This window comes from Arachis hypogaea, chromosome 7 (genome assembly GCF_003086295.3).
Source record: "Arachis hypogaea cultivar Tifrunner chromosome 7, arahy.Tifrunner.gnm2.J5K5, whole genome shotgun sequence".
Taxonomy (NCBI): Eukaryota; Viridiplantae; Streptophyta; class Magnoliopsida; order Fabales; family Fabaceae; genus Arachis; species Arachis hypogaea.
The window spans coordinates 62,762,782-62,834,870 of record NC_092042.1 but is presented as its reverse complement, the minus strand read 5'-3'; the positions used below and the strand labels follow the sequence as shown (position 1 = coordinate 62,834,870).

General features: G+C 33.5%; 2 protein-coding genes and 1 non-coding gene across 5 annotated transcripts; 2 read left to right on the top strand and 1 right to left on the bottom strand.

The window, feature by feature from the left end:
- The first annotated feature begins 4,536 nt into the window (after positions 1 to 4,536).
- On the top strand, positions 4,537 to 4,644 carry LOC112704692 (small nucleolar RNA R71). Its single transcript, XR_003155303.1, has one exon. It is a non-coding gene; the product is annotated as a small nucleolar RNA R71 (small nucleolar RNA).
- Positions 4,645 to 18,818: 14,174 nt separating this feature from the next.
- Positions 18,819 to 19,840, top strand: LOC112703239 (lectin). Its single transcript, XM_025754600.3, has one exon. It carries the CDS (start codon positions 18,886 to 18,888, stop codon positions 19,603 to 19,605), a length of 720 nt encoding a protein of 239 aa, XP_025610385.1. The 5' UTR covers positions 18,819 to 18,885; the 3' UTR covers positions 19,606 to 19,840.
- An 11,484-nt stretch (positions 19,841 to 31,324) lies between these two features.
- Positions 31,325 to 45,731, bottom strand: LOC112703238 (uncharacterized). 3 transcript variants are annotated; one of them, XM_025754599.3, is made up of 6 exons: positions 45,040 to 45,731; positions 44,773 to 44,871; positions 44,054 to 44,095; positions 43,808 to 43,937; positions 34,139 to 34,240; positions 31,325 to 31,813 (listed from the first exon to the last, which is right to left on the bottom strand). In XM_025754599.3, the coding sequence occupies exons 1-6, from the start codon at positions 45,268 to 45,270 to the stop codon at positions 31,797 to 31,799; spliced, it is 621 nt and encodes a 206-aa protein (XP_025610384.1). In that variant the 5' UTR covers positions 45,271 to 45,731; the 3' UTR covers positions 31,325 to 31,796. The 3 variants fall into 3 exon arrangements, 2 of the variants coding, with proteins under 2 accessions (XP_025610384.1, XP_025610383.1); XM_025754598.3 differs by lacking the exon at positions 31,325 to 31,813 and adding an exon at positions 33,760 to 33,971; XR_011864055.1 differs by lacking the exons at positions 31,325 to 31,813; positions 43,808 to 43,937; positions 44,054 to 44,095; positions 44,773 to 44,871; positions 45,040 to 45,731 and adding exons at positions 33,760 to 33,971; positions 36,422 to 36,540; positions 36,690 to 42,153.
- Positions 45,732 to 72,089: the final 26,358 nt, after the last annotated feature.

The following is a 72,089-nucleotide window of genomic DNA, read 5'->3' as shown; positions in this document are numbered from 1 at the left end:
ACACCTTAATCTATGGTGTGTAGAAACTCCAATAGATAAAAAGAAGAGAATATGCAATGAATTCCAAAAACATCTATGAAGATCAGTATTAATTAGATGAGCGGGGCTTTAGCTTTTTGCCTCTGAACAGTTTTGGCATCTCACTTTATCCTTTGAAATTCAGAATGATTGGCTTCTATAGGAACTCAGAATCCAGATAGTATTATTGATTCTCCTAGTTAAGTATGATGATTCTTGAACACAGTTACTTTATGAGTCTTGGCCGTGGCCCAAAGCACTCTGTCTTCCAGTATTACCACCGGATACATACATGCCACAGACACATAACTGGGTGAACCTTTTCAGATTGTGACTCAGCTTTGCTAGAGTCCCCAATTAGAGGTGTCCAGGGTTCTTAAGCACACTCTTTTTGTCTTGGATTATGACTTTATTTTTTTTCTTTTTCGTTTTCCTCTCTTTTCTTTTTTTTCTTTTTGTTTTTGTATTCACTGCTTTTTCTTGCTTCAAGAATCATTTTTATGATTTTTCAGATCCTCAGTAACATGTCTCCTTTTTCATCATTCTTTCAAGAGCCAACATTCATGAACAACAAATTCAAAAGACATATGCACTGTTCAAGCATACATTCAGAAACCAAAAGTATTGCCACCACATCAAAATAATTAATCTATTATAAAATTCAAAATTCATGCAATTCTTTTCTTTTTTTCAATTAAGAACATTTTTCATTTAAGAAAGGTGATGGATTCATAGGACATTCATAACTTTAAGGCATAGACACTAATGATCATAAGACACAAACATAGATAAACATAGGCATAAAAATTTGAAAAACAGAAAATTAAAGAACAAGGAGATTAAAGAACGGGTCTACCTTAGTGATGGCAGCTTGTTCTTCCTCTTGAAGATCTTATGGAGTGCTTGAGCTCCTCAATGTCTCTTCCTTGTCTTTGTTGCTCCTCTCTCATGATTCTTTGATCTTCTTTAATTTCATGGAGGAGAATGGAATGTTCTTGGTGCTCCACCCTTAGTTGTCCCATGTTGGAACTCAATTCTCCTAGGGAGGTGTTGATTTGCTCCCAATAGTTTTGTGGAGGAAAGTGCATCCCTTGAGGCATCTCAGGGATTTCATGAGGAGTGGGATCTCTTGTTTGCTCCATCCTTTTCTTAGTGATGGGCTTGTCCTCATCAATAAGGATGTCTCCATCTATGTCAATTCCGACTGAATAACAAAGGTGACAAATGAGATGAGGGAAGGCTAACCTTGCCAAGGTAGAGGACTTGTCCGCCACCTTATAAAGTTCTTGGGATATAACCTCATGAACTTCTACTTCCTCTCCAATCATGATGCTATGAATCATGATAGCCCGGTCTATAGTAACTTCGGACCGGTTGCTAGTGGGAATGATTGAGCGTTGGATAAACTCCAACCATCCTCTAGCCACAGGCTTGAGGTCATGCCTTCTCAGTTGAACCGGCTTCCCTCTTGAATCTCTCTTCCATTGAGCGCCCTATTCACAAATGTCTCTGAGGACTTGGTCCAACATTTGATCTAAGTTGACCCTTCTAGTGTAAGGGTGTTCATCTACTTGCATCATGGGCAAGTTGAATGCCAACCTTACATTTTTCGGACTAAAATCTAAGCATTTCCCCCGAACCATTGTAAGCCAATTCTTTGGGTCCGAGTTCACACTTTGATCATGGTTCTTGGTGATCCATGCATTAGCATAGAATTCTTGAACCATTAAGATTCCAACTTGTTGAATGGGGTTGGTAAGAACTTCCCAACCTCTTCTTCAGATCTCATGTCGGATCTCCGGATATTCACTCTTTTTGAGTTTGAAAGGGACCTCGGGGATCACCTTTTTCATGGCCATAAATTCATAGAAGTGGTCTTGATGCACCCTTGAGATGAATCTCTCCATCTCCCATGACTCAGAGGCGGAAGCTTTAGCCTTCCCTTTCCTCTTTCTAGAGGTTTTTTTGGCCTTAGATGCCATAAATGGTTATGGAAAAATAGAAAGCAATGCTTTTACCACACCAAACTTAGAAGGTTTGCTCGTCCTCGAACAAAAGAAGAAAGAAGAGAGTAGAAGAAGAAGAAATAAAGGAGATGGAGGAGGCTTTGTGGTTCGGCCAATGGGGAGAAGTAGTGTTTAGGTTGTGTGAAAATGAAGGAGTGAAGATGGGTTTATATAGGAGTGGAGAGGGGGTGTATGGTTTTGCCATAATGGGTGGGTTTGGGAGGGAAAGTGGTTTGAATTTGAATGGTGAGGTAGGTGGGATTTTATGAAGGATGGATGTGAGTGGTGAAGAGAATAGTGGGATTTGATAGGTGAGGGGTTTTTGGGGAAGAGGTGTTGAGGTGATTGGTGAATGGGTGAAGAAGAGAGAGAGTGGTGGGGTAGGTGGGGATCCTGTGGGATCCACAAATCCTGAGGTGTCAAGGAAAATTCATCCCTGCACCAAGTGGCGAGCAAAAATGCTCTTTTTTGCCAATTCTGGCGTTAAACGCCGGGCTGGTGCCCATTTCTGGCGTTTAACGCCAGTCTGGTGCCCCTTTCTGGCGTTAAACGCCCAGAATGGTGCCAGACTGGGCGTTAAACGCCCATTTGCTGCCCTTACTGGCGTTTAAACGCCAGCAACCTTTCCTCCAGGGTGTGCTGTTTTTTCTTTTCTATTTTTCATTATGTTTTTGCTTTTTCACTTGATTTTGTGACTTCCCATGATCATCAACTTACAGAAAACATAAAATAACAATGGAAAATAGATAAATATAACATTGGGTTGCCTCCCAACAAGCGCTTCTTTAATGTCATTAGCTTGACAGTGGGCCCTCATGGAGCCTCACAGATACTCAGAGCAATGTTGAAACCTCCCAACACCAAACTTAGAGTTTGAATGTGGGGGTTCAACACCAAACTTAGAAGTTGGTTGTGGCCTCCCAACACCAAACTTAGAGTTTGACTGTGGGGGCTCTGTTTGAATCTATTTTGAGAGAAGCTCTTCATACTTCCTCTCCATGGTTACAGAGGGATATCCTTGAGCCTTAAGCACAAAAGATTCTTCATTCACTTGAATGATCAATTCTCCTCTGTCAACATCAATCACAGCCTTTGATGTGGCTAGGAAGGGTCTGCCAAGGATGATGGATTCATCCATGCACTTCCCAGTCTCTAGGACTATGAAATCAGCAGGGATGTAATGGTTTTCAACTTTTACCAGAACATCCTCTACAAGTCCATAAGCTTGTTTTCTTGAATTATCTGTCATTTCTAGTGAGATTTTTGCATCTTGCACCTCAAAGATCCCTAGCTTCTCCATTACAGAGAGAGGCATGAGGTTTATGCTTGACCCTAGGTCACACAGAGCCTTCTTGAAGGTCATGGTGCCTACTGTATAAGGTATTGAGAACTTCCCAGGGTCCTGTCTCTTTCGAGGTAATCTCTGCCTAGTCAAGTCATCCAGTTCTTTGGTGAGCAAAGAGGGTTCATCCTCCCAAGTCTTATTACCAAATAACTTGTCATTTAGCTTCATGATTGCTCCAAGGTACTTAGCAACTTGCTCTTCAGTGACATCTTCGTCCTCTTCAGAGGAAGAATACTCATCAGAGCTCATGAATAGCAGAAGTAAATCCAATGGAATCTTTGTGGTCTCAGTGTGAGCCTCAGATTCCCATGGTTCCTCATGAGGGAACTCATTGGAGGCCAGTGGACGTTCATTGAGGTCTTCCTCAGTAGCAATCACTGCCTCTTCCTCCTCTCCAATTTTGGCCATGTTGATGGCCTTACACTCTCCTTTTGGATTCTCTTCTGTATTACTTGGGAGAGTGCTAGGAGGGAGTTCAGTAACTTTCTTACTCAGCTGACCCACTTGTGCCTCCAAGTTTCTAATGGAGGACCTTGTTTCAGTCATGAAACTTTGAGTGGTTTTGATTAGATCAGAGACCATGGTTGCTAAGTCAGAGTGGCTCTACTTAGAATTCTCTGTCTGTTGCTGAGAAGATGATAGAAAAGGCTTGCCATTGCTAAACCTGTTTCTTCCACCATTATTGTTATTGAAACCTTGTTGAGGTCTCTGTTGATCCTTCCATGAGAGATTTGGATAATTTCTCCATGAAGGATTATAGGTGTTTCCATAGGGTTCTCCCATGTAATTCACCTCTTCCATTGAAGGGTTCTCAGGATCATAAGCTTCTTCTTCAGATGAAGCATCCTTAGTACTGCCTGGTGCAGCTTGCATTCCAGACAGACTTTGAGAAATCATATTGACTTGCTGAGTCAATATTTTGTTCTGAGCCAATATGGCATTCAGAGTATCAATCTCAAGAACTCCTTTCTTCTGATTCGTCCCATTGTTCACAGGATTCCTTTCAGAAGTGTACATGAATTGGTTATTTGCAACCATTTCAATGAGTTCTTGAGCTTCTGCAGGCATCTTCTTCAGATGAAGAGATCCTCCAGCAGAGCTATCCAATGACATCTTGGACAGTTCAGACAGACCATCATAGAAGATACCTATGATGCTCCATTCAGAAAGCATGTCAGAAGGACACTTTCTGATCAATTGTTTGTATCTTTCCCAAGCTTCATAGAGGGATTCACCTTCCTTCTGTCTGAAGGTTTGGACTTCCACTCTAAGCTTACTCAATTTTTGAGGTGGAAAAAACTTTGCAAAGAAGGCATTGACTAGCTTTTCCCAAGAGTTCAAGCTTTCTTTAGGTTGTGAGTCCAACCATATCCTAGCTCTGTCTCTTACAGCAAAAGGGAATAGCATAAGTCTGTAGACCTCAAGGTCAACCCCATTGGTCTTGACAGTGTCACAGATTTGTAAGAATTCAGCTAAAAACTGATGAGGATCTTCCAATGGAAGTCCATGGAACTTGCAATTCTGTTGTATTAGAGAAACTAATTGAGGCTTAAGCTCAAAGTTGTTTGCTCCAATGGCAGGGATAGAGATGCTTCTCCCATAGAAGTCGGGAGTAGGTGCAGTAAAGTCACCCAGCACCTTTCTTGCATTGTTTGCATTGTTGTTGTTTTCGGCTGCCATGTCTTCTTCTTTGAAGATTTCTGTTAGGTCCTCTACAGAGAGTTGTGCTTTAGCTTCTCTTAGCTTTCGCTTCAAGGTCCTTTCAGGTTCAGGGTCAGCCTCAACAAGAATGCTTTTGTCTTTGCTCCTGCTCATATGAAAGAGAAGAGAACAAGAAAATATGGAATCCTCTATGTTACAGTGTAGAGATTCCTTGAGGTGTCAGAGGAAAAGAAAAATAGAAGGAAGAGGTAGAAGAATTCAAACTTAGAAAGATAGAGTTCGAATTGTGCATTGAGGAGGAGTGTTAGTCCATAAATAGAAGGATGTGAGAAGAGGGAAAGAAATTTTCAAAAATAAATTAAAAGATTTTAAAAGAATTTTGAAAATTGATTGATGATTTTCGAAAACTAAGAGTGGGAAAGAAATTAAGTGATTTTTGAAAAAAGATTTTGAAAGTAGAAATTAAAGAGATATGATTGAAAACTATTTTGAAAAAGATGTGATTAAAAAGATATGATTGAAAAGTTATGGTTTTAAAAAGATATGATTGAAAAGATATGATTGAAAATCAATTTAAAAAGATTTGATTTTTAAAATTAATGACTTGGCTAACAAGAAAAGATATGATTCAAACATTAAACCTCTCTCAACAGAAATGGCAACATACTTGAAATGCTGAATCAAATCATTAATTGTTAGCAAGTATTTTTGAAAAATGGAAAGAAATTGATTTTGAAAATATATGATTGAAAATATATGATTTGAAAAAGATTTGATTTTGAAAAACTATGAAACTTGAAAATTTAGGATTGAAAACAAAATCTTCCCTCTTGTGCCATCCTGGCGTTAAACGCCCAGAATGGTATCCATTCTGGCGTTTAACGCCCAAAATGCTACCCTTTTGGGCATTAAACGCCCAGCCAGGTACCCTGGCTGGCGTTTAAACGCCAGTTTTCCTTCTTCACTGGGCATTTTGAACGCCCAGCTTTTTCTGTGTAATTCCTCTGCTGTATGTTCTGAATCTTCAATTCTCTGTATTATTGACTTGAAAAGACAAAAATTAAAAATTTTTGGATTTTTAATGATGAGGAATAATCAAAATGCAACTAAAATCAAATAAATAATGCATGCAAGACACCAAACTTAGAAGTTTGTATACTACTGACACTAACAAGTTGAGAATGCATATGAGAAACAACAAAACACACAAAATAAGAGAATTTCAAGATCCGAGCAAGTAAATCATCAAGAACAACTTGAAGATCACTGAAGACACATGAATGAATTCGAAAAATGCAAGAAGAATAGAAACATGCAATTGACACCAAACTTAAAATGAGACACTAGACTCAAACAAGAAATATTTTTGGTTTTTTATGATTTTGTAAAAAAATTTTGGATTTTTCAAAAATTATATGGAGAAGAAAATAAAGAGATTCAAAATTTTTAATAAGAATTCCAGGAATCATGCAATGTTAGTCTAAAGCTTTAGTCTAAAGAAATTAGACATGGCTAGCCAAGCTTCAGCAGGACATTGCATTCAAGAGCTAAATTGATGAAGATCAATCAGCTTTAGTGATGATAAGAACATCACCTTGAAACACTAGAATTCATTCGTAAAAATTCTGAAAAATACCTAATCTAAGCAACAAGATGAACCGTCAGTTGTCCAAACTCAAACAATCCCCAGCAACGGCGCCAAAAACTTGGTGTTGTTGCCGAATCAAAACTTGGCACTGTTATTGCAGGGAACAAATGCGAAACTGTAGTTAGGACATTTAATTCCCCGGCAACGGCGCCAAAAACTTGTTGCACGAAATTGTGATCATCAATGGCACCATCAACATGGTACGCTCAATTGCAATCTCAACTCTTTATCACAACTTCGCACAACTAACCAGCAAGTGCACTGGGTCGTCCAAGTAATAAACCTTACGCGAGTAAGGGTCGATCCCACGGAAATTATTGGTATGAAGCAAGCTATGGTCATCTTGTAAATCTCAGTCAGGCGAACTCAAATGGGTATGGAGGATAACATAAAACATAAAATAAGGATAGAGATACTTATGTAATTCATTGGTGAGAATTTCAGATAAGCGTATGGAGATGCTTTGTCCCTTCCGTCTCTCTGCTTTCCTACTGTCTTCATCCAATCCTTCTTACTCCTTTCCATGGCAAGCTGTATATTGGGCATCACCGTTGTCAATGGCTACAGTCCCGTCCTCTCAGTGAAAATGTTCAACGCGCTCTGTCACAGCACGGCTATTCAGCTGTTGGTTCTCGATCATGTCGGAATAGAATCTAGTGATTCTTTTGCGTCTGTCACTAACGCCCCACAATCGCGAGTTTGAAAGCTCGTCACAGTCATTCAATCCTTGAATCCTACTCAGAATACCACAGACAAGGTTTAGACCTTCCGGATTCTCTTGAATGCCGCCATCAATTCTAGCTTATACCACGAAGATTTCGATTAAGGGATCCAAGAGATATCCACTCAATCTAAGGTAGAACGGAGGTGGTTGTCAGGCACACGTTCATAGGTGAGAATGATGATGAGTGTCACGGATCATCACATTCATCAAGTTGAGGAACAAGTGATATCTTAGAATACGAACAGGCTGAATTGAATAGAAGAACAATAGTAATTGCATTAATACTCGAGGTATAGCAGAGCTCCACACCTTAATCTATGGTGTGTAGAAACTCCACCGTTGAAAATACATAAGAACAAGGTCTAGGCATGGCCGAATGGCCAGCCTCCCAAAGAGGGTTCAATCATAGAAACATGATCAAAAGATTCAAGTGATCAAAAGACGAAAATACAATAGCAAAAGGTACTATTTGTAGAGAACTAGTAGCTTAGGGTTTACAAAGATGAGTAAATGACATAAAAATCCACTTCCGGACCCACTTGGTGTGTGCTTGGGCTGAGCATTGAAGCATTTTCATGTAGAGACTCTTCTTGGAGTTAAACGCCAGCTTTTGTGTCAGTTTGGGCGTTTAACTCCCATTCTTGTGCCAGTTCCGGCGTTAAACGCCAGAATTCTTGAGCTGATTTGGAACGCCAGTTTGGGCCATCAAATCTCGAGCAAAGTATGAACTATTATACATTGCTGGAAAGCCCAGGATGTCTACTTTCCAACGCAGTTGAGAGCGTGCCAATTGGGCTTCTATAGCTCCAGAAAATCCACTTCGAGTATAGGGAGGTCCGAATCCAACAGCATCTGCAGTCCTTTTCAGCCTCTGAATCAGATTTTTGCTCAGGTCCCTCAATTTCAGCCAGAAAATACCTGAAATCACAGAAAAACACACAAACTCATAGTAAAGTCCAGAAAATTGAATTTTAACTAAAAACTAATAAAAATATAATAAAAACTAACTAAAACATACTAAAAACATACTAAAAACAATGCCAAAAAGCGTATAAATTATCTGCTCATCAATAACTAAAATACTAAGAAAATAATGCCAAAAAGCATATAAAATATCCGCTCATCACGCGTACACGTTCCCCACGTGTACGCGTGACACTCGGCACGTGACTCATTTAAAGTAATCGTGGCTGGTGATTTCTGAGCTCACTCATGCCCAAATCCAACTCATTTCTAAAGTATTTGAAGCCAAATTCAAGATGGAACAAGGAAAGAGTAATTAGGTTAGGTTAGAAACATGTTTTAGGGTAGTTTTCAAGAGAGAGAAGCTCCATCTTCTCTCTAGAATTAGGGTTCTTAGTTTAGTTTTCTCTTTAATTTCAGATTTTAATCATGTTTTAGTGTAGTTCTCTTTGCATTCTCATGCTTTAATAATTTTCTTAATTTATATTGTTAATTAATTTTCCTTTTATGTCAGTTTTATATTTATGAACTCTTGTTGATTTTAATTTCTTTTAATACAATTGATGCCTTTTTATATTTCTTATTGTTTAATTGAGTTGTTATTATTATTAACTTACAATTGGCAGTTGTAGATTTTATCAATTCATGCAATTTAATATGCTTTTCTTTTATGCACACCAAGTGTTTGATAAAATATTTGGCTTAGTTTTAGAGACGATTTTTTAGCATTCTTGGCTTTGAAAGGGAAAATAGGTACTCTTGAGTCATTAATACCCAATTTATGTTGGTGATCTAGAGTTGTTCTTTGTTTCCATTGATGCTACTTGTGGATTGAGATTAATTAGGCCTATTTGACTTTCTCTTAATATGGGGCTAATGTAATATGCTTAGCTCTTGGAAATTATTGTATTATAATTAATGACTAGGATAGTAGACCTTGATTCTCAATCCTTGCCACGAATATCTCTTTAGTAATTGTTATCGTTAGTTATTTGATTTACTTGATTGTCATTTAAATTCTTGTCTTCTTATATGCAAACCCCCTTGAACCTCAAAATCGATGATACGCATACCTCACTGCAATTACTTTGAGAGACGACCCAAATAACCTTGAATTGCATCTTTAATTAGCTTAGGTTAAAGCATGTATGTCATTCAGATGTGGGGGAATTACAGAAAAATATTGGTAGAGAATAAAAAATTATTTTGGGTATTTATTGAAAATTTGAAAAATGGGTGCACATTTATGTGTCAATTTTCTTTAATCATATGCATTTGTCATAGAAAAAGAAAAAAATAGAAAAAAATTGAAATGAAAAAAATAATAACAAAAAGAGGAGAAAGGTTGCCCAAAAAAAAGAAAATTGAATAAAGAATGCATATGTGAATTGAATGAGAACAAATGCATGAATGTGTATAGAAAGTAATGGGTAGTTAAAATGCATTTTAGTGATTAGGTTGATTTTGATTGAGTGGGATACTTGAGCTAATCAAAGATTCAATTTATTAGTCCACTTGACTATATTCATCCTACCTTAACCCTAACCCCATTACAATCCTCTAAAGTCCTTGTGACATTTGTATTCATGCATCAATTACTTGTTGATTGTTAGATGAAGAAAAATCCTAAAAAGCATGATTAGAGGAGAATTGAGTGCTTAAACCCTAAACACTGAGTAATTAGAGTATATACACATCCGATGAGGAGTTCGATTGCTCAATTTATGTCTCCACCTCTTAGTTTGTGTTATCTTGCGAGTTGCTTCATTTTGAAACTCGAATCAATTCTTTGGATTGTGATTGCATTGCAATATTTCTTTGTTTAGCACTATATGTCTATATGCTTGCTTGGAAATTTATTTGATTGTTTTACCAAATCAATAGAACACTATAGTGTAGATAGAAATAGACAGCATCCATTAGTATACTTGCATGCATATAAATAGTTTCATTCAATAAGTTGTTTGCCCTTTGATCATTCTCCTTGTTTGTGATTAGTATGAGGACATGCTATTGTTTAAGTGTGGGAGAATTGATGAGTCTATATTTGATGGTAAATTTTGACTTGAGTTGAGTGGATTTCATCACATAAACCCGAATTGTGATTTCTCTCTAAATTGTGCCTAATTGTGAAAACATGTTTTTTTCTTAAATTAATCAATTTAATTCCACTTTTATTCTATTTAATACCGTGATATATTTTTTTGAGTGATTTCAGGTCCAATAGACAAGAATGGCTAGGTAGAAATGGAAGGAAGCAAGCAAAATAGGAGATTTCATGAAGAAAACAAAGAAGATGCACACATCGCGGTGTGTGTACGCACATCATCCTGTGAGTATGCAGAAGTCCCAACGCGTGACTTCATTAACAAGTCACGTGGCTCGAAATTTTGAGGGCCTTTTGGCCCAATTTTGGAGTTCCTGAAGCTAAATTGGAGGCTATATCAAAGGGGCGACATTCCATAACAAATGGGGAGGGAATTATTACACACAATACACAACATTATTAGGAGTAGGAGTAGATTTAGTTTAGTTTTAGAAATTTCTCTCTTAGGGTTTATTTAGGTTTATAGTAGAATTTTACATTCTCAATTTTGATCTTGGATTATAGCTTGCACTTGTTGTAAGTAGCTTTTAATTCTCTCTTTAATTACACTACATTTTCTCTTAATTTCTTATAATTGAAGTTACTTTGGTTTAACTTCGTTACTTTTGAGTTTTTATTGATGAATTTGATGTTTTATAATTTATATATGCTTAATTGAGTTTCTATTGTTGATTTTGTTCATAGATTGGATATAGTTGTCATTATCGTTTGCAATTTGCTATGTTTTACTTTTATTCCCACCAAGTGTTTGTGAAAATACCAATTATGGATATTGAGTATATTTTCACTCCTTGGCTTGGAAAATGAGTATCTAGGATACTAGAGTCATAATGTCCAACATTTAGTGGTGATTTTGGGATGTTAGTTGCTCTTGTTTCCTAACGCTAGCTTTTTACTAAGTTAATTAGTAAGTTACTTGGGATTTGTGGATTAAGGCCAATTATGCTCACTTGACTTATCCTCGATGTTAGGGTTGACGAAGTAAGATTAACTCATTGTAATTGTCATAGTTGTGGTTATGACAAGAATAACTCTCATTCTTAAGTCAAGGATCTTTTATGCATTAATCACATTTTCACTAGTTTTGATCTTGTTTTCTTCTAATTTGCATTAATTGTCTTTTGCTCCATTGTTAGTTCATTTATTCTTTAGTTTCTTTTACATTTCTATTCTATACTTGAAAATTCCCTTATTTTACAACCAAATTTGTGCACTCCTAATTGCCAGTCCGAGGGAAGACGACCCGGGATTTAAAATTCCCTATTATTTTGGTTTGTATTATAAGACATTCTTTATTCTAAACTTTGATTGTGAGGATTGATCGTCAGGTTGGACTATGATTGCAACAAAATTCTATTGAGAAAATCTAGACCAGCATTAAACTTCTTCATCAATACACAGAAATGCAACCGAAAGAATTTACGTTGAAAACCAACTGACTACTTTGCAAAACAACCATGTTCTGCTCCAGGTAATAACCGAAAAACTCTGCCTCCAAACTCACCAATGATTAATACCTAACAAAAATATTTCTAAGCCACTATTTTGGTTGCAACTATCCAAAGTAATTTCCATAAGTGGATTCTTAATTGGGTTAATTTAATACTGAAACTAAAAAAATAACTCTATTCTCTCAACAAGGGCCATAAGACATCAATTTGATCTCTCACACGGGCCATGCCGTAGTCCTCTCCCATATAATCTCTCACATAGTGTGTGTAACAGCCCTCTAACCTATCATATAGGCCGTGTGATAGTCATCTGATCTCTCGCATGGTCCGTGTCAAAATGAGCCGCTTTCTCACACGGGTCATATGAAAACCATCTGACCTCTTGCACAGGTCGTGTTAAAGAGAACCACTTTCTCACACAGGCCGTGTGAAAGCCCACGAAACCTCCTTGGTGTCCCGTCTAACGGAACTAACATCAAACACAAATTAAATTGATAAAACCCTAAATCAAATACAAATTAAATGGATGAAAGCCAAAAATTGGCTGTGTAAAACTACTCTGTGTTTTTTCTCACCAAACTCCGTTAACAATTGAACTGAAACTTTAAAATTGCCAAAATCACAGGTATTGATATAATCATCTAATCAAATCTCGAATCTCAAAATTGATCTCATTCAGGTAAAATAGCAAGTAGCATAAAATAGCGGAGGGTCAGAGATTATATACCTCAAAGGCAATAACGTAATCGCCAGGAGAGTCAACTATCACACCCCAATTTTGTTGTGGCGCTGCGATTTTGTTGTGGCATTGAGAAGGATAAACAATGTACATAGCTTTTCATTTCGTAGAGAAAGAAAAAAGTGAATATATTCTTTGGGTACAAATCAAAATGGACGGATTTAAGTTTTGAGGGGAAACGAGTTTTGAGGGAAAAGGTCAAGAGAGAGATGAATGAGATCAATTTAGTGAGAGAGAGAGAGAGAGGTGAGAGAGTGCATCAGAATGGAATAAACCCATCAAGGATAATTCAGTCAAACACCAATCACAATACCCTACATATTCATAGTTGGTAGCTAACTACGTATTCTGTTGGTAAAATAGCAGAGATCATTTTCAAATTATACATTTTACAACTTCTTCATCCTAACTCTCCAACCTCCTTCAGCACCATTACCCAATCCTTTAACTCTACTTCACATTGCACACTCGTCACTCTTTCTTCAGGTGCCCATTCCTCAACCACACCAAAATTAATTCCACAAATCGAAGAAGATCTCTTCGTTCCAAAACAACTTTGACACAAGTTTAGCCATTATCGCAAGAACAACAGGACTTTTCTGTTCCAATTGTCGTGCCCAAAGGTCTCACATTTCTCCTTTTTCCTGTGACCAACAAAAACGCCATCATGTTCCACTTCCAATTCCATTTAAAACTAAATCTGGGTTTGGCTTCAATGTTAATGCTAGCAGGTTGAAAAATCTAAGCTTTCACCAACTTGCTCAGCATCACATAAAGGATGGTGATGGTTGGGTTAATAAACATGTTTTGACTAAGAAGTTTAGATATGGTAAGGGCATCAAGGATGTGAAGCATCCACCGGTAATGTTGCGTTCACCACTTGATGATTATAAGAGATCAATTTGCCTATGATTTATGTAATACCCTATTACACAGAGTTTTACGCTTAAGCCGTAGAACAGAGGTAGTGTAGTGTTACGGACCTCTAAAATAAAATACATACGTATAATAGCTGAAAAATATAATATACTAGGAGCCTTGAAAAACGGGTAAAACAAAATCGCAAAATAAAAAGCGCAACACTCAGGAAACGGATTACTTGCATGCTAAGAAACCTAAAGATTATAGACATGAATAAGCAAAAGAGTGGATAGATAGCCAAGAATACAGTATAACTAGCTCCTGACTCAGCCTGCGAAGCCAAGACTAGCCAGAGAATATTTACATACATATACAAGTATCCCAAAATACCCAAAATACAGAAATAAGGCCTTAACTCTCCTTAAACCTCTAAGAAGGACAAAATAAACAAGTTTTTTGGAGAGAAAGCTAAGCACATATGTACATAAACTGATAATCAAAAGAACCCAGGGACCACTCCGCTTCAGGAATCCAGACACCTAGTGAGGAGCCTCTCGACCTGCATCTGAAAACAACAACACAGTATGGGGTGAGAACCGGAGGTTCTCAGCATGGTAAAGGTGCCACGCATATAATATATAAAGTCCTGGGAATGCCAGAGGCAATCCTAGAATGCCAACACTCAGTTATAAAACTTAAACTCTAAACAGAAGCCATAAAAAGGGTAGGTGTTCTAAGGAATTCTAAACTTACTTACTTAAACCTAACGTTATCATAATAAAAGAAACAATAGAAAACAGGTAGTGCAGGTAGCAAATATAACAATTAGCATAATAAATATTCAGTTAGGCAATCCCAAGTAATGCATAGCAGACAAAAAAATAGAATGCACATGATGTATGCCTATCCTATGGCTGATGAGGCTCATCTGTCGGTTATCCAGCCAATCCGACCAGTCCAAAACCCTTAGACTGTCCCTCGTCGCACATCTCCATGAGTCTATGCATAAATGATGAGCGGATAATTTATACGCTTTTTGGCACTATTTTTAGTATGTTTTTAGTACATTTTAGTTAGTTTTTAGTATGTTTTTATTAGTTTTTATTTAAAATTCACTTTTCTGGGCTTTACTATGAGTTTGTGTGTTTTTCTATGATTTCAGGTAATTTCTGGCTGAAATTGAGGGAGCTGAGCAAAAATCTGATTCAGAGGCTGAAAAAGGACTGCAGATGCTGTTGGATTCTGACCTCCCTGCACTCGAAGTGGATTTTCTAGAGCTACAGAAGCCCAATTGGCGCGCTCTCAATTGCGTTGGAAAGTAGACATCCTGGGCTTTCCAGAAATGTATAATAGTCCATACTTTGCCCGAGATTTGATGGCCCAAACCGGTGTTGCAAATCAGCTTTAGAATTCCCGGCGTTTAACGCCGGAACTGGCACAAAAATTGGAGTTAAACGCCCAAACTGGCACAAAAGCTGGCATTTAACTCTAGGAAAAGTCTCTACACATGAAAGCTTCAATGCTCAGCCCAAGCACACACCAAGTGGACCCCAAAAGTGGATTTTTACGTCATTTACTCATTTCTGTATATCCTAGGTTACTAGTTCACTATAAATAGGATATTTTGACATTGTATCTTTACCTCATGACACATTACACGTTTCTTATTGTATCTTCTATGGCATGAGTCTCTAAACCCCATGGTTGGGGTGAGGAGCTCTGCTGTGTCTTGATAGATTAATGCAATTACTACTGTTTTTCATTCAATCACGCTTACTTCTATTCTAAGATATCACTTGTTCCTCAACTTAATGAATGTGATGATCTGTGACACTCATCATCACTCTCACCTATGAATGTGTGCCTGACAACCACCTTCGTTCTACTTTAGATTGAGTGAATATCTCTTGAATTCCTTAATCAGAATCTTCGTGGTATAAGCTAGAATTGATGGTGGCATTCAAGAGAATCCGAAAGGTCTAAACCTTGTTTGTGGTATTCTGAGTAGGATTCAAGGATTGAATGACTGTGACAAGCTTCAAACTCCTGAGGGCTGGGCGTTAGTGATTGACGCAAAAGAATCACCGGATTCTATTCCAACCTGATTAAGAACCGACAGATGATTAGTCGTGCTGTGACAGAGCGCGTTGAACATTTTCACTGAGAGGATGGGAGGTAGCCATTGACAACGGTGAAACCCTACAAACAGCTTTCTATGGAAGGAGCCTTGCGTGCATGAAGAAGAAGACAGTAGGAAAATCGAGATTCAGAAGATAGAGCATCTCCAAAACCTCAACCTGTTCTCCATTACTGCAAAACAAGTATCTATTTCATGTTCTTTTACTTTTCACAATTAAACCTGAGAATTATTGATATCATGACTAAGAGTTACAAGATAACCATAGCTTGCTTCAAGCCGACAATCTCCGTGGGATCGACCCTTACTCACGTAAGGTATTACTTGGACGACCCAATATACTTGCTGGTTAGTTGTGCGGAATTGCAAAAGTGTGATTGCGATTTCGTGCACCAATAGATTTTCTCATTCATTCATAATTCATACATTCATTCATTCATTTATATCTCACTCAATGGGGATATCCATTCCTGGGAATTTATACGTGCCCAGTCACCCTTACGACGTAGGGTCAACAGAGTATCGAGTTTCAACCTGAAACACGTGGTGGCAAGCCATAGTTCTATTACCTAGGGAAACTCGTATCTCATATATCATTAAGTTCAAAAGCCGCATAATATTCATAACCATTCATATTCATTATATAATCATTCATCTTAGCCATAGCAACATATATTCATTTAACTTTCACATTATTATCTTATAATTCATCATGTTTACCCCTTTTCTTCATCCCCAAGTTAACTCAATTTCCTAGCTTCATCTCATTACTAAACTCTCTAATCACATTTAGAACTAACAATATGAAAATATCGGTTTAGGAAGTCAAATTGGTTTTGAAAACGCAAAATACTGATTTGCTGAAATTAAAACAGGGGTGTGTGTATGCATACACATGTGTGCACATGCACAAATCTCTTGAAAACTGAAGTGTGCGCACGCACAGATCTCTTTTTAGCCCAAGACGTGTACGCGTTCACCTGCCCGCGTAGCCCCCACTTTTTGGCGATGGTGTGCGTACGCACGCATAGGTTTTTGGCTAAAAATTCTGGTTAAGTCAAAAGCTGCAGAATTTTACATTTGAAACCCTGAACTTCCAACGCACACAACTTTTTCGTCTTAAAACATTTTTCCTCCGTTCTTCGAATGGCATATACTTCATGGACCCAATTTTCATACAAAATAAGTTTGAAATCGTTTGGAGGTCCAGAAGCCAAGTTATGGGTCGCCAAAATTCGGCCAAAAACCAAATTTCATGAAATGTTTCAAAACTTCATTTTCCTTAAAAATTCAATCCAAACCTCATCTTTCATGCACCAAAATCAACACAACATCACTTTACCGTTACCACAATAATCCTTCCATAACTACCATAACCGAATTCTACAATATTATATATCAATCTTGCAAATATATCAACAAATTTGTCATCCACCTATCCAAGACATTCATATATTCTTTCAAGAAGTTCATAATCATAAATTCATCAATTCACATCCTATTATCATCATCCACAACAGTAACCCAATACACAACTCATAATATAATTCAATAACAAGGATACTAAACATTACATGTTCCTTTGCATTCCAACTTATCCTAGGATCGTCTAGCCTAAGTTTTCACAAAGCATTATATATTAAATACGCAAAACATAAACCATACCTTGGCCGATTTCCACATTTGGTCCAAGGCAACACTTAAGCCACACATACACAGCTCCACAATTCACAAAATCACCAAGAATTGACACCAATCCAAGGCCTCCAATGTCCACAATTTCAAGTTCTAATTATATACACACGACCTAATACAAATATACAACACATATATACCCAAACTCAATATCTATTGCACAAATTCAAAAATTAGATAGAGTTATGGTTTCCTCACCTTACTCAAGTTTTGTATAAGCAAAAGAAAACGTTTTCCTCAAGTTAATTGGATCCTAATACATCAAAAAGTAAAGAAATTCAACACCGCTACATAATTTTTTGAAAATTGGGGGGAAGGAGAGGCTGGAGTATTAGAGTAACTTACCAAAGAAATTGTTCTGATAGAATTGTAGATCTCAACGCGCTGGACGCGTAGCCGCAAACGGTGCGGCATCGGAGTTCGGATGAAGAAGTTATGGTGGATGAAAGTGGAAGTTAGGTTTTTGGTCTTCACCTTCCTCCTCCTGTGGCTGCTGGAATGAAACGAGGAATGAAAGGGAAGTGATGAGCTGAAACTCATTTAAGTGTTCGGTCCGGTTGAGCCCACGGGTTCGATTTGAATTCAGTTCAATCGGTTCGGCCCGTTCGACCCAATTTTAGATCAAATTCTTTGAAATTAGTGTTAAAATTCTTATTTTAAAGAGCTTTATCCTATTTTAATATTAGATTTACATTTCTAATTTTTCTAATTAAAATTTGATTTATTAATTAATTATTTACTAATTTTAGCGACGTTTACAATTTATGTGGCAAAATATTGGATACCTATAGTGGAATGAAAAAAATGATAATAAGCTAGTTTGTAAAATTTTAGAAAAATTTAAACACGTTAACTCTAAAGTTAATAATAATTAGTTTTTTTTAAGTTAATTTTATGGGCATTTAAATTTTTGGTGATAAAAAATAGTTATTTACTCTTTTAAGGTAAGCATAATTTTTATTATAGAAAACTAAGAAAAAAGACGCAGAATATTTTTTAAAGTAGATATAATCTTTGAAGATAAACAAAGAAATAAAACACATGCTTTTATCACAAATATTATGTTCTGATAAATATTTTTTTTTTGAAAGAAATAACTTTTTAAAATAATATATAAAAAATACAAAAATTCATTGACTGAAAAATACATATTTTGTGTGGTGATAAATATAAAAATTTAAAATAATTTATTATTCGAGTTCCACCGAAAAGGCCTTTATTTTTTAGAAAAACTAAAAAATTTACAAAATTTATTATTTTTAACTAACACTTTTAACTATTAATTTAATATTTTTAGTTTAAAGGTGTAATAATATATTTTTAATTTATATTTTTAAATATTACTGACTAATTACTTAAAAAAATAATTTTTTCTTACCCGCTGCATTCCACTTAAAATTTTTTTTTAGAGATTCTTTGTTGGTTTACTCTTTCCACCGCTATAAAGACAGTGGAGGGGCACTAAACCTTTTATCCCAAACTCAGCATTGCAAACCATATAGTAAAAATCATATCCAACAACCCAAACCATGTCTTCTGTCTCATTCACCTTCAATAAATTTGAGCCTAACCAGGAAGACCTCATCCTCCAAGGAGACTCATCCATTTCAAATAAAAATGTCTTACACCTCACCAATGTAGACCAAAATGGATTACCACAAAATGGCAGTGTAGGCAGAGCATTATACTCTGCCCCTATTCACATCTTTAGTAAATCTGCTTTGGCATCAAGCTTTGAAACCACCTTCACCTTTAAAGTCTCACAAAACGGATCCAATGCTCCCGGTGACGGCTTTGCCTTCTTCATCGCTCCGACCGACACCACCATCCCTCCTAATTCCGGTGGTAAGTTCCTCGGTCTCTTCGACGGACCAGGTATAACAACCGATACAATTGTTGCTGTTGAGTTTGATACCTATGTTAACCGCGATATTGAAGATCCCGATTTTATCCACATCGGAATTGATATCAACTCTATCAAATCATCTGTGACAAACAGGTGGATTGTCCAAAGTGGAGTGGTAGCCACTGCAAAAATATCATATAACTCTGTCTCAAAGACACTAAGTGTTATATGTTCATATCCAAATGCTGCTCCAGTAACACTTACCCATAATGTTGACTTGAATAATGTCCTTCCTGAATGGGTTAGGGTTGGGTTCTCAGGTTCCACTGGGCAATACGCTCAAGCAAATGATATTTTATCTTGGTCTTTCAGGTCAACGTTGACCACCAACAACATTGTGTAAGAACCACCATGGATGTGTCATTGTTGTGATTTCCCATCTTTTATGTTCCAATAAGGACAAAATATAGTCCATTGTTTTCTTTTGAGTCTCTGTTGCGATTATGTTGTTTTGTTCGGATCCAGTTCTCTTATATGAAGAAAAAGCTTCTGGGATTATTGGGGTATCAAAATCATCTAAGTGCTACTATTGTGTTTTAAGCCTTCTTTGATCTATGAATGAAAGCTACTTTATGAGATTTTGTCTGACTTATACAAATATTAAATGCTTAAATAAGATTTTGGTACTCATAAAATTGTTGGTTAAGTTTGGTCCTTATAGTTATCTTTTCGATACTATTATTATTATATGAATGAAGTTTTGCAAGCATCTAAGTTAAATCAAATTGGTTCAATTAACTTAATGACCTAACAAAAGCTTCTAATACAAATATGCTGCGAAATTCACTCATCTATTGCTACTACGTTTACTTTTTTGTTTCTTTTTCTAATTATTTTTCTTTTAATATTGTGCTCTATGTTTTTGGCTGCTTCTTTTTCTTTTATGTTGTGTGTTTTTTTTTCCTTCTATTTTTTTTAACAGAATAAAAAAGAGAAACAGGAAAAACGTAAAAAAAAAAAAAAGAAAGAAGAAGGCAATGAGTAGGAGAAAAAAATGCAAAATTTCTTTTTTTTTTAATCCACAAACTTGTGTCTTTTAAACAAAATTAACCATTTTTCAAAAAAAAATTTGTCCCCAAAATTAAAAAATGTAAAACAAAAAATTCAATAAAATATATAAAATTTTGTGAAGTTGCACACATAATAGTAGTTATTTAGACAAAATAAAAAAACAAAATTATTAGTTATAAAACAATTAAGTTTTTCTATACAAACATAAATTTTGTATAAAAAAACTCAATTTGATAAATATCCTACAAAAACTAAATACAGAAACGTATTTAATAAACACAAAAGCCCAAAATTTATGTATTTTATTTCTATATTTTTCTGTATTTTTATTATAAAATTTATGTGTTTATTGTAAAAAAATTTTGTTTATTGTCAAATAAAAGAAACAAATATGATAGAGTAGCAGAGTCCAAAGAGATGAGAACATCTACTAGAGAAAATGTAGAAATGCATACTGAGCCCTAATCATATGGAATGAAATCCAATATTGCTCACTGCCTAATCAACTTCAAAGAATCTGACAAAATTTATTGAAACAGGACTAAAACCCCAAAAGAGAACTACAAAGAGAAGCTAAATACAATCAGAAAGGAGTAAGGTAATTCCTCTACAATCTTTTTGGAGGATTTTAGCTAATTTTCAAAAGGGATAATCCCAGAACGAAAAACCATACTCTAATTCTATATTCTTACTACCTAGGTAATGGACACATCTATTGCCTTTTTCTATAAGTTTGTACCAAAAAAAAAAAAAACCATTCCTTCTTTTTCACCTCATTTATCTTTCTAACCAGGGAATTTGGGTGTCTTTCAAGCTTTTTACTCCTGTTCAGCAGATTATGATTCAACGTTACGCAGGTCACTTCCTCACAAAATCCTTCATCCACCTTGGAGCTATCTTAGGCAGATCACTCTAGGCTCTCAACTCTCGCCCAATTCCTTTCTCTGAAGTTGATGTTTCCTCACTTGGGCCTCCCATTTCACTCCTTCCCTCTTCATCAGTTGGGTCTCTTGGGTCATTTGGGCCTTCCTTGAGGTATTCTTGCCAAAAGTTTGCCCAATTCAATTGCATATGCTCAACGTGGATTGACTTTTCTAAACAATTTGTAATTGCTCTCGACCAAAAAAGAAAAAAGCAAACAAACAACTTGTAATTGCTACAACAATTTATGTCCAAATCAGCCCCAAGTAAAATCCAATCTGTCATTGCAATTTATATGTGAATAACAATTTTTTTTCCTTGGTATACATATATCTGAATAACAATTTACCAAAAAAACATATCCAATATAGTTGATGCCATTTACCAAAAAACCATATCCAATATAGTTGATGCCATTTACCAACAGAACAAAAATGTTATTTTTCTGGAAATTAGGACACATAATTATTAACTTTAATGTTTTATAAACCTAAAAACCCTTAAAATTGATTCTGTGATTTATATAGGAGCACAACAAATCATCTTTACTATTCAAATAAAGATATGTGAAGTATAGAAAAACAAATCCTCTTGACCCAACATAAGCAAGAATATAGAGGACAATACGGGACAAAGTATTTCACGTTACAAAGAGTTCTAGAAAAAATTTCAACTAAAAAATATAATATGAATAATCTAAGCTAATGCAAATATCATTAGTTAATTCGACTGTTTGATTTCATTCACGTCTCATAAAAACAAGTCAAAATCTACTTGAAGGCTTCCCTTCCTTCATCAACCAACCATTATATCGGAGCATAAAAAACAATGTTAAAGAAACAGAAAGTCATGGAAACAAATTATTCAATGGACTTATGACATCAAAGTTGCAAGATCTAGCATAGAGAAAACATTCATAACAAAAGATATTACTTTTAACAACTTAAACTCTCATGTAATGTTTAGTTACTGTCTATATTTACGGGAGATACAGATACAATAATATATATTCCTGGTGACAAGAATAAAATACACAATTTTTTACTTCTAAAAATTAGAGAAACAACACCCACTCACAAATAAATGGTAGCAACAAATTAACACATTAATGCAATAAAAAAAAGCATAAAAAACCAGAAAAATAGAGACAGGATATCAAGACTTTTAATGTGAAAAATAGAATACAAGAGAATCACAAATTACCGTACAAAATACACATACAACAAGCTAAATAATTCAAACATCAAATCATATAAACAAGAACCAAAAAGATGAAAATACCAAAAAAACAAAGTTGATACTATGTGGCTAATATCTCCAATTATAATAAGTTCTTACTTTCATAATACAACTTCGTGCTAGGAAAAGGGTGACGATAATAAGTACCATAAAAATATCTCATTATCCATTTTATAACATTCCAATGCTCTTTTCTTGGATTTAAAACAAAACGGCTAACACAACACTACAAAAATTTGGTCTATAATCACGGTAAAAAGTTGTAACTATAGCTAGGAAAAGGGTGACGATAGATCTATAATCACTATTTTTTACTTTAGATCACAGTTTTTTCAACTGTGACCTATTCTGACGTAGCCAAAGATCTATAGTTACAACTTTTTTATCTATAGTCACAGTTGTAGTATTTTCTATCTGATACTTTAAGCCACATTTTTTAACCGTGACCATAGAATAGCGTAAAAACCATGACCATAATTTGCTCTATGGTTACAGTATTTTAAATCATGACCACATCCTAATCTATGGTCACAATTTTAGCGTGACCATAGTTTATCTATAGTCATGCATTTTAAAATCGCGACCATAACTTACTCTGTGGTCACCCTAATTTCAAACCGTGACCATAGCCTAATTTATAGTCACGGTTTTAGTGTGACACTTTTTTATAAAACCGTGACCTTAGCCTAATTTATGATCATAATTTTAGCGTGGCCATATTTTAAAACTGTGACCATAGCTTACTCTATTTTGTAAGATTTTTTTTAAAGCATAATCATATCCAAAAATTATGATAATCACAAAATAAGTCTAAAAAGGACAAATTCAAGTAATCTAAATTATAAAATTTACATTATAAACTAGATATGTTTTTAGTCCAAACGACACAAATCAGAATATATTATATTATATCCACTACATGTAATACCCAATAAAATCTCGTAAAAAAAATACATAAATTATTAAAATATTACATTTAGATAACTAAAGTATATAAGAAATCCATCACATGTCATATTTTTATCAAAAATTATATTTTTTTCATATCACATCCTCATACTAACAAAAAAAATAAACATTTTAGTAATATTCACGTTCATTAATAGACCTGTCATAAAGGTTTACAATATACAAGAATGAAAATAATATGCAGATAATAACATCTTAAATATCAGTTTCTACATAGAAGGCTTAACTCAGAACAAACAATAACTTCTCTCAGAAAATAGAAAAAAAAAAGGTGATAATTTATGAGGTACACTTGAGTGCAGAGCTAAAAAATGTTAGATCATATCCTCAACTTAGATGCTTTTTGTTGCTCACTTAGATTTAATTCAGATATAACAAAGTGAAATGGCTTCTTATAAACTGCTTACATTTTTTACCAACTGTACTGTGTACTCATAATGCAATGTACACTAAAGGATCATAAACAGCTATATTCTAGGAAAGACTTATCATCTACATGGTCATGGTGATGATGAGTAACAAAGACCACTAGTCGTCTTGGCAAAGTAGCAACAACTTTCTCTAACGGATGATTATAGAGTCCTAAGTTACGATTTACTAAAACAAATTAATTAATTATTACTCCAAGCCACAGATCCATAAAAGAAATAGGAAACAAAGGAAAAATAGAAAAGCATGTTAACACATAAATTGTTCAATAGTCATGTGAAAGTATACCTCTCAATGGAATCTTGATAAACATCCTGGATCAACAATTAGTGCATCTCCACATGCAATAAAATTATTATCTTCAAAACCATGTGAAGCATTTGCAGGTGCAAATACAACCAAGTTTGTTGTGATAAAAGGTTTTGCTGTTCTACTTTCCATAGGTACTAGGAGGGTACTCCTGAAAATGCAACGAGTTTTCCATTTTGAACCAGCATATAAACAGAATGACTTTGAAAATTATAAAAAATAAAAAAACAACTATTTGTACTCATAAACTTTACGAACGCTGACAAAAGTATTCATGAACTAAGAAAACTAATATTGTATCCATGAAAAATGAGTTCCACGTGACAAAAATACCCAAATTCTAATTTTTTGTTGACTTTTTAATAAAATTTTTAAATTATCCCCAACCTTTATCTTTAACCTCACCACCACCACCAAAATAACACGGGTGAACCCAAATGCAATGGCGAAGGCACCGGAGCCCTCCGCCTTCACCTCCACCGCAGACACCAACATCAAATCAAGCATTTATTCTGCAGCTTGATCATTTTTTCTATGCTATTCCTATGGTTTCTATTTACATACATCAACCGTAATTGGGACATAAAGAGGTTTAAGGACTTGAAAAAGTGTTGACAGTATTATAGTTTTAAATTTATTTAAAACTCTAAATGGAAGACCTCATATTACAGTTGAAAACTAAAGCTAGTATTGGCGCTCTTACGTTCATCCTTTGTACTCATCAAATGACATTGGTGGTGATGAAGCTGCTTACACGCTGAAGCTTCGGAAGGCTCTATCCCAGTTTACGGTTTCTTGTTAAATTTGGAAACTCCTTGGAGTGTCCCATTCCTGAAATTTGCCCCAAGTTGCAAGTTTTAAAGCTTAAAAAAACTGACTTTTTATCAATCTGACAACATTGGTGCAACATTATTTCTTTTTTTTCCTCAAAGTCTAGTAGCATTTCATTGGACATTTGCTTATAGAAAATTAACTCTTCCCGTGTCCACATGGAACTCTTCTTAAAGTCCTTAGTGAAAGAGTTAATTGCAGGCTTTAGACTTAATTTATGATCAAAACACATAATCCTAACAGATGTAGTTTTCTTGGCATCCAACTGAAACTAAATATCATCACCAATATTCAATCTAGAAACACCAATAAGGAGGATTAAAAGTCACAGATTTTTAACTATCTAGATATAGCCAATAAACACATCTATCTAATAAAAATATTGTCAGTAAAATTTACTTCATTTTAATAAAACAATCAACAATCTATGGATATTATTAACAGAGCACAATCATTGCTACATATTATTTCACATCCAAACTTTGAGAAGCCAATGCAAGTGGTGTGATAACAACCACATTAGCTCTTGGTTGCAATACAAAGAAAGAGCATCATAATAATATCAGGTAATAGCTGCAGTGCAAGAAAACAACTTAAAATATTAAAATATTTGAAGTCATAATACCATGTACTAAAATATAATTCAATGACAAATAGATGCACTAAAAAAGGGATTAAAAAAATTGAGGTAACAACTACCCACCCTTGCTTCTGCTTTTGACTTTATACGAAATCTTTACTAAAAGTCTTCCAAGATGATGTCAATAAGGGATCAAATGCTTTGTTCAGGCTTAAGGTACACACATTTCATAATAGCTTTTATTCACTTTCTAATGATAGCTTAGAAGATCAATGACAAATATTCCTCTCTTTTGATCCACTTCCTTAGCAGTATATGCTCCTTTTTCTATAGAGACATTTAAGCTATTAATATACAAAAAAGCTAGCTCCAAAAAATTATTCATATAAACAACTTTTCACAGTTTAAAAAGTTAGGAGAGGACATTTCTTATAATCATGTAGTAGAGTTAACGTAAACATGGAATTCTCAAAAGTTTGATTTGAAAGCAATAAGAAAGAGAGGACTAACCTCGCCAAAGTAGTTTGGATGGTGAGAATTCCGGAGATCAGAACTGCACCAGTTTAAAAGCACAACTTCTAATAATCTGTCGTACCTCCAAATATTTAACCTATAGCCCACAAATCCACTCTATCACATCCTATATGAAAAGCCATAATATATTAACAAAAAAGAACTATCTCATTGGTAAATTGAATAGTAAATTTGTAGAATATCTTACTTGGCGACCATGAGGCATTGTAGGATCAGGCAAGGAAAATCTGCCTCGTACTATCACAGATTGAAAAAGCCATAGAGAAAAAATACAATCTTGCCAGAAAAAAAAAAAAAAACATAAAGATACCAACATGAGTATACACACCAACTCATATATTCTTTTGGGAATTTGGGGGCAAAGATGGTGGCATACTAATCCAATCAATAATAATATGATCTCAGTTTTATAATAAAAGAATATATCACATTTACCAACTACATTACTTCAAAGAAACATGTTTATTTAGATTTTCCAATGTCCACAACATACACTCGTTTCATTAGTCTATTACAAGACAATTCTAAATGTAAATTAAAAATTAGCCTAAATAATTTAGCAATTAAAAATGTAAATTAATAGTTAACAATTGCCAGAACATTGTCCACTTAAAGAGGTCAGTTTCTTCCGGTCTTAACCGACCCTCTTTGACTTTATGGTGATTCAGTCATAAATTACTAGTATATGTTATTCACCTTCAATCATTTGAATTGTTCTCATCAAAATCAAAAAAGAAACAGTTATTGAGAGAATCTCTTTTCCAAGAGTTTATTGTTCAATTGTTACCAAGGTTTAATGTCTAAGGAATAAATAAAAAAAGCTAGATATCATTGACTAAACATTCCAATTCTAAATTAATTTGAATCATTTGTTTTTATATCATATATATTATTTACAACATTTCTTTTTCTTTAATTTTTTTTAACACTTTACCACATCTCTCATAGCAAAGGACAAGTTAAACGTTTTTCTAAGAAGTTCCTTCCATGATACTAATGCAAAAACAGATAAACAAACCCATGAGAATGAAGCTTTCTACCACATGCCAATTAAAGCATAGCAAGTTAGCAACACATATGATAACTCTCAATGACATAGAGTTCAAAACAGAATTAAAGAGTAGCAGAAACTTCTGCTTTATTTAATAAGAAGCATCTCAAAGGTATTTGCTAAACGCTAGTAATAAACCAAAAGGTATTTTTCTGTACCAAAAAAGTGAGCAAAAGAAATAATTAAGGATGAATAATAATAATAATAATAATAATAATAATAATAATAATAATAATAATAATAATAATAATAATAATAATAAATATGAAAACAAATATCAACAAAATAAAAAAAAAGTTAAGTCTAACTTACTAAGAAATCTAAGTCCAGATACAATCCAATTTGTATTAGAATAATAAACTTGATTTTCATTTTTTTTAAATCATGAAAACTATACAAAAGCATCCCATAATTTCCATTTTAATCCATTTACCAAACTCTTTTTTCTTCTTTAATTTTCTCCCTTTTTAAGCCAAAAAGAAAATACTTTTGAAAGTATTAACACCAGAAACTGAAATTCTGACAAATAAAGTAAGCTAAAAATGAGTAAAACTAAAGGTGTACAAGAAAAATAAGTATATGGAGTAAATTGATAATGATATCCATGAGACAATTAGATTCAACCAAACAAAATTAGTATAAGATGAAAATAGTTCACCTTCCTTTATCCTCACCAAGTCTTGGAGACAATACGACTACTTTGACATAAGAACATGAAATGCACTAAAATAGAAGATAGCGGCGGATAATTAGCAACTGGTTTGGCAACTGCCACTATCAGCTGGTGTTCTTGTGATTTTAGCCGTGCACGGTAGAAGCGCAGCTATTTTTCTTCCTCTTTACCTTAGCCCACTTTCCTCCTCTTTTCAGATTTAGCCGTTAGCCCGTTACGTCACTAACTCTACGCATTACTTCTCTTCTTCCTCCCTCTCCTACCCATATTCCATATCTGCATCGTCGTGACTCTACCTCCATTGCACCACTTCTTCTTCTTCCTCTCCATTGTTATTGATGCCGCCTTTTCTTATTTTTATCAATCGCTATTATGTCGCATCTTTACCTTCATCGCCAATGGTTCATCTTTTTCGCCTTTGTCTCTGCTTCCTTTATCTCCATCTTCGCTCCCTCTTCTCTATGCCTCTCTCTTAATCTCGTTTTCTGGTCTCTTTTCTTTTAAAAACCATCTCTTTATTAATCTTTGTTTTAAAATTGACGTGTACTCCGATATACTCGGCCAAAGAATCAGCACTGAATAACCGAATATCTACAAACAAACAACACTCTCCTGCTGAGTCATCCACACACCAGCGATATCATCTACCCGTTACTCACAAAACGGAGACTTCCACCAAAACACAGGTCAAAGATACCAATAACAGCATTGGCAAACAAATCGAAACTCCAACGCAACTCACACCTATAAAAACAGGCCCCATATGTCACAGAAAGGACAGGTCACAGAACTCACTCTGATTTTATTATCATTATCTTTCGTAATTCACGTACTTACTTGAGTGTTGGAGTGTTTTGTACAGGTACTCTCGCTGCTGTGTTTCAAAGGACCGAGGCTTATTCCTGGTTCAACCCCTAGACGACATATAGCTCCGCCCGAGTTCCAAGTGATTCACTCAGGGCTTCACACCTCGGCCCGATTAGGACGGAACAAAAATATTATTAAATTTATTGTTAATACGTATGTGTGCGTATGTATATGTGCGCGCGCGTATGTTTATGGCTTGATTAGTATCTATGTCATACGCAACACAATCAATGTTGATCTCTCCTCGGTTAACGCCAACGTCGTCAATGGTACTACCTTTTTCAAGGTATCTTAGATCCCTCGATCTCTCTCCATCATTCTTCTCTTGATTTTTTTTTTGAAAAATAAATTCTGAGTGTTTTTGTGTTTTGATTGCTTACCATTGTTGTTGTTAAAGGATGATGTGATTATGATTGTGACAGTGGATAAGGAAGAAGGTGGGCTTAAGGGATGGAAGGGTTAAAGTAGTTGATGTTGATACTGTTATAATGGTGACGGTGATGGGTGTGGAGCAACAGAGAAGAGAAAAGGTGATTAAAGTGGTGATAATGGAGGGATGTAAAATTTTAAAATTTGGGAAAGAGATATTATAGAGTGAGGTTGAAGATAAAACATAGGGATAATTTAAAAGTTTTATTAAAAAGTCAACAAAACTTAGAATTTAAGTATTTTTGTCTTAGAAAATCCATCTTTTATGAATATGTTTGTTTTTTTTACGGTACATTTGTTAGCGTTTACAAAGTTTCATGAATACATATATATAGTATTTTTTTATAGATATATTATCCCCCAATTCCACAAGTTAACGACTTATTTGTCGCAGATCTAAATTCAATCAATTTAAGTGTGAAAACCAACTAATTATAATTTCTTAGTAGAATTTAACTAGAAAACTAATTATTTTTTAGTCAATATCAGCCAACTTTTTAAAAGTTATTCTTTGAACATAAATCTTAAATTTTAAATCATAAATTTTAAATTTTAAAAAATAAAAAAATAATTTTACAATAAAAAAATAATTAATATTAACTAATTAAAAATTATTTTTCTATTTTTAAAAATGATTTTGACTTTATTCAAAACAATCATGCTACACATACAAGTCTTTTTGGTTTATAAGTCTTACAAGTTAGGTCAAACCCAACAGAAGCTACACTCACCCACAAAAGCATGTTAACACGCGCATCACGTTTCCAAAACGCTCCCTCACAATTAAGAACGACTCTTTTTCTTCCTCGATGAAAATCATAACTGTCATTTTTTCTTCGCGTTTCTCCTCCTCCTCTTCTTCCTTCTTCTTCTCCTTTTTCTTTGTGTTTCTCCTCCTTTTTCTTCGCGTGTTTCATCTCATCATCGTGTTTTTCCTCCTCCTTCTTTTGATTTTGCAACATTATATTTTTTTCTTTGTTTGATTTTTTTCTCCCAAAAAGAATTATGAAAATATGAAATAAGAAGATGAAGAAGAACAGCAGAAGATGAGGATGAGGAAGATGAAGAGTTCTGAATTATACAGAACTTATCAGAATAAAAATACACCCAATATCTTCATATTACACCCAAATATCTTCGTTTACACTCAAATTTGCTGCAAATACAGAAATGAGTTATGTTACATGTACAATAAAATCAACCACCAAAGTCAACCACCAGTATAAAATACATACTGAAATACAAATAATACATTGGAAATAAATTAAAGCACACAATTTATACACAAATAAATTGGTGGTTAATTTTAGTGGCTGATTTTAGTGTACAAATAGAATTTTTGTACAGAAAAATATTTCTTCTAATGCTGCATTTTTTTCTTCTTCTTCTTTTTCTTATTTCTTTCTTTCTTTTAGTTAAATGAATGTAAGTTCATCATCTTCCAAGTAATTTTACAGTATTATGTGTTTCTTCTTCTTCTTTGTTTGATTTTTTTTGTTTTTATTCTTGTTAAGAGAGTAAAACAAGAAGAAACTTGAGAAGGTAAAACAAAAGAAAAAGATGAATACAAAAAAGAAGAAGAAGAAGACGGTGATAATGATGAAAAAAAGAAGCAGCAGAAGATGAAGAAGAGGAAGAAGAAGAGTTTTGAATTATGCAGAACTTATCAGAATAAAAATACATTCAAAATTTCTTAAAATACACCCAAATATGTTCGTGTTACACCCAAATATCTTTGTTTTACACCCAAATTTGCTGCAAATACAGAAATGAGTTATGCTACGTGTACACTAAAATCAACCACCAAAGCCAGCCATCAGTATAAAATACATACTGGAATATAAATATACATTGAAAATAAATTAAACCACACATGTATTTATACACAAATACATTGGTGGCTGATTTTAGTGGTTGATTTTAGTGTATAAATAGTATTTTTGTACAGAAAAATATTTCCTCTAATGATGTATTTTTTTTCTTCTTCTTTTCCTTGTTTCTTTCTTTTTTTTTAGTTAAATGAATATAAGTTCATCATTTTTCAAGTAATTTTGGAGCCTTATGTGTTTCTTCTTCTTCTTTATTTGATTTTTTATTTATATTCTTGTTAAGAGAGTAAAATTACAAGAAACTTGAGAAGGTAAAACAAAAAGGAAAAGATGAATAAGAAAAGAAGAAGAAGAAGATGGTGATGATGATGAAAAAAAAGCAGTAGAAGATAAGGAGGAGAAAGAAAAAGAATTCTAAATTATACATAATTTATCAGAATAAAACTACACCCAAAATTCCTTAAAATACACCCAAATATCTTTGTGTTACACCTAAATATCTTCGTTTTACACCCAAATTTGCCGCAAATACAGAAATGAGTTATGCTGTGTGTACACTAAAATTAGCCACCAAAGTCAGCCACCAGTATAAAATACATACTAAAATACAAATATACATTGAAAATAAATTAAACCACATATGTATTTATGCGCAAATACATTGGTGGCTAATTTTAGTAGCTGATTTTAGTGTATAAATAGCATTTTTATACAGAAAAATGTTTCCTTTAATGCTATATATTTTTCTTCTGAATTGAACCACACCTCAACCTCTTGATTGGATTCAAAACAATAAAAGGAGGAGAAGACTTGTAAAGACTTGTATGAAAAAAATGCTTGTATGTGGAGAACAAACTGCTCATCAATACCATAGAGGGTCTGCAAAATACACCCAAAATACACCATATTAAAACAAGCATAAACTATAGAATGCAAATAGAACTATAAAACCATCATAAAAAATAACAAAAATCAGATTTATGAATCATCATTAAACATAAATTAAAATAATTCAACTAAAAGAATAAGACAATTCACCCTCAGTTAGATGAAAAGTCATAAACTGTAAATACACCCAAATATTCCTAATTTACACCCGAACATCTGATATAAAATATAGAAAATTTATCAGAACAAGTACATTAGATTCAATTCAAACAAGGAATAATGAACAGCAAAGTTCACAGACAAGGTTCACACATTATTCAACTACACAATTATAAACTACTAACTGGATTCAAATTCAAATTTAATTATTAATTGGAATTAAACCACACCTCAGAAACTTCATTGGATTCAAATTCAAAATTCACTTCGCTTTAACTCAGTTGATAATCTGAAGTTGAATCATCCATTATCTTTAAAACGATTTCAGACTTTAATTTCAGAAACAATAGAAAACGAGAAAAACGAAAAAAAAACAGAGAAAAACTTACGTAAACGGCGAAGGAGAAGGGAAAGAGAAATGCACGAAAGAGATCGAAGAGAGAAGACAAAAAAACGTAAAAGGAATTCAAAAAAGTAAACGAAATCTTTTCGAAAAAGGAAGTTATATATTTGCGTGTTGATTGATTGAAAAATCTGTTAAGAAGGCACGTGAAATATACATGTTATAAAAGGCGCGTTTTAGAAATTAGAAATTTTCAGAACTTATAGGACTTATATAGTTAAAAAGCTTGTAGGTAGAGATTACTCCTATTCAAAAAGAGAAGTGCTAATGGATACTGAAATTCACTACAATAATTAATCTTCAACTAATTATGAAAGACAACACAAAAATAATAAGATCTCAAGTGTAATTTATTACTCCCTCCATTTTAAAAAAACTATCGCTTTTATTTTTTGATTTATTAAAAAATTAATAAACCTAGACATACTCTTTATTTCTATATACCTTAATTTTTCAATCAACCTAAAATAGAAATCCGACCGATGAAAATATTTTAATTTGCAAATCTTCATGTATAATCGCAAAAGCAGTTACGCTTGGAGTTTGTTGGTCACAAATATAATTCAAGCTATTTTGCTACTAAATATAAATTCCACTTAATCTTGCATATTGGAAAAATAGCCAAAGCTAGAACGAAAATTATTGATAAACATTATAATGCTACTAGGAATATGTAGTTTAACCTATAAAACATGAGCACCTAGTTTAATACGCTGCTATGATATATGAATATTGATATAGACACAATACGACATGAAATATATGGACATATAAATTTAAAATTTTTATAAGACACAGAAATATGATATATATATATATATATATATATATATATATATATATATATAATAAAATATTTTTTAAATAAATTATAATGATATTTTAATATTGGTTATGCTACGTACATCAAAATCAGTCACCAAAGTTAACCATCAGTATAAAATATATGTTGGAATATAAATACACACTAAAAATAAATTAAACTACACATGTATTTATACACAAATATATTGGTGGCTGATTTTAGTGGTTGATTTTGGTGTACAAATAGCATTTTCTTTAATATTTTATTGATATTAAAATATAAATTAACTTTTAATTATTTTTAATAATTTTTTAATTATATAAAATATTTAAAATATATTTTTGTTTTAATAATTAATAATATATACTATTTATAAACTAATTTTAAGAATATATGTTAAAAATAAGACTGAACACGTTGCCACATAATAGTATTTAAGTGTGTCCAAGCGTGTTCGGATAAAAATTTTTTATTTTTTATTAAGACATAGTTGGACACAAAAAATAGCATATCAGACAAACATCAATGTGTGTCGTGTCTGAAATGTATCCAACACAGAAACACGATAAATAAAAAAAAATTGTCTATCCTTTATAGATACTCCATTTTTTAATATTTCATCAGCGTTTTTGCCTTTCAAAAATTACAATAGTAATTTATACAGAAATTAAAATTGTATCAACCGAAAGTCCTTTTGAAATTCTCTAAATCCATCTCCCATTTTCATATATCTTTTTTAATTTTTTCAATGAAACTCATCATGGTCTTCAAACTCTCATCATCTGGAAATGAAGAGAGAAAAATATTCACATAACTGGAGGAGTACATATATAACATAAGATCACACATTTAAATGATAACCTATACGGTATCAACATGGATTAATACATACCAAATACATAATAGAAAATAAATAAATATATATGGCAATTTATAATTAGCTACGTACCTAATCTAGGTATTGTATGTCCTTTTGGATGGTGAATAACCACAGGCTCAACACAACATTCTATTAGTTCACTCCCATATTGCCTCAAAAAATCTGTCTCCCCTGCAGTAGGCATGAAAAATTGTCAGCAATTTTTTTTAAAAGAAAACCTTAACGAAAAAGAAAATACTCCATATATATAAGGCTACAGGAAAGACACAAAATCCTGGTACATAATTATTTTAATAAATTGTAGTTTTTATTTAAAAATCATCTTATAATTTTTTTAATAGTAAAAGTTACTCTTTTTAAATTATCAATATGTACATATAAATTCGAATTTTATTTTTTCAACAATTTATCAGTAGAAATTCTGTTTTATTATGCGTTTGAAAAAGAGACTAACTTACCATTTTATTCAGACAAAAAAATATAAACTAACTGTTTATATTCTGGTCAAAAAATAAAACTAGGCCCAAAATGAATAAAGGCCTAACAAGGAGATCCTGTTTTGCCTACATCTACCCGACTTTATAGAGGTCAGACTCGACGACAGGGTTCTAATGTTATCTATCCAAATAAGTAACTAATTCCCAAGATATTTTTTATTTATCTAAAAGGGAGATTTCAACAACTTTCCTAGAAAAAAGATGATGGTTATCCACCATTAAAGGTAGAACTATACTAAAAGGTGGTTATCTATTCTACTATAAATATATTGACAACCTCAAGTATATTCAGGATTCAATCTACTAAAAAAACTGCTACAAACCCTTGCTAACTTAAGTATCGGAGTCCCTTGCAGGTACCACCCCCACCTCCTTACGAAGAACTCGGACGGCGGCACTTCAACACTAGCGGAAGCCGGACGCTACCTTAAAAGGAGTTTGGACCTCATATTCAGGCATAGAAACAACCCAATTTCAAGTAACCCTCGGAACATTGGCATCGTTGTTGGAAACCTGGAAGTCTACACCTAATACAATCAATTCAAAGGCGACCAAACAGCGTCTGTGTCAGAACCAGAACCTCATAACGATGACTGAGCACTCATGATACCTCCACGACATGAAAGAGCAAGTGATCCCCACAGAGGGGGTACATCAGGAAATCATCCACTATAGGGAATCCATTCAGAAGTTCATTCATCCGAGAACGAAGATCTCCCTCATCCAACAGAGATCATGGGACTCGTACACAAGCACCATGGCCGATTAGAGCAACTTGAGCAGGAGATTGAGCAACAAAGAAGTAAAAAGATATTTGCAAAAAAAGATACGACAACGAAGAGAGCTGGAAGAAAAGTTCTCGAAACTAGAGACCAACCTTCAAAGTGGAGTAATCGGGCAAATCCGGAGAAAAGCCTTCTTGGAGGAGAAGATCCGTTCATTGAAGAGATCATGAGGGCTAGGGTTCTTAGGAACTTCGAAATTCCCGACATGGACCTCTACGATGGAACGACCGACTCGAGACACCACCTCAACAATTTTAAAAGTCGGATGTACTTGGCTGATGCGTCCGACGACGTTGACCAAAGCGGTGATGAAGTGGTTTGATAGTCTACCACCTAAGTCGGTAACTTGTTTCGGCGATCTAGCAAGAAATTTTCTCACCCGCTTTTCAATCCAGAAAGATAAAGTCAAACATGTTCCTAGCCTACTTGGGGTAAAAAAAAGTCGAAAAAACTCTCCGAGTTTAAATGGAAGGATTCAACAAAGTCTGTTTGGGAATCTAAAATTTACCCACAGAAGCAGTGATAATGGGGTTGGTTAACAGCCTCAGAGAATGGTCATTTTCTCAATCTATATCCAAGTGACATCCGACATCTTCTTATGAAGTACAAGAATGGACGGAGAAGTACATTAATATAGAGAAGAATTTTAGACTTAGAGAGCCAGTTCCAAGGCAAAACCCTCCCTATCGAGCTAAGGACAAACATTGAGCATAGTCTACATTGTGATTGACATAGTATCAGCCTACAATGCATTGATAAATCGGATAACGTTGAACCAACTAGCTACGATTGTTTTCACCCCTCATCTCTGCGTGAAATTTCCAACTTCAGAGGGAATTGCCACCATAAGAGGATATCAAAGGTTCGCACGAAAATGCTATAATAAGAGCTTGAATTTACGGGAAAGCATAAAGGGTAAAACAGTCAACACTATTGAGCTCAGTGGTGTCCGAGCACGAGAAGAGTTACGACTATATCTTGGTGAAAAAATTGAAGAGGTACAAATTGGAGACCAGGCAAAGAAAATAACAAGTATTGAAACCAACATCGGGAAAGAATTAAAAGCAGACCTCATTAAGCTCTTACAACAAAACTCCGACCTCGTTGCCTGAAAAGCCTTCGATACGTGCCGGGATAAACCTTGACCCAAGCTCACGACCTATTGAACAGAAGCGACAGAAGCTCGGCCCTAAAAGAGCACAAGTCATATAAGAACAAGTACAAGCCATATTAGAAGTCGGGTTCATAAAGAAGGTAAAATATCCTTTATGGCTAGCGAATGTAGTCCTGGTAAAGAAACAGAATGAAAAATGGAGAATGTATGTTGATTATACTAACCTCAATAAAGCTTATCCCAAAGATCCATACCCTCTTCTCAACATTGATGCCTTCATAGACTCAGTTTCAGGATATAGGTACCTGTCCTTTATGGATACATAATCGGGGTACAACCAAATCGAGATATATAAGGCAGACCAAAAGAAGACCTCTTTCATCACTCCAAAAGCTAACTATTGTTACGTAGTAATACTTTTTGGATTGAAAAATGTTGGGGCCATATATCAACAATTAATGAACGAGGTGTTCTCACCTCACCTTGGGAAAATAATGAAAGTGTGTGTGGATGACATGCTTGTCAAGACTAAAGAAGACATCATTCTCTTGTCCGACTTAGATAAAGTATTTAACACAATCAGGAAGCACATGATGAGACTAAATCCCTCAAAATGAACATTTGTAGTGGAAGTCGAATAGTTCTTAGGCTTTATGCTCACTCAAAGGGGTATTGAAGCCAAACCGGACAAATGCAAAGCAATGTTAGAGATGAAAAGCCCAAGTTATCTCAAAGAAGTCCAACAATTAAATGGAAGGTTAGCAACCTTATCTAGATTCTTGGCAGGATCAGCTCTTAAGTCTCAACCCCTGTTCTAAATACTCAAGGAAAGGAACCAATTTGAATGAACTCAGGAATGTGAACAAGCCTTTCAAGACTTCAAAAATTTTCTGAGTCAACCACCAATCCTCAACCAACCTGTTCCAGGAAAAAAGCTCGTGTTGTACTTAGTAGCTGTAAATAGAGCCATAGCCTCAGCCTTAGTCTGAGAAGATGAGAATGGATAGCAACCAATCTATTTTCTTAGCAAGACACTATAGGGGTCAGAGCTAAACTATCAAAAGATAGAGAAGTTCATATATGTCCTTGTTATCACTTTCAGAAAGTACCGACCTTATTTTCAAACCTATACTATAAAAGTCCAAACTAATCATCTTATGAAGCACATCTTACAAAAAAATGAATACTGCAGATTGATGCTACAATGGGAAATAGAGCTATTTGAGTTCGGCATAAGGTATGAAAGTCAAACAACAATCAAATTCTAATCTTTAGCTGACTTTGTGGCCGAATACACTGAAGCTCATAGAAGCCCTACAGTATTTTGGAGAAAGGAAAAGGAACTCAGATAGAACTTTCATTGAAATTCGAGTTTCCAACCTCCAACAATCAAGTCGAGTATGAAGCCTTACTTGCTAGCTTAAGTCTAGCCAAAGAAGTTGGAGTAATAAAGTTGATTGTATTTAGTGATTCTCAAGTAATAACCTCTCAAGTTAATGAGACTTATCAGGCTAAAGATCCCAACATGAAGAAGCACTTAAAAGAAACACGAGAACAATTAGCTCAATTTTCAGAAGTAGAAAGCCGACATATAACTCGGGAGTCCAATAGTTCGGACTCAAGCAGGGACATGTTCATACCCTGGCCCAAAAACAAAACCAGAGCCAAAATGAATAAAAGGCCCAACAAAAAGATCCTGTCTTGTCTATACCTACCCGACCTCACAGAGGTTGGACGCGACGACATGAGTCCAATCTTATCTATTCAAATAAGCTACTAACTCGCAAGATATCTCTCATTTAGCTAAAAAGGAGATCTCAACAAATTTCTTAAAAAAAGGGAATGGTTATCCACCATTAAGAGTGAAACTACACTAAAAGGTAGTTATATATTCTACTATAAATACACTGAAAATCCCAGATCTCTTCAGACCCAATCTACTAAAAACTGTTTCAAACCCTTGCTAACTTAAGTATCGGAGTCTCTTGTATAGATACCACCCCACTTTCTCACGAGAAACTCGAACAACAGCACCTCAACACTAGTGAAAGTCGAACGCTACCTTAAAAAGAATCTAGACCTCACGTTCAGATTAAAAAACAACTCAATTTCAAGTAACTTTTGAAACACTAACCATATTTATTGGGTCCTTCACTAAACACTAAGATATGTCCTAATTAGCTTCCAATACGAAGCGAATAGTTTAAGTTTCAAACTAAAGATATAATTTGTTTTTTTTTTTAAATGTTTCAGTTTCAAGTAAAAAACAAAGAAAAAAGGTTTCGGTGTTTTGTTTTCATAAAACATCAGTTCTTACACATTTGTATACTTTTAAAATATTTATATAATTAAAAAAATTGTAAACAATAACTTTACCTCTTTTTTATAAAATTAACCAGAGTAGTTTTTTCATCAATTTTAATTTTAAATTTCTTTTAACTATATTAAAATCTAAAAATCAGTTACCATATATGGATATGTATTTGATGTTAAGGAAAGGATAAAAAATGTAAACAAGCCAAGGAGAAAACAATTTAACACAAATAAGCCAAAGCAAAATCTGATTCATCAATCAACCAAAGCACATTTCTATGTAGTTCGAACCAACATGGTTCGAATTCACTTTCCACGTAATTCGAACCAAATAGGTTCGAATTACACATTGTAACCCAAAGTCACATAATTCGAACCAATTTGATTCGAACTCTAACTTCATAATTCGAACCAATTAGGTTTGAATTACACTGAAGAAATAATCACCAAGTAATTCGAACTAACATGGTTTGAATTACTTAGAATTCGTTCCACACAGAAATTTAAGTTACGGACATAGTTTCTGCATCATGTCTTAATAAAACTCATACAGTTATTTATTCCGGTGTGCATTAGACATACATTTCGTTTAAAACTGCGAAGACAGAACATATTCATTAACTAAAATCCCATTCAAAGTACATCGCACTAACGTTAACAAATTCTATCAGTCACCAACTACAAGTAAAAAAACCGATAATAGTGGAATCTAAATGTGAAATTGAAATAACAAAAGTACCAAAGCCACCAATACACCTAATCATGTCCCCGTGTGTGATCTGCTCCTCCGAGTTGTGGGCAACTCCGACGTGTGTGGCCTGGCTGCCGACAAAGCCTACATCTCTTTGGCCGGTTCGGATCTGCCTCGTCCATATTGGTCCGTATCCGAGTGGACCTCGGACGACCCTCTCTCGCACGCCTCTTATTAGGGTCAAGGATGACAGTTGGCCCGTCATATGGTGGCCAGAAACCCTCCGAAATGGGAGGTGTGAAACACATCCGATACACACTGAAAACCGAACTAAGACGATACACTTGGTGGACGTAAGGCTCCCATGTAAGCCGTGAGTAGGCACAGCATGCCAGTGTGTGGGGACACGGAAAATAAAGTGCCTGAAAGTATCCGCAGTCACATGTGTGAGATGCAAGCGAGACTCTGTAGCTACCAGTGAGAAAGAACCAGTCAGAGTTGTCTCTGCGACGGTGAACTCGGAGTTATCCCTGTCGTACACAGTAACCGTGAAGCACCTAGCCGTCTTCAAGTTGGCTTCTATACACTTCACCAAGTGCTGACTAAATTGTTGTCCAGTTCCCATCTGCGCCTCAGCCTCTCTCCCTTTGCGAACAAATAATTCGGCCAACCTTCCGTATGTTGCCTTCACTAGCGAGCACACAAGAAGGTTTCTAACACCCTTGAGGATCGAGTTCACACACTCAGATATATTCGTCATCATGTGTCCGAATCTACGCCGCTCAACACAATGTTGTGTCCACAACGAATACTTAATCCGGTTCGCCTAGTCACACATCACCGGGTCTTCAGACCTAAGAATATCAAACTAGTAATGGAACTCGACCTCGGTCTTAGCGTACACCGCATTCACAAGTAGCATCCTTGCATCTTTGCCTTGAAGGTGAGGGCGAAATTTGCCGTAACATGTCGAATGCAGAATGCCTAGTATGCAGACGGAGGTAACCAGCCTCCGTCAGGAGCCTCAAGCGCGGCCTTGATGCCGTTATGCCTGTCCGAGATAACCAGCAAACCCGGCTGCGGTGGCACATGCTCACGCAGGTGGGAGAGAAAGAAGGACCACGACTCAGCATTCTCACCTTCGACTGATGCGAATGCAACAGGGAGTATGTTGGAGTTTCCGTCCTGTGCAATCGCGACAAGCAACGTTCCCCCACACTTGCCATACAGATGGGTGCCGTCAATACTAACTAGGGGCTTGCAATGACGGAATGCCTCGATACACGGTGGAAATGTCCAGAATAGTCTGTGAAAATAAACTCGAGACTCGTCCAACTATCCACCGACACGAACAGGGCTCGTCCTTAGGACTGCAACAGTACCAGACATCGTCAACTGGACTCCTAACACCCACCTTGGGAGCTCGTTGTATGACTCATCCCAGTCACCATAGATGAGGGCAACAGCCTTCTGCTTTGCCAACCAGACCCTCCTGTAAGTCGGCCTAAACCCAAAGTGTGCGGCGGTGGCATTTAGGAGTACCTTGATGCTGACGGATGCATCAGCCCTAACCATTGGCATAATGAATGCCGATATCACATGGTAATCCAAACTCCTGTGGTCGCTGGAAATGGAGGTGGCGAGACAAGTATGCGGTCCGTTGTAACGTTTGACCTCCCAAAGTCCCTTGCGCTGTCGGAGACTAAGCCGAATCAACCATGTGCACCCATTGCCGAACTCAGAACACTTGCCCACATACCAGCGATAGTCAGACTCCATGACCTTGTACTGTATCCCTCGACGGATGCTGTAAGTCTTGACACTTAACAGGGCCTCTTTTTTATCCGAAAATTGCTGACCAACCTGAAACTCTGTCAGACCTGCAGACCCTTCAGCATCTCTAGCGCCAAATCCAGCCGGCTGCCCAGGAACCCCCTCCTGCCTCATGGCATCCAAGTCTAAAGAGGAAAAATGTGGAGGGTACTGCTGCGTGCCAGAGCTAGAACCACCGCCCGCCCCAGCAGGCTCACTTGCTCCAACATCATCGCCACTGTCATCAGCAATCATATCCGGCTCAACATCATCGTCCACTGGATCATCCAAGAATCCATCTCCAACCCCAGCCGGTGCAGCATACTATAAAGAGGTCCGCAGATATTCCCCTTCTCCGACCTCGTTGCCTACACTGCCGTTGAGATCAACAACGAACGAAGGGGAGGCGACAGGTTGGACGGGTGGCTCGTACGTAGGGACAGAGGAAGATGCAACGGCAGGTCTGGAGCTAGAACCGGCTACCATGGCTAAAGTGGTGGTATTCCGGTTCGAACCCCTCGAGCTGGACACCGCGTCAACCAACTTTGCCAACAGTTCTGGTGTCCTCACCTCTGGAAACTTCCGGCGACAATGAAACATGACTTGCAAGTCCTCATCACTCCCAATCGTGAAACAATCGTACTTTACGGTTTCTTGGAGCACCGTGATTGGAATTCGATAAAAAAAACTTCTTAACCCGTTTCACACCTTCTAGACCAAGTTTCAGCAGTACAGAGCTAACAAGGTCCTCATACCTCGTCGTAGGCCTGACGATAATACAGAGAGGATCCTTATCAGTGAACTTCACACCGGAACGAGGTTTCCTCTTAATGGATCCTCTGTGGAGAACCAACACTACAAAACTCTTCTCACTAGCCATCTTACCCCCCTCTAATGATAGCAACTCACGTTCACACCATATATATATAGGTCTGGTCCTCACTAATTCGAACCAGCCTAGTACGAAATATGGTCTGTGTAATTCGAACCAAGCTAGTTCGAATTACTTGAGGAGTGTAGTTCGAACCTAATTGGTTCGAATTATGAAGTTAAAGTTCGAACCAAATTGGTTTGAATTATGTGGCTATGGGTTACAATGTGTAATTCGAACCTATTTGATTCGAATTACGTGGAAAGTGAGTTCGAACCATGTTGGTTGATTGATGAATCAGATTTTGCTTTGATTTATTTGTGTAAAATTATTCTTCCTTTGACTTATTTACGCTTTTTACCCTTAATGAAATTCATTAAAAAATGATTATATTATTGTATAAAAGTTGGATGATTTTGATACGATAAACAATATATTACCAAATCCAAAAATTTTGTTCAAGTCTTTTTTAAAATAAAAAGAAAATGAACTTTAACCACCAATTTCGCGTTCGAATTATCAAAATGTTGATAAAAATGGCTTCTATTTTTATTAACAATAAAAATATTTTTAAAATTTTTAAAATGCTAAGAATATCCACTTATATATATATTCTCAAAAAAATTTAGAAATTAGATGTTAGACGTCATTTTTTACGAGCATTATTAAAAAAATTAATATAATTTTATCTTTAAAATTTTACGATTTTATGCTGACTATATTTTTTTTACAATTTATTTTTAACAAAGACCAATAATATTTTTAAAAAGTAAAAATATTCTAGAAATCAAATTTTTATTATATTTTTTTATAAATAATTTTTAAATAATTATCTAAATACTCTTACAAAATTTTCAATTAAATACATAAGCAATTTGCTAAATATAAAAATTATTTATCATTTATAAAAATTATCATTTTAATTATTTTTATTGTATTTTATATTTTGAGAATATTTTTTTGTCGTTATAAACAATGAGTTTATTTTTGCCTGTGTTTTTGAAAATTGGGTGCGATTTTAGTGGTTTAGCCAACAAAAGTTAAATGTTTTTTTCTTAAAAAAAGGGCAAATGCACCTAATTTCAAATCCAATAAATAGAATAATTTATTTAGGCTATGTTTGTTTAGAGAGACAGAATACTGAGACATGGACACAGAGACACAAAATTGTGTTTGACAGAAAAAATATAGACAGAAATAATGTGTTCAGAGACACTAAATTAATGTATTTTGTGTCTATCCTGACAGAAATGATACAAAGACACTAATAAAAAATACAATTTATTTTTTATTTTTTATTATTTTTGTTAATTTTTTATAATTATATTTTTTTATTATTATGTTTTTAATTTTAAATCTTTTGAATGAAAAAAAATAAAAATAAATTAAATTTTTATAATTTATTTTAATTTATCACCAAACAAAATATAAAATTACAAAATTTTATGTTTCTATTTCTTATATCTTATACTTAGTTTCTTGTTCTATTTTGTTCTCAAAAACAAACGCAACTTTAATAATTTTCACTTTCTGCAAAGAATTTCTACCGACGGAAAAAAAAGGGAGCGAAAGATATAGTACACAGCATGCTATGACAAGAAATAGAAATTAGTTAGTATCACCGACGAGAAAGAGAAAGACAATAATAAAAGTACCAAGAAAGTGAAGGGAGGGGCAGCGAATGAGAGAGGAATATGCCTTCTCAGCCACACATGGTGATCGAAACTTAGCTCCTCCAATTATTATTAGAAATTTCACTTTGGGAACCTTCGTCAGTGCCACACCCTCCAAAAGTTTAAACAAATTCAAATTTAATATATAGCTGTATTAAATTAACTGTAAATTAGTCTAAATCAGTAACTATGAATTGACCATAAAGTTTCATTTTAATTTCCACATACCTTGTCCTGGAGATTTGGCAGTGCTGCTGATAATATTGCCCCCTGATTTGTAAAAATAAATAAAAATACATGATTAATAAATTTTATTATTTTTTATCAACACATAATTAATAATAATTTATACATATATAGATATTTTATATATAAAAAATATATAATTTATATTTAAATTTTTTAATATTTATATATAAAAATTATTAAAATTTATTTATTAAATATAATTTAATATTTGTGTTAATCAAATAATGACAAAAAGTATTAAAACTTACTAACTTAAAAAAATTTCACAAACATAAAAACGCAAACATTACTCTAACTCAGACAGAAGTTCAAGTACACGGAAAATTTTTTAAAGATGAGAAGAAAGAAAAATTAAGGTTTAATTATTTTATTAATTTTTATAGTTTTGCGAAATTTTTAATTAGATCTTTATATTTTTTTTAATTGGCTCTCTGCACTAATTTTGTTCAATTAGGTTCTTCTTGATAGTAATTGACTTAATTGTATAGGGACTTAACTAAAAAAAATTGGTACAAAGATCCAAATAAAAAAATGTGTAGAGACTCAATTAAAAAAAATTGGTATAAAGACTCAACTAAAAAGAAAAAAGTATAAAAGTCTAATTAAAAATTTTACGAAACTATAAAAACTAACAGATCAAAAAAATTAAAGTATATATTTATTCATTTAAAGCTCTTTTTCTTTTCAAGTTTTACCACCTGTGAGAAACCTAGAAGACCATCAAAAGGACCGTGCTTGATCATGTAATCCTCGATATATTGCAAGCACTCATCAAAGTTGGTGTACTCTGTGAATTCCTGTTGAACCATAAACACATGAACATACAAATAAACAGTAAATACTAAATAGTTGTAAAGTAAAAAAATTCTGAAAAATTACATGCCCAAATCAATCAACATGATCAATTAACGGAATAATTATTACATGAATATGCAAACTAAGCCCATTAAGAGAATTGAGATAACCTTGTTGAACTGGAACCACTCGTAATAGGGAGGATCAAAGATTCCTTCAACATCGGATTTGCCTTGGCAGGGAAAAGGAGCGTCCAAGAAAACGAGATCGAGTTCGTTAATCACCGATTGGGGCCACTTATGAACCTGTTTCTTAAGGATTTCTGCACTTGTTCGGAATCCATGAAGGCATAGGAACCTTGGTTTCTTTATAATTCTCTTCTCATCCCCTTCGCTTCCCATCACTACTCGCTTTCAATTTTCCAAACGAAGATGAATTATCACAAGAATATTAATAATGAAACAATTCACGGAATATGGGAATGGGGAATTTGTGAGGATGGAAATTACAAAGGTGTTTGGAGATTGTTACAAAGAAGGGTACGTTGTGATTATTGTTGTGGCGCTCATAAATAAAGAAAAATATAGATAAATATTTTTTAAACAATTAATTTTAAATAATTATAATTAATAATTAATAATTTTACATTAAAAAATATTTAAATAATTATTAATTAATAATAATTAATTATATAAAATAAAATTTAAAAATATTTATTGATTTATTATTCACTAAATCTTTATTAGTTACCTAATAAGATTAAATAAATAATGCATGAATGAAATTTTAATCACAGATTTTTTATTGTTTTTAATATATTGCTATTTAGTGTGGCGTGTAAGGGTGCTTCTTCACCTGAATTGAAGAGATGGGCCCGTACCCGTTATTTTTTATATAGTTTCTCATTAATTTTTGGTGTCTTTAACTAAATGCTGCGTGCGTGGAGCTCAGTGATTATTCGACTTTCACAACTTTGGTCGGTTTCTCAGTCTTGATGTTGGAACCGTGTAAATTAAAGGGTAAGTTTTATGATGCTTTTAGAGTAAAGGACATTTTCGTCCTTGACTTTTTTTTTGCGGATGTTTTTGTCCTCAAGTAATGGAAAATACATTAAAGCCCCTAACTCCTAAAAAACGTGGACATTTATGTCCTTTCGTTGAATTCAGCTGTTTGTCCTGGACGGAAAAGGCTGAGCTGGCAGAGGTGGCGCTGAGGTGGCACGTAACGGAGGTCAGGTGGCATGGAGCATTTTGTTACAGGACGTATAAGTCCCTGGAGACGGAGCATTTCGTAACAGGACGTATAAGTCCCTGGAGACGAAAACGACGCCGTTTCGTCTCCTCCCCTATCTGCCCTTTTCTTCTTCCTTCGTCCCTTTTCCCTTCCATTCTTCTTCCTCAGCCCCTGCCTCCATCACCACCGCACAGTCGCGCCTCCGTCAACTACCATCAACGCCGGCGACCTACTCCTTTCTCTCTTTTCGCGTCTTCTTCCCTTTCTCACTCCTTTACTCCCATTAGTCTCTCTCTCTCTCCTCACCCTCTTTCCACCCACCGTTCGTCCGCGACAACCTTCTCGGCGACCCACTACCGCCGCGCCGCCGCCTCTCTGCAAAAATTAGTCTCAAATCTCGAGGGGTTAGGGTTTTTTTCCGTACCAACAATAATGAACAGTGTCGGATCGGGATCCTCGAACCTCTGCATAAATGACACTCTCACTGACGACGAGCTTCGTTTGATCCTGGCGATGGTTTCACATGCTTGCTCGAATTGGACCTTGCCCAGTCCGTTTCGCGGTCGTTCTATCTCGGCGTCACCGATTCCGACCTCGACATCATTGCCAATGGTTTCACATGCTTGAGGGTCCTCAATTTGCATAATTGTAAAGGTGAACTCTTTTTTCCTTTTTTTCTCATGTTGTTTTTGTTTGTTTTGCGAGAAAACCGTTGAAATTGACCTTTGGGATGTTGCTTTTCTTCTAATGGAGAGTGAAAATTTCAATGAGATTCACATGGAATATTTTTTACTTTTCCCCCTTCATAGATCAAGGAGAAGGATACTGCGTGGTTTGTCAAGTTCTGCGTTTCCTGGTGCAAGCATTGGTAATTGATTCATTCATTCTCTTAACTGCTTTTATATTGTTGAGCTAAGGGTGATTTCTAAACTGTAAAATAATGATGCTTATTATTACAGTAAAAACTTGGGGATGTTGTGGGATGATTTGGGAAAAGCAATTGAAGGAACTGATGAAATAGAGATTGGGGAAGTGGATTGCGGTGATCATCAAAGGAGCTTTGTGGCATATGCTTATAATGTAGTGTCGCATGTTTCTTAAAATCTCATGCTATGTTTGAGTCTACTTTGCACTCTGCTTCTACATTTATGAGTTCAATGATTGATATATTTTGTTCTTGTAAAATTCTGAATTGCATTTGACAGTTAATTGAGTATCAATACTGTCAAGACACAAGTGCGTGAATGGAGAAAAATATTTTTGAATGGTCTTGGATTATTGGATATTATTTATGTGTGATTCTTTACTGCTTTATCTAATTATCTAAGTAGCCATGAATGAAGAAAGGTATTCTTTAACTCAATGAAAAATATCATGGCTTTTTCACCGTCAATTATTAACTGATTTATCCACTTAATTATTTATTTGTTTTACTTGCTGGATGCCTGTATTATCTATTCCCCATTGCACTCTCACCCCATGTGTTAACCAACGTTTGAGGGAGCATTAATAGATCGAATTTTAAGTTTACATATTTTTTGAATTACCAAGTTCAAGGGATGTTGATTCATTGAAGAATTTTGTTTTGGAAAAAACTGATAAGGCAACAACAAATGCACAAGCACAACAACTAGATAGTGATAGAGAACTATAACTACTTTTTGAGGTATATCTTTTGCTTCAGCTTTATTTTTATATTCTCTGTCTGGACCCTCTAGTGTTATCCCTTGACACATGGAATATTTTTTGACGAATTGACCTTTGGTGAAGGCTAGCAAGAGAGAGAGAGAGAGACTAATGGGAGCAAGGGAGTGAGAAAGGGAAGAAGACGCGAAAAGAGAGGAAGGAGGAGGTCGCCAGCGTTGATGGTGGCTGACGAGGCGCAGCTGTACGACGGTGATGGAGGCAGGGGCTGAGGAAGAAGAATGGAAGGAAAAGGGGACTAAGGAAGAAGAAAAGGGCAAATGGGGGAGGAGACGAAACGGCGTCGTTTTCGTCTCCAGGGACTTATACGTCCTGTTACGAAATGCTCCGTCTCCAGGGACTTATACGTCCTGTTACGAAATGCTCCATGCCACCTGGCCTCTGTTACGTGCCACCTCAGCGCCACCTCTGCCAGCTCAGCCTTTTCCGTTCAGTGCAAACGGCTGAATTCAACGGATGGACATAAATGTCCACATTTTTCAAGGGTCAGGGGCTTTAATGTATTTTCCATTGCTTGAGGACGAAAATGTCTACGAAAAAAAGGTCAAGGACGAAAATGTCCTTTACTCATGCTTTTATTATGGTATTTAAGTTGTTTAATTTTTTTAAATAAAAAATAAAATATTTAAAGTAAAAAGTAAATTATGTAAAATTTATTAAATATTATTTATTTATTTTTTTAATAATTTAGATATAAAGTGATAGGCACCATAGTATTCACTAAATTAAAGAATTTAGGACTAGAAAGTCACTTCAGTTTGACTACACGTAGAATTCGAAATATATGTGACTGCACTCGTCAGCATAGGCAAATAATATGCGGATCGCAGATGGTTAATTTTGTTCGATATGATACTTAGATTGGTGTAACGCTGACTTATGAAAGATAGGGTCTTTTACACTGTTGAGACGGCGGTTAAATAAAAAAAAGAAATTGGACAGTTCGATTAGTTGGAAGTGAGAAAAGATACAAATCGGACCGTTCGATTTGTGCTGGGCTTAATTTTTTCTGTAAAAAAATCGGACCCATCAATTTCAAGTAAAGAGAACAAAGAGTTTTTGGTCCAAAGAAATTGGACCCACCAATTTTAAGGCTGAGATTTTTTTTATCAAGTGAAATCAGATCCACCGATTTGAAGCACACAATTTTTTGGCGGGCCGTTCCTATAATCGGACTGTCCGATTTATTTCCCAAAAAATTTGAACCTGTCAAACAGGAGGTCGGACGGTCCGATTTCAACATTATATATATCAATGCCATCACCGAGCTCTCCATTTCATCTTCTTCTTCTCACCATTTTCAAATCTTTGAAACTCAAAGCTGTTGTTTCTCTTTTTTTCTCTTCTCACCTTCTTGTCTTCTTTTTATCATAGATGATAGAGTTACGTTAAAAGTGTATTATCATGGTCAAATTTTATTACAAACAGCTGAAGGGATAAAATTTGTATGTAAAAATTCATTAGATATTATAATTCCATTTACACTGTCATTTGAAGAATTAAAAGGTGTGATTTGTGAAAAGTTAGATTCTCAAATATCCATGAGAGTGTCGTGTATTTTGTACAGATATCATATATCTGTATTTGGTGAGTTCGTTCAATTTCAAACAAAATACGTGACCGATGAAGCGAGCATGGAAGAAATATTTTCTGTGTATTTTGAAAGTCGGTCCCAAATATCGTTCATCAAACTGTATATTGAGTTTGAATAATCTGCAGCGGACTAAGATGTTGAGTTGGAAGATTACAACAGTGATAGTGAAGAAGTGTTTGAAAGTAACTATGATGTCGTTGATCCGGGTGTAGACGAAGATCAAGCTAACGATGCTATGGCGGCAGATATGGCGGAAGTGGCAAATACACTAACTAACCAGCAGCCGTTTGAGGAGCCGACTTTTATGCGGTTGTTAGATTTGGAGGTCATGCATGCACCGGAGTTTCCTCAATATATAAATGCAGGTATGTAATAATTAGTAATTATTTAATTTTTAATTATCAAGTAAGCATGTATGTTGAGGAATTTAGTATTTCGCATTCTTGTGTGATTACTAATTTATTAAATAGCATTTGATGGACTAGTTGATTAATTTATTAAATTTTGAATGATTTATTATTGATTTAAGGATTATAGATAGATTTTATTAATGACACACATATTTAAGAATTATTTATTGAAAGATAAATTTTATGGCATGAATGCAGCAGAGCTTCCTATTATGACGGATGATGAATTCACCGTGGGAATGAAATTTAGTTCTAGGGAGACAATAATTAAGGCAATGAAAAATTATACCATCTGTAGAGGTGTAGATTATCGGGTGTATGAGTCAGAATCGATGACATTCTATGCTAAATGTATCCAGTATGGCGCAGGTTGTGATTGGCTGATCAGGGTTAGTAAAATGTCCAGAAAGTACTGCTGGGAGGTAAGGAGGTACAATGGTAGTCACACTTGTACTAGGGCCACTATTACTCAAGATCATTCGAAGTTGTATTCCAACACAATTGCAATAGCAATAAAGCCATTGGTTGAAGTTGACCCATCTATAAAGATGAAATCAGTGATTGCGGAAGTATAGTCAAAGTTTAACTACACCATAAGTTATTGCAAAGCATGATTGGCAAAGCAAAAGGCAGTGAAGTTAATTTTTGGAGGTTAGGAAGCTTCGTACGAAGCTTTGCCTATATGGTTCGAAGCCATGTGTCACAAGGAGCCATCGATAGTCGTTCATTTTGAAACAATGCCTGTGTACCAAGGAGATGACTTGGTTCCTGATATTCGTGTACTACACCGAGTCTTCTAGAGTTATTACCCTTGTATTAGAGTATTCAGATATTGCAAGCCAATAGTGCAGGTAGTCGGAACTCATTTGTAAGGCCGATTATAACGATCCCAGTTGCGCCACCTGATACTAGACAATCCGTTAATTAACTCTTAACATTCAAATTTAAAAAATAAAATGTGTTAAATTATTTCAAAGCAAATAATAACTATATTTACCTGTTTGCAATCGGAAACAATAGAGGATTGCCAGGAATTGGCGCGAGAAATGACAAACTGATCCAAGCCCAGGTAAGCCACAGTGTCAATGGACCATCAACCTCCTTGTAGTCGACACGTGATACCCTGCATAATGCTCTATACAGGTGTGCCACGCATGTCGATCCCCAACTAAATTGTATAATCCCAGCGAAGTTACGGAGCAACGGCAGAAACTTTCAACGCACAGCTGTCCCAGACTTGTCTCCAAACATAATTGTCCCAAATAATATTATGTGACATTTGACATACCTCTGAATGTGAATATCATCGGCCAACACTAAACGATCTTTCAGTCCTCAAAACCACGTTAATTTTATGAAACTTCCTTTACAGTCTGATTTCATAGGTGCAACACCAAACTGATCCAAGCATTCAGCCTCCATGGCCTCAAAACTACTGAGAATCGGTCTTGTAATTAGCAGACTATTCGTCGGAAGACCAAGAATTAGTGCTATGTCCTCCAACATCACAACACACTCACAAACTGAAAAATGGAATGTGTGAGTCTCAGGGCGCCATCTCTCGACTAAAGCATTAACCAATGCTGACTGACATTAGACAACTCCAATTTAAAAAATGTGATAAAAACAGTCTTCCGTATATGCCCCTCCACAATTGGATTGTACAGATCCGGCAGCATTAGGTGGTCGCATTCCAACATTCGTGAGCCCTACAAAACATAGCCGTATATAACATTAAACAAAACATCGATATCCAAATTTAATTAACAAATTGAATTTGACAAAATCAAATTCACAATATCACATCACGTAATCAGTAAAAGTTAATTATATTAACAACTATATTATTAACTGTTCAAAATATACTAAATCTATTTTGCAAATTTTACACGAATCTTAAATATAAATCTAATTATTACTATACATTAAAACAACATTCAATCTATTTATTTTATAATAATAATTTTTATTCATTTTTTTCTATTTATATAACCAAAATAATTTAAAAAAATTTTAAACACCTCAATTAAGTGTATTATTATACATATAAATTTTATACACCACTAAATTTATTAATAATCATAAATAATTTATTAAATTCATTACTAAAATTCAGTGTTACTAAATTTTAATTCATTACCAAAATTACACTAAATTGAAATATTCAGTTTTCATTGTTCATGGTATAATAATAATAATAATAATAATAATAATAATAATAATAATAATAATAATAATAATAATATATCCTAATTATCAATTTCAATAATTATTCTGTCTAACCAATTTTAACATGTCCATTCTCAACGTAATAAACAAATAAACATTCTTGACTAATTATTCTAATCTAATCTAATAACACACAACAACTCGTCATTAATCCTTAATTATTTCACTTTTAACAAATATTATATTTAAACAATTTTAAAATTTTCTTTCCTTTTCACTTCTAAGATATCTATAATTATAATTATACCATTCTATTCTATTCTAACACAAACATTTCAAGTAACTATAACTATATCATTCTATTATATTCTAATATAATACACAACATGTCATTAATCTTTAATTAAATATTTAATAACATACTCATAATAATAATTAATTCACTATTTGTTTAAATATTTTCAAATTTTTTTAATAATTATTATTGCAGTATATTTTTTTACTATAACATTATTATTATTATTATTATTATTATTATTATTATTATTATTATTATTATTATTATTATTATTATTATTATTATTATTAAATTCAAATATTAAAAAATAAAAACTTATATAATTAAAATGATCTAGATAATTAATAATGTGAAGTTCTGGACGGTTGACCTCTTTTATTTTTTATCTCCTAGGCATTGTTGAAGGAAGCTTGATGATGGTAATGGTCCTATTTTTTTCCCTGGACCGCTGATGCTTCAACAATGGATCACTGGTGCATATGGTGTAGGTGATTAGTGTATATGATGGTGGGTGGGTGAGGTTCAGTAGATCACTGGTGTGTAGGTGAGGTTCAATGGATCACTGGTGCGTGGATGAGGTTGAATAGTGGTGGATAATGATGCAGATGAAAGAATGAAGATGAAGTGGCTAGAGGGGAAGGATAATGATGTTGAAAATTGGCAACTGTTCTCTTTTTTTTTTCAACAAAAAGATATTAATTATTATTTTTTAATTTTAAAATTTACTTTTTGTTTACTTTTTTATTTTATAATTTATTTCTTGTAAGGTTAAATTTGTCTTTTTAGGGTAAAAAGGATGATTTTTTAATGTTTTGTGATGTTGAAGATGATTTTAATAAGAAAAAAAGGTTGAGAACGATTTTGATTTTGACCCAAAACGTTAGGGATGGAAAAAGTACTTAACCCTTTCAGTTACTAAACTCATTAATCTTGTATAGTAACGTTTAATTTATTTTCTCAGAACCTTTCATTTTCATATTTGCATATTGCTTTCTTAGAGGTTAATTGGAGGAGGATTGTGCGTACATTTGCGTCACCTCTGTACTCTTGCTCCAAATTTTTCATGCTTCCTTAGCTGATGGTATTCCTCTTATCCTTGAGAAGATTGTCTTTGTTACAGCTTGTTGGAGGAAGCATAGAGTAATATAATTTATTTATTTCTCTTTCTTCAATATCTTCTTTTTTGCCGTGGAAAGTGTTGCTTGATTCTCCGGCATGGTGAACCCTTCGTGGACAACATTCCACAAGTCTTGTGCTTATAAAAAAGTTTTCATTTGAGAAGGCCAGTCCTCATAATTGTCTTCTAATAATATAGGCACGAAAATATTTATAGTTGAGATAGTCATTGTTATAAAGAAATTTGTTTGAGTGGGTTATAATGTGGAGGATATGTAAAGTTGATAGGTTAGGAAGAAAGATTCTACATCTATAACGCATGTTTAGATCTAAGTCATGATTATTGTATCAACATGTCTTATTTTATTGTACTTCTCTCCAAAGGTTATTCATGGTGAAAATTTTAGAGTTTGTATTCATTGTTGAATAATACGAGTATAGTTTTTTATTTTTTCCTGTGCATTTTCAAAGAAAAAACAAATCTTGTTTTTTAAGCTAATATTTTTTGTTTGGTGGTCTTTTCAGGTGTGTGACACTTGTTAGAACTTCTCCATGAGAAATGAGAAACACTACAACATTTTTGAGCTATCGCAACATGTACCGCAAGAACATTTAAAAAATGTTGTCTAAACTAATTAAAAGCAACCCTTAAAATTTGTTGCAAAGAAATAATACTATTGCAACATTTTATTAGTCTACATATTATAAACGTTCTTTTTTTTATCAATTAAAAAATACGTAGAAAGCGTTGCTTCAATAAATTAAATAGGCAACAATTATGTATTTACAAGTTACACTTTATAAGCATTGCTATTAGATTTTTAATGAACCTCCCATTATAAATGTTGTCTAAAATAAATTAATATTTTTGTCACAAATTTTTTCCCATCAAATATTTTAATAAAAATTACTTCTTCCTTAACGAAAAATAGGGAAAAAAATTGAGTAACACATAACAGATTTATTCATCACCTTCATCACTATTACGTATGAACAAAACCCTAATCCTAGTCACCAAAAAAAAAAAACCCTAATCCTAATATTTCAAACTTAAAACTCCCAACCCTAACTCAATTTCCCCAATTTCACAACATTGACGCACGCATTCTACATTCATCTCTGCTTTCCATTGTTGTGTTCATCACTGCTCTAACACGCTCGCATCGTATTCTTCTGCTCGCGTCGTGTTATGCTCTGTTCTGCCGTGTTCTTCCGCTTGCGCCGTGTTCTTCTGCTCGTGTCGTGTTCTACTTGCTCCGCCGTGTTCGATCTTCTGCTCACGTTGTGTTCTTCTGCTTGCGTGGTGTTAGATCTGCTCACGTCGTGTTCTGCTTGTTCCGCGGTGTTCGATCTTCTACTGGCATCATGTTTTGCTCTGCTCTGCCGTGTTCTTCTGCTCGTACCGTTTTCTGCTCTATTCTGCCGGGTTCAATCTTTTGCTTGCGCCATTCTGAAACATCCACTTTGCTCCGCCATATGCTTGCCTCAGCCTCGGTCCTCATGCTTCTCTTCCTCCGCCATCGAGTTCTAGAAGGCTTGTATATATCTCTCAGGTATGACTCAATGAAGGCTGAAAACAAAACAAAGCAACTGGTGCACAAGATATGCAAAAGGAGTTGCAAGAGCTCAAACTGCAATATAAAAAATTGAAGGTGATATTAAAGTTCTTAAACATGTACCTGATGGACTTTAGTTCCTCTGATTGTTTTTTCCCCTTCTTTGTTTTTCCCCTTTATAGATTGAACATTCTTTATTTCATGATATTGCTGATAAAATGATTGAGGAGAAGGATAATGAAATATCTAGATTTTCAGATGATAATAGGAATCTTCGTCAATCTCTTCAATCAAGACCACAGGTTTTTGTTTTTATGGTTTTTTTTCCTTTCCTGCTTTTAGTAAATCATATGATTATTGAGACATAGATCTGGTACTTAACATTCATGTGATCTTGCATATTTATTCTACTGGTCTGACAATGGTGTGCTATAATCTCAGGTTGACCATAGTGACAATGATAATTATAACACAGGTATTAATTCATTTATATCCTGGAAGAAATTGTTTTGCTTGCTGAGCTTTTTAAGTATATTTTCGTTGTTTCAAATATCTGGTAATTTTCTAGTATAACGTTTTTTGGATTTAAATATTATTTCAACTGTTCTGGACAGCCTCGCATGAAGTGGATTCAATGAATTTAAGCCCCTCTGCTGCAGAACAGCAAATTCTGGTATGTCTTTATTCCTAATTTATGGTGTAATTCCATTCCCACTTCTAATTTATCACTAATGTATATTGTAAAGAGTATCTGCGTTGAAAGTTTTCTACATTGCAACCTATTTTATTGCCTTGATAATTAGATCCTCCATCCTATTTTACTGTCAGCTCCTAGCTAGACAATAGGCTCAAAGAGAAGAAGAACTAGCACGATCACAGCGCCATATCTTAGCTCTTCAAGTATGTCTTGTCTTGATCTATCACCTTTTATCCAATTCCATCCCCATATTCTGTATAATGTATAATAATGCTGTCAATTCAAGAAGAAATTGAGGAGCTTGAACTGAGAGAATCGTCTCCACAGCCAACAGGTATATGATTGCTTGCATTTCTTGATATTTTAATTGTATTTGCATATGATATAGATGAGATTTAATTTCTCTACAAGGACAATGATATCATCTGTAATTACAGTCGTAGTTTCCCTTATGTGTTTCCAATATTATGATTTTAGGAAGCAATACTAAAGGCTGAGCTTCGTGACATGGAAAGATCAAAGAAAAGGAAAGGTGTAGATATGACATATTTGAAAAATGTTATCTTAAAGCTTCTTGAGACAGGTATAAACTTCAAAGAAAGCATATAGTCTTTTATTTTTCTATTTCTAGTGAAAAGCATGTATTTAATATGATAATGAAAATTGTGTGACTAGGTGAAGTGGAGGTATTGCTACCAGTTATTGGAATGCTTCTCCAGTTTAGTCCACAAGAGGTAATATTTGTCATCTTTTACGTCACTTTGCATCCTTGTGTATATCTTATTTCAGGGAGAAAAAAAATTCACTTTGCATCCTCGTTTATTTTTATTATTTGTCCATTTCTTGTTTTTGTATGTTAGTCTTCGTGGAGACTACCATAATATGTATTCTTGTACCTGTGAAATAAATTCAACAATAAAATAAATAAATACAGTGTCATTTTGTTTGGGAAAAATAATAATAATAATAATAATTAGGAGAGTTCATCGTTTATTAACACAATTTTAAAACATTATTTTCAGATCCAACTATTTTTAGCTTGAAAACTTAAAATGAATTTATCAAATATATTGAATTGAATTAGATTCAGATTCGATCTTCGGCTTAGTAGGATAATAATCTATTTTTTACACTTGCCTGATCTCGATGTAAGTTTCAACTCTTAATACTTTTAAATGATTTATGTTATAAACTAGAAGTAATTTTCTAGCAAAAATATTAAGAAAAGAAAAAAGATAGAAGACAAGAAGAAAGAAGTCGTGCAAGGACTTAGTGTATAACTGTTTAGTTAGTTAGAGTTTTAGCGTGTTAGTTGGTTAGGGATGTTACTGTCTCTGCAGCACGAGCAGCTACCCTTTAACCAATGTAATGCACATATGAACCTAACTCAATTTAATATCATCAAGAAATTTTTATTATTATAATTTTTCAGTTTTAATGATAAGTTGCTTATTTTTTGTTGTGTATTATTTGCAGATTTAGCATATGGGACAACTCAAGCATAGATATAAAATATGCAAGTAGATTGATATTTTTTGACAAATATTAATTACTATTTTGTTATGACAATTATTGTTAGACAAGGATTTTATTGTTTTGTTGAGAATTATTGATGAATATGTATTTGAAATACTAATTGAACCCTTTAATGTCTATTTTAATTAGAATTTTATTATTAGTTATTTTGTATCTTTTATAAATTTTTTCTATTGTGCACAAAAAGGCAACCCTTTTATTAATTGTATATTTTGAATATTAGACAACATTTATATAGTTGCATATTCAAAAGAAAAAGCAACACTTGTATAAGTTGTATATGCAAAAAAAAAAAAGCAACACTTGTATCGGTTGCATATCCAAAAGAAAAGGCAATGCTTTAAAGAGTTGCATATTCAAAACTAATAAGCAACACTTTAAAGGATTGCAAATTACAACTTATAAGTAACACGTAAAAGAGTTGCATTTTATTAAAAATGGGCAACACTTTTTAGTAGTGACTAAAATATGAGAGAAGAGACAACATTGCAAAAGTGTTGTCTCAAACACACTTTTGAAGTGTTGTTGTTTTTCAACCAAAGGCAACACTTACCAGGTGTTGTCCTCAAAAGCGTTGCTTTTGAAGGAAAAAAGTGTTGCCTTGATCTAAGGCAACGGCTGCATATGCAACGCCGCCCAAAAATGTTGCCTTAGGTCCAAAAGTGTTATCATAGATCAAAAGCAACCTTTTATCAGCCTTTAGACAACACTTTTTAAATGTTGTCTCAACTTAAAAATGTTGTAGTGAAAGGAGATGTATGAACATGATGAAGTTTGTAATTTGTAGTTTACATTTTGGAAATTTATAATTCCTTGTTTTTCTTGTCCTATGTATCTATCTAGTTTATTAGGGTTCTTCAATGTGTCTTGTTAGTTTGTACTTTAAAGTTTATATGTTGAAGATTTATAAAACAATCTTAGTTAATGAAAGATATTTAAACTATCTATGTTAATATATATTATATAAACGTTGACTTGTTGAGTAAATTAGTTAATATATTAATTAATTAAAAAAATAATATAATTTGATAAATTATGTGTGTAATTTGTATTAAAAAGAATTATTACAAAATAAATAGTGTTTTGTAACTAAAGAAAAAAATGTTACAAAATATCACTTTGAATTGTAATAGTTTCATTTTTTGTTATAAAATTTTTTCGTAACGGAACATATTGCAACGGCCCCTTTTTTTGTTACAAAATTCTTTTGTTTCAAAATTTCGATTTTTTATAACAATTTTTTTTATTACAAATATTATTTTTTCTTGTAGTAAGTAGATAATCAAATGTAACTCTGATGCTACCGATAGTTTTATGAAATAGTTTGATATTAATTTAGTGTATTATGAACTTAAATTGTGTAGTAAGAATACCAAGGATAGTTTTGATAAAGGAGTAATTTAGATGAATAATTTAAAAAAAAATTAATTGATAGTTATATTATTGATGGATTAAGAAGAGAGAATACAAAGACTAGTGAAACTTGATGTGTTTGTTAGCTTATGACAATAAACTTCATGATTGCCTATTTATAGGCTCTTTAATTTGATTTTTAGATAGTTCTAAGTTTTAGATATTTTTAAATATTAATTTAAATATTTTTAGATACTAATCTTAAATATTTTTAGTGTTTAATTTTATTTAATTAATTTTTAGACTTCATTATAATATTTAAATATTTATTTTTATCAAACAAAATCATAATTCTAGAAAATTCTACACATATGTAACATAATCAATATAAGTTAATCTCTATTAACAAAGAAAATCAATTAAAATGAATTATTCCAAGCAACAAGTTCTAATCAATTAATCAATAGAATTTTTATAAGTGGATTAGAGTTAAAATAGCTATGACGATTAATCAATAGATCGTGACTCAATGTTATCTCAATTATTCATAAACCATTAAACCGATTTTTTTTTATCTGCAAATTATGCCTTAACTATTCTATGGTGAAATGGTATCTCTTACTTTTAGTTAAGATTTATTGTTATAGAAAAAAATACTATAAACAAGTTAAAAAAAATATCAAAATCCTCTGTATATAATAGGAAATAGCCAAATTTTTAACCAACACGTACTTCAGAATTTGTCAGAATTGCTATAAGATCAACATAAAATTTATTTCATGTTATATAGGCTGAAAAACTGATATATCAAAGAATTGTTCAGTTTACATAAATAAGAACCACTGTGCTACGTACAGATATTTCATTTCAATACTACTCAAAACTAAAAAATGGATCTTAGTCTTTACATAATAAAATAATTAATTAGGATCAATAAATAAAGATGACAAATTGAAATAACCAGTTATTGTTATGTGCTTGACAAGGTAGCACAAAATGAAACGGATCTCAAAATATGAACCAAACAGTAGCAGATTCATTATTCATCATTTGAATCAGATATCCGTGAGTTTTTCTTGCGTTGTTGCTTGTTGGAAACCCATGAGAAACACCCACTTGAAGAAATTTCGTCCTTCGGAACTCTGTTGGTTGTGATTGTATTATTATTCTTTATGTTGCTGCTCTTCCCGTTTTCTTTTCGTTCTCCTTCTTCTTGTTCCATCTTCTTCATCTTCTCCTTATACATCTTCCGAATCGTGTATGCTTCGGCGAGACTAGTACCAAATCCTATCGAAGCCATGACTACCACAATAAAAATAATAATAGTCAAGTAATTGAAGGTTTACAAAGGTCTCAATACAGAGTACCAATAACCAATAATGTTAAGAAGTTGTAGATGTATTGTTCAGTAATAAGAAAGATACCCTTGGTTAACTTTATATACAGTTGAATTGGCTTGGGTATCAAGCAAGAAAAGCCGTCCATAGTTTGAACACTTTTCATCACGTAGGTGCTTGCGAAGGTGGGATAAAAAATTTTGCAATATTAATTGGTATTATTGCATCACCCAAAAGGCCAAAGGAAATATACGAGTGGGTTCCTAGCCTGCCACGTTTGATCGTAGTACATGGTCTTGGGTGTCCAACGGTGACTGTTCCTTTGGAAAGGGTCAAAAGATAATCGAAACAATGTTTTATTTTAATTTTAAAATTATATATAGAAAAATTCTAGAAAAATAATATTTTTATTAAAATTTAATTAGCACTTAACCAGTAAAAAAATGAATAATTTCATATCATAAATAAAATCTCGTACCATTAAAAATATCAATAATAACTAATTAATAACTACAAATAACAAAATTTGTTAGCCTTCTAGCACTTCTCTTATATAAATATTAACTAACTTGAGTTAGAGTGGTCCGTTTGAATTTCCTCTTATGTGTGCAGTAATTTATTGATCAATAATAAATTTTTAAATAAAATTCAGATTCACGACGGATTAGCTCTTTGATGAGTTTGGAAAACTCTAAATTAATATTTGTGATGACTAAACATTATTAAAATAGTTAATTACAAAATTATTAATTTGATTCTCATTTAACATATATTAATTAATAATTTTGTGCTGCAAGTTTTATTTGGGCCGAAATAAAAGAGAGATCTCAAGCCCAATAAATTAAAACTCAGCCCTATGTAATTTCTGTTATATGATTGTTGGCTGAAAAAGTTTTATTATTTGGGCCAAATTGATCCATTATTATTATAAGCCCAAGTTGAATATGATTTCCTACTTGTTCAATGCATGATCCAAAATTTCATCAGAAAAACAAATGTTATTATTGGGCCAGATTAAAAGATGTTGCTACCTAGCCCAATCTTAATTTTGATGAATGTTTCCAAACTTGGTCCGAAACCAAGTTGAAGAGAAAGCAAATGTATTGCTTCTAGCTTCCAACGGAATCCACTTCTAGTGGAATTCAAATTTTGTTAAAATGAAGTTATTACATGCATTGGAAACATGAGAGAGAATTTGACATTGATTTGATTGAAGGCATCATTGCTTCACGCTGTTCTACAAGGGAAGTAAAAGCAATCTCACTTCAATTAATATGATTCATTTAGTTGCTTTTGTTCTAGCCCTTTCTTCTCTCTCATATCTCTCTCTTTTTCGGTCATTAACCAGAAAATATGGAAGCTATGGAAGCCACACCTACTCACCAAAAAGGAGATGGAGCATGTCTCAAGACCATCATGATAATGGCAAGAAAACATAACAAAATAAAAGTATGTTGTGGATGAAATTTTCACCAAAAATGGTAAGATTTGGTGAGGTAATCTCGAGCTCCTCATACTCAAAAAGAAAGAAGAAGATTCGGCCAGCAAAGAAGAGATCTTTGGATGCATGGCTTGTCTCTGATTCTGCTCAACCACCACAGGAAGTAGCTAGAGTGGCGAAGTGATGGAAGAAGCAGAGATTGGAGCAGATGAAGCCATCATCATCATGAAGTATCAAGGGCCAAAAATTCATCTTGGAGAGCAAGCCAAGGATGGAGCGCTCGGATTGATGAAGAGTGATGACCAAAGAAAAACTAGAGGTATTTGCATGTTGGGTTTTGCATGAGTTACCTCTTCTCTCTCTATGGCTGAACCGGTTCTGTTTTGAAGGAAAAGAAGTTAAGCTTGGTTTTGTTTCAACTATGAAGGCTTCTCTTCTCTATAAAAGGGGTGAACAGTCACGGTTTGATTCAATGGGAGAAAGTTTGAGAGTTCAAGGCACAGAAGTCTCATAGCTACCTAAGCTTACAGATTTTCTTCTCCTTCAATGTATTCTGTTTTGTAATTTTTCTGTTTAATTTTGTCATGTCTTGAGTCTCATGGAAAAAAGGCAAACAGTGAGGTTTGTATGAAAAAGCCATAGAGCGGAAAAAGGCAGAGAGTGCAAAATTAAAAGAAAAAGCCATAGATGTCTTAGAGTTCCTTTGTTCATCTATGTTGTGTTTCATGATTCTGTGGGAATCCCCTTGTAAGTTGGGTTAACACTTTACAGTTTGTAATCAGAATGATTATAGTGGAATTCCATCATAGTTGTGATGGAGACTGGATGTAGGCTGCATTGCACTTAGCAGCTGAACCAGGATATATCTGGGTGTAATCTTCTTTCTCTACTACTCCATTTCTGTTTCTACTGCACAGGAGCTAAAACCAAAAATATCTCGTGCCAAGTGACGAGACAAAAATAAAAAGTCTCGTGGCTAGAGACGAGACAAAAACAGAAAAGTCTCCTCCAAAACCAGAAAGTGTAATCAAGCAAAAATGGGCTAAGATTCAACCCCCTTCTCTTAGCCACTGAAACCATCACTCTTGATCTATCAAGTTGCATAATACCATAGGAAACCAAAAAAATCATATAAATATTAATTTTTAAGTAGGTAATATTTTTTATTACAAAATTATTATTTTAATCTTATTTTTAAAACGTTTAGAATTTAATATTAAAATTTATGGTATAAAATTTAAAATTTAAAATTAAAATTTAAAATAAAAAAAAGTTAAATATATTAAGTAAAAAAAATTGATTTCTTAGTAAAATTCTTTAATTTTCTTTCTCTTAAGAAAAGTGTGTTTAGTTTAATAATGTTATATTATATTAATTTATAATATAAATACTTAATAATTTATATTACTATATAAATACTTAATAAAACAAGAAAATAGAAATAATTCTATTCAATAATTTTCAGAAACAAAATACATATTTATGACAACATTTATTATTATTAATATTAATAAATAATAATATAATTGTTATAAATTTGTCTCAAACTATTTGCTATATTCTTGACTACTCATAAATCTTTGGTCAACATCTGAAAATAAGGATTGGAGTCCAAGCTAGAGCTCAACGCTATAGACCAAATAAATTACCAAGGGATGGAATCTCTTGGGGAAGGTAATAAGGACTGCTCATTTAGTGTACATAAAAGTTCCTCAAAATTCGAATTAACATAGTGCACTTAATCTGTGTTTTAAAAGCACATTTTAAGATTATCAATTAATTTAAAAAAAAAACCTTTAATATATTTATTATTTATTTACTAAAATAAAATATTTAAAAGTTTTTATTAATAATACTTTTAATATTTATTTTTAAGACATAAGGTAGATTAATTTTTTTAATTCAGTTGGATTTTTCAATTTTTAATTGATGAAATTGGGTCTCTCAAGGAGTCCAAATTTAATACCATAATTTAATTTAATCTTCCAATCATGAGATTTTAGGCAATTTAAACAATTAGAGATTTCAAGGGTAATAAAAACTTGCGAATTGTGACACAGAATTTGTGGCACAGTAACTTGAGAGGTTTACTAATTTCCTTTTGGATGGTGCAAGGAAGCCACACCATAGATATATATGTCTCTTCGTGGAACCGCACTGATTTGTTTGGCAGCAACCTTTATCGTTGTCAAAATTTTGACCCTTCGCCAATCACGTAACGCTTAGTCAACAAAAGCGTCCATACTTGCTGACTTTAATTTCTTTAATTATAATAATTTCCTTTATGGCTTAATCCATCTCCAAAGCCAATTCAAACTCTATAAAAGCCAAACTCATCTCTCTCCCTGCTTCAAGAAACTCTTCTACAACTACAAATCTTGAATTGCCGGTATTAGTACAATCATTGTTGCTGGCGCCATGGCTTCATCAGTAGGATTTGGTTTCGCTGAAACATACGTCATGAGGAAGGTGTACAATGAAAAGATGAAGAACAAGAATAAGAACAGAGCACAAGAAGAAAGAGAAGAGAAGAACACTAACATGAAGATTGATACAACCGAAAGAGTAGTTCCAAAGTCAATTGGGTGCTTCTCATCATGGGTTTCTAAGCAGCAGCACAAGAAAAATTCTCGAATATCCGATTCAAGCCAAAATGAATCTGCCACTAATATTTGATTCGTATTTAGAATCCGTTTCCTTGTTTACAATTAAGATTAGATAGTTATTCAGGATGAGAATCCTCATCGTCTTTGATAGGTCCTGAGATTTTTTATATTTGAACCCAATTCTTTGATTTGTGTAATGAATTGATTTACTTTTAAAAAGTATGAAATATTGAAATATTTTGTCTTTTCATGATAATAGCAATATCATTATTTTTGTATGCTGAGTAATGATACATAGCCAAAAATCACAAACAATAAACAAAAAATATACATTTAATAGCATTTTCATTTATAAGAGAACGTGGATCACTCTCTTTAATTAATTGATATAATTAATTTTTTACAAATATCTCCTTTTATTAAATATACCAAAAATCAATTTAAATTTGATGAGAATCAAATCTCACTATAAAAAAATAGTTTTTTACCACGTTTTTAAAGCGTATCGAAAAATAAAAGAAGTTTATGATAGCTTCTCGTCATGCTTTTTAAGTTATTGACACGTTTTTAAAAGAGTCACATCCTCATAAATATGCCAGTTGTTCTATCGTTATAATTTTATTGATCTATTGGCACACTTTTATTTATTGCCACGCTTAAAAACAAAGCCATATGTATAATCTTATAGCCACACTTTTAAAGCATACATTCTAATAGACATACAACTATGTTTTTAAAGCATATCCTCTGGTGAATATATAGCCACATTTTTAAAGCGTGTCAATTGTTAAAGATATAGCTACACTTCTAAAGCATGTCAATAGTTGAAGATATGACTACGCTATTGAGCACCACTATACAATATAACCATCCTTTTTAAACGTGGCTATAAATTAGCTCAAAAAATATATTCTTCTCTTTTTTCATTAATCTTTCTATTAAAACCTTACAAAATTTATATATAATTTTAAATTATAATTTAAAAGAGTAATTCAAATAATGACTAAAAAAATTACATATATAATTTTAAATCAACTAATCCAAGTTGAAGAAATTAAAGATTCAAGACTAACATTAAACATATTCAAGGAACTTATAAGTTATAACCTAAACATTTTTACACATTCTACCAAGAAACCAAACAAGGAATCTAATACTTAAAAGTTATAGGAATCATTTGTGAATTGAATCTCTGACTGCAATTATCAGCTGAATAACCACCTTGTACAACTGGAATATGTGACAATACATTAAGTTGCCAACTATTCCCTTCAGTGAACATTCCAGAGAAGAATTCACCTCCTGTATAACCATTCTGTAGCATTTCACATGTTTTTGGCAGTGGATCTTTATAAACTTGATAATTTGGTACTTCTTCATTAATAAATGAAGAAGAGGTGCATAGTTGTGTAGAATCTAGCCATGTTTCTTCTTGAACTACCATGACTTGGTCTAGAGCATCAGATTGACAGATTGACCTGTTCTTGGACAGATTGCCTCTCTTTCTTCGAATTTAAATTTTGAATTGTTATTTTTGTTATCTTATCCTTTGAGAAGATATTAGTTTTAGTTTAAAGTTTAAAAATTAGGTTAGGATTTAGATTGTTAATAAGTGATGGTTTCAGTGAGGATCATCTAGGATTTTCGGATCTCGATCATCTATCATCCAACATCTCTTTTATTAGTTTAGTTTTGTTTATCTTGAGTAATTAACTCTCTTTTATTAAGAGTTAGGAGCTCTGTTTGATTATCATGGATTGGTAATGTGATTGTTTTTATTTTAATTTTTGCATTAATATTTTTTCAAAAATTAAGTTTCATTCTTTATCTTAAAGATTAGAAGTATTGAAAAATATTACAATTCTATCTTGGATTCTATTATTATTTTAAAAAATTTAACATCGGGATTAGCTTAAAACTCTTTTTTCATAATTTTTTAACTTGGCTAAGAAAGTATTTTAAAAGTTGTGCAATGTTAAATTGGAATTGTACTTAATCTCTTTTCTTAAATAGTTGATCAAGAAATTGGCGATTAAATAAGTTAAAGAAAAATTTAATTGCTAATGAATTAGATTTTGATTATATATGATTTGTCGTGAAAGTATTTTGTATAAATCAAAGTTAATAAACATGAAGATTTTCTTTTCTGAATGTTAAATATCTGTGAAGCCTTTAACATCTTTATTTCCTGTTTATTTCTCTATTTGTTTCATAAGCATTCATTCACACCAACACTCTATTTTATTGTTCTTTATTTTCACGATTTACATCCTTCCTCTTGCAAAGGTCAGTTGATCTAATTAGAAGATTCAATTAGAAGTTTTCTTGTTCAATTTCTTAATTCTCGTGGAAACGATATTCACTCACCGTGGTATTACTTGAGGCGATTTGCTGCACTTGCTAAGATTAGCGCTGTAACACGCTAATATCCAAATTCTTATACTCGAGTCATAAGTCAATGATAATAAAGTTGTATGACTCAAGGTGGATTTATATATAATATATATTTGAAAGGAATTATTAATCGAGAAGCCTAAAAAGGAGTAAAATAAAATTGCAAATGAAAACACTCACGTATTGAATGAAAAAGAAGATGAAATGTGTTTGGAAAGCGAAAGATATATATATATATATATATAGTAATAAAAATTCAATAGACAATAATATGGACAACTAATCTTCCATTGTCAAGGTTAGGAGTTTTATTTACTTTGATGAATTAATAATTATTTATTCTTTTACTCTTGATTAATGCAATGATTTAAATTTAAGAAATAGTTTCGTTCTTCATCCTACAAATTAGTGATTATTGGAAAATAACTCTAATTCAACTCCAATTCTATTTGAGTCTTGAAAAAGTTATATCTTTAGAATTATAGCTTGAAACCAATCTTTCATAATTTCTAATTATCTGGACTTAATATGGTATGTGACATATAACTGCATTATGCTTTTGGGTTCTTAGGGTTGTGTGGCTTATAAATCAGAATTTAAACTTCACCCTCTAGTGCAATTGAGTGATCAAGGAATTCAGGTTGGTTGTATTAGAGGAGAATGAATTTTCTAGGAATAGGAATTTAATCACTTGGAGTTTGTCATAAACATAATCTTTGCATGATTAAGGTAGTTGACATTGAATATTAAATCCAAAAATTTAAATATCTCTAACACCTTAACTATTTTTATCATATTATTTTCTTAACCAATTTTAGTTTGCTTTTATTTAATTCTCTATTTTTATGTTATTGAAAATACCCTAAATTTTGATTGTCTGACTAGAATAGTCAATTGACTATTGTTTGCTTAATTCGTTAATCCTCGTGGGATCGATAGTTACTCACCTGAGTTTATTACTTGGTACGACCTGATGTACTTACCGGTAAGTTGTGGATTGTAAATTCCGCAACAATGTCTCTGTCTTTGCCACCAAATTTCACAATTTTTGGAGTTATGGATTGAAAGTTATAAAGGTTTAGATTTTATCGCTTAAAACTGTCAAACCAGATTTTCAGTTTTAAAACATAAACTTCCAATATTCATAACTTTAATTCTAACATGCTTTTGGAGTTACTTCCAACGGCTAATGGAAGAAGCTATGTCCAAGTGACGAGTTAAATTTTCAGAGTCATACAATTTGTAGAGAAAAATTTACGAGGCTTACAAATTGATGAGCTCTTTGGTGTGGCTGAAAAGATTCTGCAAAATGTGTGTCAATACCAGTAACTTATATATTGAAATTACTGGTGTAAAACTCCGAATTTTTAGAAATTAAATACAATGTTATTTGTAAATTATTATACTTAATTATGATTTTATTTTCAGAAAGTTATCTACCAAAAGAAATTAAATCAAAGTTATGAGATTTTAAGTTTAAAATTAATTAGAACTCATATAATATTCATAATTATTGGGTATTTTCTTATTTAGAATTTAAAACGTTTGTAGTTGAAAAATAATAAAAATTTTATATGATTTAATTTAAATATTGAGATTTTAAGTTTTATTTTATGATTTAAGAAAAATTTATTTGGTTGTCTCTAATTTAAAATTAGAGTACTTATTTGTAAATAATTTTTGCAAATCGATAAATAAATAATACTTTCAAAAGTAACTATATTGAACTGTATTTGGTTTTTAATTACTACTTTACTCTTTAATTTTATTAAAATTCATACACTACCCAAAATCCTAATTTAACCCTAACACACATACCTTAACCCTAATTTCATTACACATACACACTCACCATTCCTCATTTTTCTTCCAGTGCCGCTACCCCCCTTTCACACACAAACGTGAATAGAGAAGGAGAAAGTGAACCATGGAAGAAGAGAAGAGAAGAGACCGAGGAGAGGAAAAGGATCATGGATTATTTCCAAACTATCGGCAAATGCACCGAGTCGTATCAGGTAATACCATGGGTGTGGGTTATCGTTCCCACGAAGATTAACGGACTAGGTAAGCAATGGTTAATCGATTATTCTAGTTAGACAATAAAAAACTAGGATTTTAGAAGTATTTAGCATGAAAACAATGAATAAAACAAAAGCTAGTTTTAAACGGTTGAGAAGGTAATATGATTAAAAGAGTTAAGGTTTCAGACATGTTAAGACTTTAAGAATAATATTTTTCATTCTCTACCATGATCATGCAAGGATATATCTATGACAAACCATAAATAACCAAATCCCAATCTCTTGGTAATTCAATTTCTCGTTTCTTAATAAACTATCAATTCCTTGGTCAATTGACTATGATAAGAGGTGAGGTACGTTCACTTATTTAACGCTACTCAATCCTTAAGAACTAAACCTAGTTAATTTATTGTCACTTATCAAATCCAGTTTTAAAACATAAAGAATCACGAGAAGAAGTTTTCAATCTTAATTCCAATGATCAACTTTTCCAAGGTGATAATAGAATTCATGTCAGGTTAGAATTATTTTTCAATATATTCAAATTCTTGTGATGAAAAATAAAAACCTTTTCTTACGAAAGCATCAATGCATTAATCAAAAGTAGAAAAGCTATAACATTAGTCAATTAGGATCAACAGAACTCCTAACTTTAATCGAGGAGATTAGTGACTTATAGTATGCTTGAAAATTAAAAACAATGAATTAAAAATAGCTAAAGGAAGGGAGGAGCACGTGTATGTCTCTTTCTCTTTAAATACTAACCCTAAAACTAATTTAGAATTCAAACTAAATAAAAAAGAAAACAAAATCAAATCAAATCAAATCTAATTAAGTCTTCTCAAATGGTTTTGCCTCTCAAGTTAAACCATTGGTTCTTCTCTTCATAATTAACAATCAAAGCTTGATTTCATGGCCTTGTGCTAATCTTGAATCATCCAATTAAGTGATTAAAGAATTGAAAGATTAGTGAAGGATTTGGAAGGATTAGTGAGGGATTCAAAGCCTTGGGAGTTGGGCCTTTGGCATGCATTGAACTCATGCTCCTTGGGCTGGACGCATGGGCTTGAAATTAAGGACCCTTGGCCTCTACTTTCCATGCGTTAGACGCAAGGCATGGTGAATTAGACGCGTGATTGAGTGGGTAGCCACTGGAGGGACAATTTGGTCATGCATTGAATGCATAGGCCTGTGCGTTAGATGCATGGGTGTGTTGCCAAAGGGGTGCGTTGGACGCATGCTCTCGTGTTAGACGCATGGGTTTGGTTGGCTATTAGAGGTGCACTTTCTTGATGTGTTGGACGCACCACACCATGCGTTAGACATATGGCTTTCTTAGCAAGTAAGGGGCTTCAATTCTTACATGCGTTGAACGTATGGTTCATGCATTAGATGCATGGCATGTTGCTTGGTTCAAAAGCTTCACTGTTTGCTTCCTCCATCCCTTGCTCCTTAGTGATATGGTTGCTTGGCTCTTTCTATCCTTACTATTTCTCTTTAGTGATATGGTTCAAAACTAACTCAAAGTAGTGCTCACTAAAGCATGAAATCATTGCTTATTAAACCAAAATCATTAGCTTATTGAATGAAAATCTAAGGGAAAAGAAACTAAAGATGCGGATGCATTAGGGACATCGCCTGAGGGCTGGGAGCCGCTGTTGCCATCAAGCAGAGCCGAAGAGAGGGAGGTATTGAGAGAGAGCTCGCAATAAGGAGAGAGAAGGAGTTCGCAAAGTAGAGAGAGGGAGTGCACGCCATTGTGCTCATTTCATTTGGGGGGTGCTTTTTCGGTCAGTGGTGCTCAAAGCCTTAAGCCTCTCTTTCATGGGGGTGCTTTGCACCTTGAGTTTAGTTGTGACTAAATATTTTGTCTCAAACTTTTTTCGACACAAAAACACCACAAACACTTGACTAGGGAACTCTTTGAGTTGATATTTTCTTTTTAGCTTTCCCAGTCATGGTACTCAGAGCCTTTGCCTTCTCTTTCTTTCCCTTTTTCATTTACTTAGTTTTTATTTAATTATTTGTTTTTGCTTCTTCAAGGCTCTGCCAAATGTGATGGTTCCATAATACTCCTCTAGATTGAAGTCCCAAACAGTGATATTCACTTTGTGCTGAACATTTCAGTTAATTTGGCCTTCCATACCCAAATAGTCATACTTTTTTTTTATAGTTTTGCTCAACCTTTTTCTTCGTATTTTCTTTGTAATACATGAGTCATGCTTGCTGAGTGTAGCAAGCTGAAGAAGGAGCAAAATAAAACTAAGAAAACAAAAATGATGTAAAAGGAAAGATAAAACAGAAAAAAAGTAAAAGATAAAAAAATAAAAATAAAAAAACATAAAAGAATGTGACCACTTTAATCTCCATTGTTACCCTAATCATCATTCACTCATTCTTCTTCATCATTTTCCACCTCCTCAGTAGCTAGTTGTTTCCCTCTTGGATTCGAGAGTCCTCACATTGCTAGTTCCCTTTTTCTCCAATCGGCGTGTTGCTTTTGTATCTCTCTGATTTCCCTTCCCATATTTCTGGCTACATTTTGATACGGGGTATTGTTAGGTGTGCCACATGGACTACCCAAGCACAATAAATTATCTTGGTATGCACATTTTGTAACACCTTTGCTACCAGAATGTCACGCTTCTGGCTGTGCCACTCTGATAGCTAGGATATTACGACAAATTTCATATACTTAATAATAAAATAGGAACCTTTTTAAACCGAAATCGTATCGATGTTTTCTTTGAAAAATCGGAAATACTTGTTCTTGAAAATTTACATACATACAAAACCAATTACAACACTTAATACAAAATAATAAAAGTCCTTTATACAAATAACTTACAACATTACAATCACGAATCCTATCACTCTTTACAAAAATATAATTAAAAGCGAGGGAAAATAATCACTAAGCTACTACAATAATATTGTATAAGCAAAAAACGGAATAAACTCTTCATGAGCTTCTTCGTCCATTTTCTAAAAAGATAAGTGGCTGTAAAGTAAATGACTATAAAATAAATGACTGGAACTAAATAGCGAGAAAGTAAATGGCTGAATGATAAATGACTAAAAGTAATAAATGGATTAAGCACATGAACAAAGAATAGATCTAAACTGTAGAATTGAATTAAGATAATAATTGAAAGCAAAAATCAAGCAAATAAGAGAATTATATGATGGTGAACATTAAGGTTCAAAGTTGTTAACTCCTTTAAAATTATAGATCTCAACTCTATCTTAATCATGTAATTATTGATATCTAGCAAATCTTAAGTGGTTGAGCTCCGATATCTTGGTAATTCAACCTCTTTTAACTTGATCAATTGCCAATGTCTTGATCTAATTGCTCATGAGAAGAGATGAAGATTGGTCTCTGATTTAGAACCACACAACTCTTAAGATCTAAATTTATTTGATTATATGTCACATATCAAATCTAAATACAAGGTCATAGGAATTGAGAGAGAGGATCTTCAAGCTTAATTCCATAAATTACCCTTTTAGTTGATCATGAAATTCAACCTAGATTTAAACCACCTCTCAGTGGATTTGAATCATTAAAAATAAAAAAATCTCTCTAAGAAGCAATAACACATGAATTAAAGATAGAGAATCAATGAATTCATTCCATTAGAGATTAACAGAGCTTTTCTCCTCAATGAGAAGGCATTAGTGATTCATTGCTCTGGAATTACAAAATTCAAAATGTTTGAAAGTGAAAAATATAGTAAAAATCCCCTTTTCAA

Bases quoted from the DNA above. Each gene is read 5' to 3' on its own strand.
- LOC112703238 (XM_025754598.3), bottom strand. From the start codon at position 45,270: ATGGGAAGCGAAGGGGATGAGAAGAGAATTATAAAGAAACCAAGGTTC. The intron at 44,872-45,039 runs GTTATCTCAATT...ATGGTTCAACAG, and splicing joins AGTGGTTCCAGTTCAACAAG to GAATTCACAGAGTACACCAA. The intron at 43,938-44,053 runs GTATGTGGAAAT...AAACTTTTGGAG, and splicing joins TGCCAAATCTCCAGGACAAG to GGTGTGGCACTGACGAAGGT.
- LOC112703239 (XM_025754600.3), top strand. From the start codon at position 18,886: ATGTCTTCTGTCTCATTCACCTTCAATAAATTTGAGCCTAACCAGGAA.